Raw genomic sequence first — 72,089 nt, 5'->3', positions numbered from 1 at the left:
CCTAGCCCAAGAAAAGTTATCTTGGCACATTAATCACCCCTAACTCCTTAGATCTGTTACAGGTCACGCATCCCCACAAGCTCTAAGAGGACAATATTAATTAATTAATTAAAAATACAACAGTTCTCTATCTTGAGCAGCCCAAACACTCCATAATTCAATTTATTTTTACCAGTATATTACATCCTTTCTTTCCACCTTCCATCAGCAAATATAAGAAAAGCAGCAATCATTCCACTCTACTTCCGTAACACACACAAACACACACACACACACACACACACACACACACACACACACACACACACACTGTGTCTCTGTCACTGTCTCTGTCTCTCTGAAATAAAAACAAACCAATAAAAGTTCCAAACCAAACCAAACCATTCTTGCTCTGGCAATTCCTATCTTGAATGTTAACTATAATTACTCTCCTCAACCCAGTAATCAGGCTGGACACTTTGGGCCCTCTGACAAGCACCAAGCCCAGGAGGATGGTGAACAGGAAATAGGAGGGGTAAAGGACCATCATGAGATTAAGGAAAGTTTGTCTTCTTTATTGTGTTTCTACAGGACCTACCAAAGTGCCCAATACTCATTAATCATTCGATACATATTTATTGAATTATGCTATCTTTTCAGGTAGCATAAGCTGTGATCTGAATATTCTTGAGCTAGTACTATAACTATTTTGATTCAATTTCATTACAGGCTGGATAGATGTTTGCAGCCTGTATTAAAATTTAACCAGCAATTATAATCTGACTTCTGAGGGGAATCATATTTAGTGTTTTATTTAGTTGGTTTGCAAAGATACTTTTAGAATACAACCTATTTGCAAAGAGGGATTCACTGTATTTCAGATATTAGACATGAAAGTTGTATGGAAGAGGGCATGAATGCTTCCAGTTGGGTAGGTAAGAATTTTTTTATGATGGATGATTTATGCATATTTTTAAGAACGGGTAGAAACACTGGTGGCTCACACCAGTAATCCTAGCTACTCAGGAGGCTGAGATCTGAGGATCACAGTTCAAAGCCAGCCTGGGCAGAAAAGTTCCCATGGGACTCTTACCTCCAATTAACCACTCAAAAATTGGAAATGGCACTGTGATTCAAAGTGGCAGAGCCCTAGCCTTGAGCAAAAAGAGCTCAGGAACAAAGCTCAGGCCCTGAATGCAAGCCCCAAGATGGAAAGGAAAAAAGAATGAGTAGGAGTTGGAAAGGCAGAGAGAGGGAAGAAAGGTGTCCTAGATGAGAAGTACATTGTGAGCCAAGGCAGGACTGAACAAGGAGTACAGGGGGATAGCATATAGTTTGCATTCTCTCAGAAGCCCATGTGCTGAATGAAGCCTTGGATGACAGGCTACTGGCAAGACTTTTAGGAGGCGGGGCCTGCTGGAAGGAAGTGAGGTCATCTAGGCATGTTCTGCACTGGAATAGTGGGACCCGACCCCTTCTTCTGTTTTGGCTTACTGGCTGCCAAGAGTCAAGCAGCATTTCCCCCCCCCCCCCCCCCACTACAATGTCTCTGCCTTACCACAGCCCCAAACAATGAGCCAAGCAACAATGGACCAAAATCTCTGAAACTATGAACCAAAAAAAATCTTTCCTCCTTGTCAGTTGATTTTTCTCAGGTACTTTGTCTTAGCAACAGAAGGCTGATTAACAGATAGTGAGTAAATGTCTAGCTTGTATAGAGGAGTATCAAATATGCAGAGAACATGTTACCACAAGAGCAGTATTTCAGCAAGATGAACTTGGTGGTCATCTGTGGCATGTAGATTTGGGAGAGATTGGCAATCAATTAAAAGTCTATCTCATAAATCCTGACATGAGGTAATGTGGTCCAAACCAAAGTGGTACTTGATATATAAAGAGAAATGGAAACGATAATAGAAAATGATTGATACTTTATCATTTTACAGAGCCGACATTACAACTAGGCCTTTTGATTTATAATAAATATAATGATTATCTGGGTCATCCTCTGAAATATTCATGAGTAAGGTCCTGTATTACTTTTATTGAAGGTTCTTTTTATTTATTTAAAGCATACTAAGTCATACAGAACTATCTTTAAAAGTTAGTTGAGCTTTTTGTAATTAAAAAGGTACATATGGCCTGGGTATGGTGGTATACATCTGTAATCCCAGCCATTGAAGAGGTAAAGATCTGAAGGATGAGGATTTGAGACCAATCAGCCAAAAAGTTATGGAAATCCCATCTTGAAAAACAAGCTGGACATGGAAGCTTATGTTATAACTATACAGGGAAGGCATACATAGGAAGATAAAGCTTGAGGTCAACCCTAAGCAAAAAGGTAAGACCCTATATCCCCTAAATAACTATATCAAAAAGGGCAATATGAATGGTTCAATTGGTAGAGCTCTTACCTAGTAAGTGTGACCCTGAGTGCCTCCAGTAAACTCTCTCCCCCAAGTATATTGACACCTATTTCCAGGAAATTTATGGATTAGATAACCTGGAAAAGCTTCCCATTACAAAGTAATATAAATTTGAAATTCATAGCAAAATAGAACATCTCCATGCACCAAAAATGATGAGGGAATCAAAACCTACATGGTGTAGTAGCAGGTGATTTTATGGCCATTATGGAGAGTGTGTTCGTCTTATTAACCTAAGGCCTTGGGCATTATTACTCCATACAAGAAGACAGGAGGCTGTAGGTCAGAGATGAGTTAGTACCTTTTCTCAGAGGTGCCCATCAACCCAGCAAGGCAACAAGTACACTTGATTTTCACCTGTGCCCACAGTGAATTGAAATAGTATCTTCTTAAAGTTTTTAACCACAAGAACAAGATTTGCAGAGTACAAATACAAATTTGCAAAATACACAAGGCAACAATAAGGGAGGCTTAGCGGATTCATCAAATTGTATGAATAGGCTCCCCAGACTTTAAATTAGTAGATATATTGATATTACAAAATATTCAACCTACACAATTACAGATACAAAAGTAGAAATTAAAAACATAAGAAAAAGACAAGTCTTTAACATGATTAAAGCAATTTTGGGGGACCTCATTCTGGGTAGGTTGTTGAGAAAGCATAATGCATTAGGCACAAGCAAGCTAAGACTAGTAGTTAAGAGTCAACACTCTGAATCATTAATGTGAACTAGCTGGTGTATAATAAATGCCAGATTTTCAACAGTGTCTTAAACCTGTTTTTTCCCAAGGTTCAAGCCTCAGGTTGAGATTTTTTTTTGTTGGTGTTGGTCATGGGGTTTGAACTCTGGGTCTGAGAGCTGTCCCTGAACTCTTCAGCTCAAGGCGAATGTTCTACCACTTGAGCCACAGCGCCACTTCAGGTTTTCTGGTGGTTAATTGGAGATGAGTCTCAAGGAATTTTTCCTGCCCTGGCTGGCTTTGAACCCCGATCCTCAGATCTCAGCCTCCTGAGTAGCCACTGGCACTTGGGAGGTTGAGGTTTTTTAAATTAGATTTCATTCTATCTCATAGTTTCAACCATCACTTGTAAATGGACTTTAAAAAAAAAGCACTCCCTAGTATCTTTCCTAACTATAGCCTGCATCCTAAAAATGCCCCAGAATGCTCACTTTTTTTTTTTTTGGGTCCGGTTGTGGGGCTTGAACTCGGGGCCTGGGCGCTGTCCCTCAGCTCTTCAGCTCAAGGCTAGCGCTCTACCCCTTGAGCCACAGCACCACTTCCGGCTTTTTTCTTTTTGCTTATGTGGTGCTGAGGAATCGAACCCAGGGCCTCAGGCATGCAAGGCAAGTGCTCTACCACTGAGCCACCTTCCCAGCCCCATGCTAACTTCTTTATTTTGCTGCCATCTCAAATTCTCTCGCTACAATGTACATTCTTTTCTGATTCTCCTAAAGACTGGTTATTTTGGATAGGATTTTTGTTGTAGGGGGAAACATATTTTTATAAATATTAATCAAAGGCTTCATTTTTAAAATGTTTTCTTGTCTGATACCAGATTTGAACTCTTGAGCTGATGCTTTTGCTCACTGGCTGATGTTCTACCACCTGAGCCATGCCTCCAATCCCCAAAAGGTTGCTTTTTTTCTCATCTGAAACTGGAACTCAAAGTTGGTATCTGATACTTTCACTCATTGCATTCATTCTCACTAGAACTGTGTCATGTGGTAATGTCATTTGGTATTTTCATTTTCAGAGACATTGAGAGAATATGTAACTAAGTCTGGCAGTGTGGAGCCTACAGAAATTATCCTATGGATACTAGATTAGGAGAAACTGTGGTGCTAGACATACCACTCTTAATACACCTTCTTCCAATTTTATCTATCTGTCCATTCATTCATTCACTCATTTGGCAGTACTAGAATGTGAGCCCTGCACTTACTAGGCAGGTACTTTACCACTTGAACTATACTAATCCCATCCCTTAATCTCTCTTCTGGTCATATAGGTCCACTACTATTTGGTTACCAAAGTTCTTAACATTTAAGATATAATGCAAAATGCTAAAAATAAATAGATTTCATATATACAAACAAAAACCACTTACAGTCCATAATGTTAGAGAGAACTCCATTTTAATAGCAATAAAAGATTAAATACTCAGAAATAAACATAGTAAAAGCTGTGCAAAACCTAGATGTGAAAATTTTATAGCATTCCTGTAAGGCCTAGAAGTAGTTTGGGCAGATGAGAGACGCCCTCTATTCTTGCATAGGATGAGTCAACATTATAAAGATGCAATTATCCTTAAATCAGTTTATAGATTTAATGCAATTCCAATAAAAATACCAAAAAGCTCTTAAAAATGGAGTTATATAAGTTGATACAAAGTTCACGTGGAAAGGCAAACATGCAAACATTGCATATACGGATTACATTGGACAACAAAAGTTATGAGACAGAAGAGTTGAAGAAAGTAAAATACTTCTTGTATAAAGGTGATTTTAAGAAAATAAACATTTATCTACATTATGTGGGCTACATAAAAAAGGAAGGACAATATAGAAATCATGAGCCTAGTTGCTAGAGCAAGTGGATGGGAATGGGTGAAAAGAATATGTATAGCGAGAATGAAAGAGGAGTGACATTTCTCTGTGTAGATCTTTTGTATTGCTTTGACACTTAGCACCATAGTACTGACCTCATATCCCCTTCCCAATAAATATAATTAATATCAGCCAGGATATGGCTGAACCCAAGTAGAATATTAAAATTGATAAAATAAAATTGATAAATAAACCTGTGTGCTAATTGAATAAGACAATATTAAGGTGAGTGGGAAGGAAAATGTAAACCTCGAAAACAGAATTAGGACTATAAACTGTAAGGACTATAAACTGTACAGAAATATTGTAGTTTGTAAATTTGCTTCTCATGGGGGAATGGTTTGCAATTCTGAAACTATTTTATACTATGATTAATCAAATAGAAAATAAATTGAAGCTAATGAGAGCCAGGTTTTTTACTTTCAGAAAAGAAGTTGTAAATAATAGAGAAGGCTAGAATGAACTTTATGGTACTGAATTAAAATTAAGGATATCAGCATAAATTGCCATTTTATTTTTGTTTTTGTTTTGCAATGCTGGGAACCAAATCTAGAGCCTTGCACACACTAGGTAAGGGCTATGCCACTAAGCCATGTCTCCAGCCCAGACTATAGTTTGATACTCTCCTCCCACACATAAACATAGACAGTTTTAAAAATCAGTGCAGATGTATGTGTGTGAGTGTTTATACAGTCATATATTTCCTGCCTTTGTCTGCTGAGAATACCCAGATGCAGTGGCAACTCAGTAGCATCGGACAAAACTTGTAAACAGATCTAGATTTCAAAAATATCATTCTACACTAAAACAAACAAGGAACCCTTGGAAAATGGATGATTCTGTACTGGGGCAGGTCAAATACAAAATGAACAGGAGCATCTAGCACAGAAAATAAAGAAATGCCTTAAAAATGATAGGGACGTTTGAAAGATTACAGAAACAAACTTGAAAGACCTATTCACGTGCAAATCTGGAAACCATGAGGAAAGAAAAAACAGTGCTTTTTTTTCTTATAATCAAACAGAATAAAATAAATACCCATAAATCCATACTGATATAAGTAAATAACTGAATAAAGAGGAAAACTAGGGTTCTTTCTCAGTGGTGGAATTCTAAAAAATGTAGAAAGAAAGGTGAAAATTTAAAATCACCATTAAGGCTAGCACCAAAGCAAATCTTAGCTGTAGGCAAAGTAGCATCAATGGATACTAAAATTAGTGAACAAAGGTACATTCAGAAAAAGGATATTTATTGCATAGTCTTAAAGTACCTCCTAGAATGTTTTCATATTTATGTTATATGTCTGTGCATCCACTCTTACATAGATTTATAAACTGTCTCTCTTTTTTTAGCTGTGCAAGGGTCTAGTTACAAAACCTCTGGAGAAAACTGGATGAGTTGTGCTGAAAATGTGAGTTCTCTTATACCTTTTCAAGCTAGCTAAAGGCCCTTATTTAAATTTTTAGTACTTCTGTCTCAATATGCATTGAGGAATTCACATATTCACTTTTTGCTTGCACTGGAGTAGGAGACTTACTGCACTTCTTGTATTATAGATTCAACTCTACAAAAGAGGCAGAGGTGATATTAACACTTTAGAATTACAAACCAAAACAAATGGAACATTGAAAGTTCATGTGAACAACTGAGTTCAACAATGAAGAGAATATCCAAAAAAGTCTGTTAGCTAGGTCTGGAAGGCAAACGTAAACTCCAAGGAATAAATAATTCCATGCAGGGTTTTATTTTTTAACCTGTAAGTTTACTGCTATAGCAATTTAATCTTGAGGTAACTTATTATGTATAGGTGAAAGATAATTCTGTTGGAGGTATCTAATTTCCATTCCTTTAACACAATCATCCGAATCCCACCCTATTATAGGGACTGTAATTAAGGCATCATTACATTTTATGATTCCCTTTATGAAAAATATTAAAGAGCTTAAATGACTTGTGTTTTTTTTTAAGTGATGGCTGCAGCACAGCACTCTTCTTATTTTTCCTGCCTTAATACATGACATCAATCCATTGGACAGCCACTTCCTTTCTGGTCTTCCTTGGCTTGGTCAATCAATCCAGACCATTCTTTGTCACTGGACAAAGTATTGAATCTAGGGAACCACGGTCCTTGAAGTAAGAACAATTACAATTTTCTCCTAGGATTAATATGTGGACATTGGAAGGAGCAACCCTCTTTACCCTTGAGCTTGCCAAGCTGGGAGAACGTCAACTTGGTGCTGCTGGTAGTTGTTTTTCCTGACACTTAGGAGACATGTCTTTCTATAGAAAGAATAAAACCAAACAGAGACCAGATATAGAGAAAGACAGCTAAAGCACCAAGATTCTGGTTCCTAGAGGGCTTCATTCAGTTCTGTGAATTTTCTCCATATTTTAAATTTGTTGAGGCAACAAACTTAAATTTTCATTAGGTTTAACTCTGTGTGTGTGTGTGTGTGTGTGTGCTTTATAACTGGTCACCAAAAATCTCCCAGTACAGTTTCTGTGACTATAGATAAGACTTATTGCCACCAGTGCACTGAACAGTCAGTGGACAAAAAAGTTTCAATTCTCAATAATAAACTATGAAAATGAGCAACAAGAAGCCTAATTTGGAAGATTATAATCATTTAGCATTTTAACCTCCTTAGAAAACTGTTAATATTTAAAGATTCTAGGTCCACCACAATCAATAATGTAGATATTTTTCAAAATGTGGTCACATATGCTATGGTTTGAGGGTATGCTGCTTAAAATACAAGAAGATGAAGTTTTTGTTTTTTTTTTAAAGGTAGGAATTTAATAGTCCTGTTGTGACTTTTCTTTTCTTCTTCTTTTTTTCTGCTGGTCTTGGGGCTTGAACTCTGGGCCTATGTGCTGTCCCTGAGCTCCCTTTGCTCAAAGATCCTCAGATCTCAGCCTGTTTAGTAGCTAGGATTATAGATGTGAGCTAGACCTGCTGATTGTGATTTTTGTTCTTTTCTATCCTTTTCTTTGGTGTGTGTGTGTGTGTGTGTGTGTGTGTGTGGTAGTAAGGATTGACCCCAGGGCCTGATGTTTTTTAGGCTGTTGCTCTTTTGTACCATACTCCCAGCTTTTTGCTTTTAGTTTTTTTTTTTTAATAAAAGATCTCTTACTAATTTTGCTTGGGCTGGCTTTGAACCGAGATCCTTGTACCTCTGCCAAACTAGCAGCTGGATTATAGGTGTCTACATTTCTACTGATTTTAATTATTTTAAAAATTATATTATTATATTTTTATTATCATTAAGCAGTTGTACAAAGGGGTTACCATTCTGTGTATGTGTGTGTGTGTGTGTGTGTGTGTGTGTGCCAGTACTGGGGCTTGAACTTAAGACCTGGATGCTGTCCCTTAACTTTTTTTGCTTAAGGCTAGTGCTCTAATACTTGAGACATAATCCACTTCTGGCTTTTTTGTGGTTAATTAGAAATAAGAGTCTTATGGACTCTGGGCTGGCTTTGAACCTAGAACTGGAGATCTCAGCTTTCTGAGTAGCTAGGATTTCAGGCGTGAGCCACCAGTGGCTCTTCTGGCTCTTCCCCATTAAAAAAAAATATATGTTTTATTGTGAAGATACTGTACAGAGGGGTTACAGTTACATGAGTAAGGTAATGAGTACATTTCCTACCAAGCATTGCTACCCCCTCCTTTGTTTTCCCCTACCATCCCTTCCCTCCCCACCTCCCCAACTCTTCCCTCCCCCCACAAAAGTTGTAAAGTTCATTTTCAACATAGTGTCTTGTACATCTCATTGTTAAAATGGCTCAACCTGTATCCCTGTTACAGCATTTTGTTATTTGCCTTCCCTTCCCCAAATTAGAAAAATGTATATACAAGATACAGGACACCTGGATCAAATAAAGTGAAAACAGGGGTTATACCATGGGGGAAGAACATACAAAAGAATAAAAAAATCACATAGTACATTATAAGTACATTAAAAACAACAGTGAGAAAGATAAAACCTCTTGTGTCCCTATCTTGGGGTTCATTTCACTTAGCATCATCTTATATGGTCATCTGTACATAGCTTTTGACCTTTTGTGCTTGTCCTAGATGTATACTGGTTATTGCAGATAAGGACCTATGTTTCTTTGGGCCTGCTTACTTCACTTACTATAATTTTTTCAAAGTCTTTCCATTTCCTAACAAATGGGCAATATCATTCTTTCTGATGGAGGCATAGAATTCCATTGTGTACATATACCACATTTTCTTGATCCATTCATCTACTGAGGGGCATCTGGGTTAGTTTCATATCTTAGCTATGGTGAATAATGCTGTGATAAACATAGTTGTGCTGGTAGCTTTAGTATGGCCTTGTGATTGTTTGGATAAATGCCCAAAAGTGGGATTGATGGGTCATAGGGAAGCTCTACGCGTAGTCTTTTGAGGAACCTCCATACTGCTTTCCAAAGTGGTTGAACAAGTTTATACTCCCACCAACAATGCAGTAAGGTTCCCTTCTGTCCACATCCCCTCCAGTATCTGTTATTACATTTCTTGATTATAGCCATTCTAACAGGAATGAGGTGGAATCTCAATGTTGTTCTGATTAACATTTCTTTTATGGCTTAGAGAAGTTGAGCATTTCTTCATGTGTCTATTGGCTATTCTTATTTCCTCTTCAGAGAAGTCTCTAAGTCTTCAGCCCATTTATTAATGGGGCAATTGTTTGAGGATTTGTTGGGGGATTTAATTTTTTGAGTTCTAAGCATATTTTAGATATGAGACCCTTGTCCATTGTGTGGCTCGTGAAGATCTCCTAATCCGTGGACTTTCTATTGATCTCTGCCATGCAGAAGCTCTGCAGTTTCATGCAATACCATTTGTTCAACCTTTGATTTGTTGTGTGTCTGGGTCTTTATTAAGAAAATTTTGCCTGTGCCAAGGAGCCCTAGACTTTCTCCTATTCCTTCCTGTAATGTTTTCAGGGTACCTGCTTTGACTTTGAGGTCTTCGGTGCATTTGGAGTCGATTCTGGTCAGGGCGATATATAAGGATCTAGCTTTAGTTTTCTACGGGTGTTAAACCAATTTTGCCAGCATAATTTACTGAAGAGGTTGTCTTTCTTCCATTCTATTTTTTTAGCCCCCTTATCAAAGATTAGGTGGCTGTAGGTCTGTGGGTTCATTTCTGGGTCTTCAGTTCTATTCCATTGGTCCTTAGGTCTGTTCTTGTGACAGTACCAAGCTGTTTTTTTTCTGGGTCTTCAGTTCTATTCCATTGGTCCTTAGGTCTGTTCTTGTGACAGTACCAAGCTGTTTTGATTACTAAGGCTCTGTAGTAGAGTTTAAAGTTTGGTATTGATATTCCTCCAGCACTGTTCTTTCTGCTAAGGATTGTTTTTACTATTTGGGGTCTTTTATTGTTTCATATGAATTTTTGGATTGGGATATTGATAGGTATTGCATGTCCTATGGAAGTATTGCCATTTTCATGATGTTAATCCTTCCAATCCAGGAGCTTGGGATGTTTTTCCACTTCCTTAGTTCTGCTTTAATTCCCCATTGTTTTTAAAGAAGTAAAGACTGATAAGAGTGGAACAGAAAGCTGTGGGAGCACAACATGGTTACCTTAGTGTTTTTTTATTTGGATTAAGTGCATTTTCATATTTATTTATATTGATAGAGGAGATAACTGAACAAGAAGGTCTTAATTTATAAATTCATTGTTAAGCAAATAGTAATTTATAATATATAATTTTGAAGAAATTCTACTTTTGTAAATGCCTTTTGAAAAATCACAATTAATAGTCTGTCAGAGAAAAATGAAATAGATAAAATGCCTTGCTACTTTAATGTTAATCAAGTACATATTTGTAACAATAAATGTGTATTTTCCCACTTAGTGTGTGGTATATAATCTAGATTAGGGAAATGAAAACATCCTCTGACAGAACAGCTTGGCAAGAAAAGTGATTTTATTAGGGCAAATAAATTGCTAATGTCATACATTAATATTTTATTTTAAGTAATTATGTGATTATCCTTTTAGTAGCATATAGATTCCCTAGCACTTTTGTTTTATAATCTCATTCTTAAAAATTCCAGTGGCTTGTTTTCTTATATTTCTTTTAATTGTGGTGATCTTAAACAGATCTTCAGTTTTAAATCTGCCAGTTATCCTAATACAGATGCATATATTTTCTCCAGTTGGCTCTCTATTAAAAAGACAGCTTGTTTGTGGGCACCGTCAGGACATCTGCATTTTATTGGATTTAATTTTGAGTAATAAAGACCTCCCACATTACATATTCTTTCCAGCCTAAATTTGCCTGTGTGGGAAGCAAAAGAACCGTCAGTCACAGAAAAAAAAGTAAATCCATATGGTGCTGAGGATTCTGGTTTCCCTAGCTATAGTGAAGAGTTGTGTATAGATGGAGCCTCCAGCAGATCTTTTTTTTTTCTTAAAAAGTTTGTTGCTGTGGCCTGAATGTTGGTATCTTCTCTAAAGCCATATGTTAAAGTATTATCACCAATATGATATAATTGAGAGGTGTGGCCTCTTGGAGGACTCCACCCTCCGCTGCAGGATTAATGTCATTATGAAGAGGCCTGGGGGAGCTTCTTAGCCCCTTTCACCCTTCTGAGGACATGAAGAAGACACCATTCATCAGACATTAAATCTGCTGGTGCCTCCCCCTAGGATTTGCCAGCTTCCAAAAGTGAGATTTTTTATAAGTTACTCAGTCTAAAGCATCTTATGCTAACATCACTGACAGACTGAGACACTTGATGGTGGATATAATCCCAACCCAGTATTGTAGGTTAAGTCTCCCATTTCATCTACATTTTATTCATCAAGATACAGATGCTTAATCCAAATTGTGAAGACACAGTGTAGTCTTAGCCATGTTTTGTTTCTTTTGAATGTATTTCCAGTCTCTGGCTCTTAGCACCATCATCTTCTTTATAGCTCAACTATCCTCCTTGAACTTGTTTGATCTTGGTTTCAGAGTCCAATCTTTGATACTAGTGACTGGCTCAAGTTTCCACAAAGGCTCTTCTTTGGAGTACCAAATCTGTCAAAAGCTAGTCAAAACTTTATAAAAGTGAGAAACTAAAATGCTAATAGACTTTGAAGGGAGGCATATCTTAATTTTTACAAAATTATTCATTTTGCAGAGAACAAACAGGGCTGAAAACTTTTCATTCACACCAAATACCTGAAACATATCACCAACAGGAAGAGGAGGAAATGGAGCATCATGTACTATTTGCTATGGGTATTATTTCCCTCAACATAAATAAAAACCACCTGTTATTTTCCTTGTATTTCTGTTATACAGAGTTCCTAATTAACTCTGAATTTCAGCAAGAGAAAAGATGCTGACTTTGGACACTGTTGTGTGATATATCTATATCTTCATCTAGATCTAGATCTATCTATCTATCTAGATATATATATATATATATATCCATGTAAATTAGTGGGCAAATTTAAATTTGATTTAACAAGCTTTGTTATGCTTGTTAAATATGCTTGTATGCTCAGGAGCATACAAATATGTGACCTAACTTAAAGAAGCCTATTATCAACTGGATGCTGGTGGCTCACCACTGTAATTCTAAATATTCCAGAAGCTGAGATCTAGAGGATCACACTTCCAAGTCATCCTGGGCAGAAAAATCAATCTTCAAAATAACTGGTGAAAAGCTGGGCTGGATGTCCAACTCCAGTGGGAAAGCTCCAGCTGAGCAATTGCAAGGCCCACAGTTCAGATTTCAGTATTGGCATGAAAAAGCTTATCTAGTGTAGTGGATAGACAGTGTTCTCTCAAAAACCTATGTTTACATCGAAACCTCTAATATTTGTGAATGTGACCTCACCTGAAAATAGGATATATGCAGATGAAACCAAGTTAAGATAAAGTCTATACGCTCTTAGGTTGGTTCTTATCCAACGACTGGTGCCTTCATAAGAAGAGGTGATATGATGGAGGAAGTAAGCATGGAATGTAATATTTGATTTGGATTGTATAAAATGGATAATGAATGATTTTAAGATATAAATGTAACTGTGCTTTCTGTAGATAAGACTTCCCTGGTAACTAGCTATTTTAGCTAGTAGCTGAAACTGTAACTCTTTAACTCTGCTTCTGCTGTTTTCTGAACAATTCGAGCCCTAACCCAGCTGAACCATCACCACCCTTTGTCCAATTTCCCCCCCTCCCACCAGCCAAACCTTGGGAGGTAAATTTAAACTTAAAGTGTCAATTTCTTGTAACAGTCATTGGCTAAAACCAACACCCAATCTCCCCCTTTCCTTGCCTTAGCCCCAAATGCCTAAAAGCCAATATGGGCTGGCACTCAGTGGTATCCTGGGATCCTGACTCCAGGTGAGGTCCTGGTGTCAGCATGTTTCATTCAATAAAATCTTTTACATTTTTCAATGCAGACTGAGTGGTCTCACTGCACATCTCCACTACAGAGGCAGATTTAAACATATAGAAAGACAAAGGATAATGCTACATGATGGAGCAAGACTGATGTGTCTATGAGTCACTATGGAGTTAGGGAAGAATTTTTCCTCAGATCCTCAAGGGAAAGCAATGATCCAACATCTTGATTTCAGACGTGTAACTTCTAGAACTATGAGAATAAATATGTGTTGTTTTAAGCCACCAGATTGTGGTAATGTGTATTGTATGTTGGCTTTTTGAAATGAATATACTAAGGAGACAGGACTATGAATGATGTAATAGAGGTTCAGAGCTCTATGGATACAATAAAAGAGTATTTTTTGGGCTATGAACAATACTTCTTAGAACACCAGGCTCCTTTTGCACAAATTCAGTTATTTGATTTTTTCCCCCCCTGTAACGCTGGGGATAGAACCCAGGCCCTCATCCCATGCTAGAGACAATTGTGTTAAATGAGTTACCTCACGTATCTGAACCTGTTTCTCATCAAAAGAGGGCTTTGGCTAACCAGATGATCTTTGAAGACTATCCCAGATTTTATGTCTTTATATTATTCTGTAATATAAATGGATGTCTTCAGTCTTATTCATATAATTTCAGATGTGATTAATGGGGAAGTATCTATTTAGGGGATTTAGTGTCTGCTCCTCTTCCTGCCCCTTCACTTGTAACATATGAAAACTAACATGTTTTTCCCCAATCCGCGCTTCATTTTGGGTGTTTGGGAGGACAAACTTTCAGCTTAGGGGCCACTCAGGCCTCCTTCCTGAAAAGCACGTGTGAATAACGAAATAACACTAGCATCTGTCCATGGACCAACCAAGCAGGCAGCTTAGTGGAATGGAGGGAAGTCCCGTGGGCTGGAGGACCTCCGCGGAGTCCGGGAGCCAAGCTAGGGTCCTCGTCCAGAGCTGACAGCACTATCAGTGTTCCATACCTACCACAAATATCTTTAGAGTGCCTGGTGTTCAAGCAGGCCCTACGGGTTCATCATGGTTCCCAAATCATGGCTTACAGATACGCCATCCAAACCTACGCGTCTCCTAGGTGGGAGACTAATGGGACCGTCGGGCCTCCGGCTCCTTCGCCCGCAGGGTTCGGGCACCCTGGCCGACACAGGTTCGCGGGGAGACCGGAAGTCGGACGGACGTGGGGCGGGGCGGACGGAAGCGCGGCGCGCGGCTGTCACTACGCCGGAAGTTCGCCGGCGGGACCTGGCGGTAACCTTGGGGGCCAAGCCGCGGCTGCTGCCCAAGTGGTTTCGGCGAGTCGGAGCCGGAGCCCGGCCAGACTTGTGCCCTGCCCGGAGCCGCGGAGGTTGCGCAGGAGGGCGCCGAGGGTTGCAGAGAGCCGGCAGCCGGGCGCGGGGCTCCCTGGCCGACATGTCTCTGGTGGCGGAAGCCTTGGTTTCGCAGATCGCAGGTAACGCTGGCGGCCGGGGTCGGGGGCGGGGCCGCGGCGGGCGCTCTGGGCGGCCCTGCGTGCGGAGCCAAGCCGGGAGGCGGAGGCGGCCCCGAGCGCCAGCCCTCACCTCACGGATGAGCGACGCAGCAGCACTGGCTGTGCCGGGGACACGCCGCGGGGGCCGCAGTCGCGCCCGCTTTCTTCGCGGGGCTCCGTGCCGCCCTCACCGGGCCGGCAGGGGCGGGGCGGGGCCCGGGGCGGGGCGGGGCCCGGGGCGGGGCGGAGGCGGGGGCGTGGTCACGAGCCGGGCGGCCCGGAGCTGGGTCCCGCTGGGGGCGTGGCCACAAGGCCGCGCGTGCCCCTCGCCCGGGTAGGAGTGTGGGCGGTCTCCCTCCTGGGACCTGAAGTTTAAGGTGGCTGTCGTGGAAGAGTCGTCCTGTTGCCTGTTCTTGAGCGTTACCCGTTACCGTCGTTACCAGTCAGAATTCGAGTGCTTTCATCACTTGTCACAATTCGGCCTGCCATACGGAACATTCCATAGGATTCATTGAAATGTCTGAATTTATCTGAACGTTAAAGCAATTATCTTTGATTCGAAGGACAGAATATGACCGATATACAATCTATAATTGTCTTGTCTTGTTGTAATTGTCTTTTCTTGTTGAGGTGGTTTATTTATTTTTTTTTTGTCGGTCCTGGGACTTGAACTCTGGGCCTGAGCGTTGTCCCTCAGCTCTTCAGTTCAAGGCGAGCGCTCTACCATTTGAGCCATAGCAATACTTCCGGTTTTTTAGTGGTTTATTGGAGATAAAAGTCTCACAGCCTTTCCTGCCTGGGCTGGCTTTGAACGCCGATCCTCAGATCTCAGCCTCTTGAGTTGCTAGGATTATAGGCAGGAGCCACCGGCGCCCGGCTTGTTGAGGTTTTTATTTATTACAAAAAATACTGAGAATATGGGGAGGTGAAGCATATATTCTAGATTTAAGTTAATAGAGTTATCTTAATTCTCTAGCACTTCTTTAGTTTTTTTTTTTAATATGAGAATAGTATGAAATTGTCACCAGAATAAATAGGTGTACTTGAAACAGGAAATTTTATAAAGTTTGTCGAACGGGTTTTTGTATCCATATTAATTTTAGCACTATCCATAATAACCAAGACATGTAAGCAACCTTAGTGTTCATCAGTGGATGAAATTGATAAGGAAAATTGGCATATGTGCAATATGGAATACTATACTGCCCTAAAAAGAAGGTAGTTTTGCCATGTGAATAGAATAGGACATTTTTATTTTAAATGAAATTAGGTAGAGGAAGACAACTACTTGTATGAGCCATCTTGTATGTGGAATATAAAGAAAATCAGTTGTATAGAAATAGAGAGTAGGGGCTGGGAAGGTGGCTCAATGGTAGAGCGCTTGCCTTGTGTGCCTGAGGCCCTGGGTTGGATTCCTCAGCACCACATAAGCAAAAAGAAAAAAGCCGGAAGTGGCACTGTGGCTCAAGTGGTAGAGCGCTAGCCTTGAGCTGAAGAACTGAGGGACAGCACCCAGGCCCAGAGTTCAGGACCCACGACCAGACCCCCACCCCCAAAAAAAAAGAAAGAGAGTAAAGGGCTGGGAAGGTGGCTCAGTGGTAGAGCGCTTGCCTTGCATGCATGAGGCCCTGGGTTCAATTCCTCAGCATCACATAAGCAAGAAGAAAAAATCCGGAAGTGGCGCTGTGGCTCAAGTGGTAGAGCACTAAGCCTTGAACTAAAAGAGCTGAGGGACAGTGCCCAGGCCCAGAGTTCAGGCCCCACGACTGGACCCCCCCAAAAAAAAAAAGAAAAAAAAGAAATAGAGAGTAAAAAGGTGGTTGCCAGAGGCTGGGGAAAGAAGAGATGAGGATCAAGGGCTCCGAATCTGGTTTAGACCAGAAAAGCAAGTTTTAGTGTCCTTCATGGTGACCACAGTTAATAACATGCATTTCAAAATTGCTGAAAGATTAGATTTTTAATGTTCTCATTACAAAAGATGGTAAGTTAGAAAAGTGATGGAGATGTAGTTTGATTTAATCTTTCCATAATGTATATACAGACAAAACACTTGTCAATTACAAAAGTTAAAATTATAAATGTATTAGTAAGCCAGATGTCAGTGGTTTACCTTTGTAATCCTACCTATTCAGGAGGCTGAGATTCAGAGTTAGTTCAAAGTTAGCCTGGACAGAAAGGTTTGTGAGACTCCATCTTGAAATTAACCTGTAAAAACTTAGGCTGGAGGGTCAAGCACTTGTGGCTCATGCCTATAATCCTAGCTGTTCAAGAGGCTGAGATCTGAGGATCATAGTTTGAAGCCAGCCTGGGCAGGAAAGTCTGTAAGACTCCTATTTCCATTTAACCACCAAAAAGTGGAGCTGTGGCTCAAGTGGTAGAGTGCTGCTAGCCTTGAGCAAAGGAGCTCAGGGACAGTGCTCAGGCCCTGAGTTCAAGCCCTAGGATGGACACACACACACACACACACACACACACACACACACGTACGTGAGCACACACGCGCTTGTGCGCACTGGACTTAAATGGTAGAACATCAGTTGAGCAAGTAAGCTGCACAAGCACTAGACCCAGAGTTCAAATACTGATACTAGCAAAGAAAAAAACAAAACAATGGCATACCCAATTTTTATAGATAACTAGAAATGAGATGTACTTGCTAAATATTATGACTTAAAAGCTGGGATTATATTAAGTTAAAAGTTATAGGAGAATATATATATGTGTGTGTGTATATATATTTTATGAACTTGTTAAGTTCTACATAGATAAGAATATGTGTATTTAAGCTAAGAAAAAGTTAAAGCAAAACATATAACTTTTTCCCTTGGAGTTTTGGGGTAGTAAGGATAAGAGTGTTGGTGGTGGATGGAGGAAATACAGTTCTGAATTATTTGAATTACTATAGTTGGGCATATTTTCATTTGTAGTTTAAATGATTGTAATTCTTTAAATTTAAAAGATTATTATTATTACTATTATTATTTGTGCCAGTCCTGGGTTTGAATTCAGGACCTGGGTGCTCAAGGCTAGTGCTTTACCATTTAAGCCACAGCTCTACTTCCATCTCTCTCTTTTTATTTTTTGGTGCTGGTCCTGGGGCTTGAACTCAGGCCTGGGCATTGTCCTGAGCTTTTTTATTCAAGACTAACACTCTACCAATCACTTGAGCCATAGGTCTACTTCCATATTTTCTGGTGCTTAATTGGAGATAAGAGTCTCATGGAATTTCCTGCCTAGTCTGGTTTCAAACTGTGATCCTGATAACCTCCTGAGTAGTTAGGATTACAGTTGTGAGCTAACAGTGCCTGGCTATTCATAATATTCTTTTACTGGTAATATTAAGATCCTCTATCTTAGCCTCCTGAGTTGCTAGGATTATAGGCATGAGTGATTAATGACCTAATTTTGCTTTTATTTTTTATTTTTGTTTTATTTTTGCTGGTCGTGGGGCCTGAACTCTGGGCCTGGGCACTGTCCCTCAGCTCTTCAGCTCAAGGCTAGTGCTCTAACACTTGAGCCATAATGCCACTTCTGGCTTTTTTGGCTTATGTGGTGCTGAGGAATTGAACCTAGGGCCTTATGCATGTAAGGCAAGCACTCTACCACTGAGCCACCTTCCCAGCCCCTGCTTTTATTTTTATCTTATTATTCATTTATTTATGCCAGTACTGGGGCTTGAACTTAGGATGCTGTCTCTTAGCTTTTTTTGCTCAAGGCTGGAGCTCTACCACTTAAGCTACATATCCACTTCTGCCTTTATGGTGGCAAATTGGAGAGTCTCAAGGAATTTCCCACCTGGGCTGGCTTTGGACCGCATTAGTAGAGCAGCATGGCATATAAGATCTTCCATGACTAACTCTAGCCTTATTTCTGGTCATTCCTTGAACTCTAGCTTTTCTAAACTATTTGTTGTGCCCATCCTTGGCACATATTGCCCTTTGCCTGAAGAGTCCACTTTACTGAGATAGCTTCTGTTTCTTTGTTAAGATTCTGTGTAGGGCTGGGAAGGTGGTTCAGTGGTAGATCGCTTGCCTTGCATGCTTGAGGCCCTGGGTTCGATTCCTCAGCACCACATAAGCAGAAAAAAAAAAGCTGGAAGTGGTGCTGTGGCTCAAGTGGTAGAGTGCTAGCCTTGAGCTGAAGAGCTGAGGGACAGTGCCCAGGCCCAGAGTTCAGGCCCCATGACCGGACGCCCCTCCCCCCCCCAAAAAAAAAGACTCTGTGTACCATTTGAATATGTAAGTCAATCTAATATTTTTTCCTGTTAAATGAGAAAAAGGTTAGAGTTGTATTTTTCTAATGCTGCTGTTGCTGATGTAAAGTCATCCTATAAAATGAAAATAAAACAGAAATGTAAGGAATAAAGTAACGATCATTTAAAATTATACCACCATTCTCTTCTCAAATACTTAAAAGTGTTGATGAACAAACCCATAGCATTCCTTTTCCTAAATTAAAAATGTATTTACATTTTAAATAACAATGTACACATTTTATAACCTATTTGTAATATATCATTGGGAGCTCTTCATGTCTATAATGAGATAGTTATTTTTAAATTTTTATATTGTATTGTGGCAAAGAAACTAATTATGTCTATTTCTGATTGATATTTAGGGTGTGGTATCTGTCAGTTCAAATGGAAGCAGTAGTATATCTGTCTGTACATACACAATAGCTCAGCTGTTACTGTGGGGGCTGGCAAGTACAAAAGGCATAAGACTGGAAATCAGGAGTGGAAGATGCAGGAGGAAAAAAGTGCAATTTCAGGATCAGGTGTTGATTGAAGTGTCTAAACTTGGTGAGGACTTAGGACTTAATTCTTTTTTTTTTTTTTTGGTCAGTCGTAGGGCTTGAACTCGGCTTGGGCGCCGCACTATCCCTCAGCTCTTCAGCTCAAGGCGAACACTCTACCATTTGAGCCACAGCGCCATTTCTGGTTTTCTAGTGGTTTATTGGAGGTAAAAGTCTCACAGACTTTCCTGCCCGGGCTGGCTTTGAACCGTGATCCTCAGATCTCAGCCATCCGCACCCGCTTATTTTTATTTTTTAATAGTACTGAGGATTGTGTTTAGGGCCTCCTGCTTGGTGGCTGGTACTTTACAACTTGAACTTCTTTCATACTTGCTTTTTTTCTGGATGGGGCAAAGTCTCATGGACTTTTCTGCCTTACCTTCTTGGAACCTTAATCTTCCAGACCTCTCTTCCCTAAGTAGCTCCAATTACAGGTCATCAGTACTACAAAATGGCTATTTTTTTTATCACTCAAACCTGTTGTGAAACATCCCTGTAGTACACCTGAATAGAGGCAATAAAAAAGTTAATTTAATTATCAGTATTATTTTGTAATTTATCTTTAAAAAACAAATTATTCTAAGGGATTTATTTCCCATCTTTAAATGTGTGCTTTTGGTCATATTTATCATGTTTTTTTTTTTTTTTTTTTTGCAGGCCTGAACTCTGGGCCTGGGTGGTCTCCTTGAGCTCTTCAGCTCAAGGCTAATGCTCTAACACTTGAGCCACAGTGCCACTTGTGGTTTTTTTCTGCCTATGTGGTGCTGAGGAATTGAACCCAGGGCCTCATGCATGCAAGACACCACTCTACCACTGAGCCACCTTCCCAGGCCCTATCATGATTTTTTTTAAAAACAACTAAGCAGACTCTTCCTACTCTTGCTGATCGAGTATGCTCTAATCATACCTTGGCTACTTATACCTATTTTACTTATTTTTACTTATTTATTTATTTTTTTTTGTCTGTTATTGGGCTTGAACTCAGGGCTTGGGCACTGTCCCTGAGCTCTTTTGCTGAAGACTAATGGTTTACCAGTTTGAACCACAGTGCCACTTCTAGTTTTCTGGTGGTTAATTGGAGAGAAGAGTATCACGGACTTTTCCTGCTTGGTCTGGCTTTGAGCTGTGATCCTCATATCTCAGCTTTCTGAATAGCTAGAATTACAGGCATGAGTCACCAAGCGCCTGGCCATATTTTATTTTTTTTAAACTGGATTTCATTATGCTAATATTCATGCACACATATACATACAGTTTTTAAATGTAATTATAAATGTTATATATATGCACTCATTATTTGTATTCTCTTTACCCCTCAGATCTCTTCTTTTTTCCCCTTCCACTGATCCACCCTGTGCAGTTTCCCTTTTATACTCACATCTCATTATAATCATGTTTATCTTCATTATAAAATTGAAACTTGTTGCCAGGCACCTGTAATCATCCCTGTAATCCTAACTACTCAGGAAGCTGAGATCTGAGGATTGCACTTCAAAACCAGCCCAGGCAGCAAAGTCCATGAGACTTTTATCTCCAATTAATTACCAGAAAAGCTGGAAGTGGAGCTGTGGCTAAAGTAATAGAGTACTAGCCTTGAGCAAAAAGCTCAGGGTAGTGTCTAGGTCCTGAGTTCAAGCCCCAGTACCAGCAAACACACACACACACACACACACACACACACACACACACACACACACACACACACACACACACACACGGATAGTGTCTAGGTCCTGAGTTCAAGCCCCAGTACCAGCAAACACACACACACACACACACACACACACACACACACACACACACACACACACACACACACACACACACGGATAGTGTCTAGGTCCTGAGTTCAAGCCCCAGTACCAGCAAACACACACACACACACACACACACACACACACACACACACACACACACACACACACACACACACACACACACACACACACGGAAACTTGCGGTAGATGCCTGTTAGACTTTGCCACAGTTGGTTACTGACAATGAGAGTAAGCTTCCATTTTTTGAGCTAGTGGGCTAAATAGTTTATTTATATAATTGCTAACAGTAGTTTGATTTTGTTTCATAGATATTATTTTTTTAGATCAGGAAATTGAAGAGAATAAATATTAATGAATATGGTCTTTGAAGTAAGAACTGAGATGTAAGACTAGCTTTAATTTTTGTCCTACTCTCTTGGGTAGAGCTTTCTGGTGTTTAGTTTCCATATTTATTAAAGGAGAGTAATATATCTTATATATATACTTACAATGTGTATGTAATATATATGAAGTTATATAAAATAAAAAAAATTTTTTTTGGGTCTGGTTGTGGGGCCTGAACTCTGGGCCTGGGCACTGTCCCTCAGCTCTTCAGCTCAAGGCTAGTGCTCTACCACTTGAGCCACAGTGCCACTTCCGGCTTTTTTCTTTTTGCTTATGTGGTGCTGAGGAATCCAACCTAGGGCCTCATGCATACAAGGCAAGCGCTCTACCACTGAGCCACTTTCCCAGCCTCAAAATAAATATTTAATAAACAGAAATTTCTATATTTTATTGCTCAAGACCACTCACTTTAAAGTAAAAGGGTCTTTTGAAGATGTTACATTTCAAAGGCTTTCCTGAATTTGTACCTCGATGCTTTGCTGTACTTTAAACATGTTAGTTAAGTTTAGCATACTTGTAATTTAGTAATCTTTTGATATCTGTGCAATATGTCTTTTGTTATTTAATTTTATTTGTGGTGCTAGAAGTCAAACTCAAGGTCTTGAGCTATACTAGGCAATTGCTCTGCCACTGTGCTATATTCTAGTCTTTATGTAGAAACTAATTTAACTACACAGGTTAAGAAATAGTACTTGGAAAATTCTGTTTATTTCATGTGAGTATCTGGGTACTCTAATTTATTAATGACTTTATTTTAGCAGTGGCATTCATCTCTAATATGAGCTAGGAAAGTAGTTTTACAGGATTCTATGGGACCTTTATGTAAGTATCTTGAAAGCGGAATGTAGTTCAGTGGTAGAACACTGTCTAGCAAGTGTAATGCTATGGGTTTGGTCTTCAGCAAAGTGTGCATTCGCGCGTGCATGCACACGCACACACACATGAGTTTTAATTTTCTTGTAAGGTTTATTATAATTTCATGATTTGATACTTTTGCTTTTGGTGCTGGAGGTCTATTCCAGAGCCACTGAAATATGGACCCTTAACCCCATGATTTTTAGCTTTGAACATAAAAGATTTTGGTGATGAATGCCCTGTAAAAATTGTCTGTTTTTTTTTCTGTGAAAAATTTTGGACTTTGAAAAATTTTGGACTTTTGAATTATTATTGTTAGCTTAAAGAAAATGGAAAGAAAACATCATCAAACTTAACATATTTCAAACATTAAAAGATGTCTTAAGCAGTTTTCAGATGGACTGAAGATATTAAATAGAGACAGATGAATTACATTCAGGCTTTTCATTTTTTGGTTCAAAGACAAGTTACAATATTCAGCAAATTTAACTATACTCATTTCTATGTAGAAGAAAATGTATTTGCCTTGCCAGTAAGAGAAATGCATGCTTTAATTTTTTATTGCTTTGTAAATGATCTTCTCTATTCTTGAATACTTTCCTTACTTTGTATGCTCTAAATGAATCATGGTTTTGAAAATTTTTTACCTCGGTAATAAAAATGAAATCTTATTGGTTAATGAAAAGAAAGGTTCTTTTCAATAAAACAACCATTTTTGTTATGACAATCCCCATTGACTATAACTGTGTTAAGCAAAATAGAGACCATAAAATGTATTTCATTGTGTTTATATAGCAACTTTTTGTGCTGATTATATATTTTTATCTCTAAGAACTTCTTTTTATTTGTTTTTGAGAGAAACTGGCCTAGAATTCACTATATAATAGCTGAGGCTGGCCTTGAATTCCCTCTGGTTAGGAGCCATTGAACAATTCGGAGAAAAAGTGAATTTTTGAGTTTTTGCTGTTGAATTTAGTTGTTGAGATGTTAGCTTCTTTAATTTGGTTCAGAGATTTTATTTTCAGAGTTACAGCATGTTTTAGTGCCAGATATCTTTCAAGCTTTACATGGAAAAACTTCTGCTTACATTTTTACAGAATATACTTACCAAATATTTAATTTGTGTTATGTCCAACAAATCAAAGAAAGGCTGGATAAGTGGGATTGCATTAAACTGCAGAACTTCTTTATGGCAAAGGACCATAGCTAGCAAGATAAATAGAAAGCCCACATACAGACTGGGAGAAGATCTTCCCTAGTTATACAACAAACAAGGACCTCATATCAAAAATATACATAGAAGCCAGGCAGTGGCTGACGCCTGTAATCCTAGCTACTCAGGAGGCTGAGATCTGAGGATCGAGGTTCAAAGCCAGCCAGGCTGTAAACTCCGTGAGACTCTTGTCTCCAATAAACCACTCAGAAAGCCAGAAATGGTACTGTGGCTGAAGTGGAAGAGTGCTGGCCTTCAGCTGAAGAGCTGAGGGATAGCATCCAGGTCCAGAGTTCAAACCCCACTACCAGCAAAAAAACCCAAAAACCAAAAAAACATAGAGCTCAAAAAAATTAAACTCCCCAATAAAAAATCCTCAACCAACCACCCTATTAATAAGAATAGCCAATAGACACATGGAGAAATGTTCATCTCTGGCCATAAAAGAAATGCAAATCAAAACCACATTGAGATTCCACTTCACTCCAGTTAGAATGGCCATTATCAAGAAAACAAGTAATAAATAGTAGATGCTGGCAGGGATATGGCCAGAGGGAACCTACTACACTGTTGGTGGGAATGTTAGCTGGTTCAACCACTCTAGAAAGCATTATGGAGGTTCCTCAAAAGACTAAACATAGAGCTCCCCTGTGACCCAGCAATCCCACTCCTGGGCATTTACCCAAATGATCATAAACAAGGCCACACTAACACCACCAGTACAACTATGTTCACTGCAGTGTTATTTACCATAGCTAAGAAATGGAGCCAACCCAGATGCCCCTCAGTAGATGAATGGATCAAGAAAATGTGGTGGTGGTGGTGTGTGTGTGTGTGTATGTGTATCAGAAAGAATGACATCACTACATTTGTAAGGAAATGGAAAGACTTGGAGTAAGCCAGACCCAAAGAAACATAGGCTTCTTGGTTTCCCTCATTTGTAATAATTAGTATATGTCTAGCATAGTCCTAGTAGAGCATCACAATAGTTCCATAACTATGTACATATGACCATGTGAAATGATGCTAATTCAAATGAATTCCAAGTTATGGAAACAAGAAGTTGAGTTTTTTTTTTGTTATTGATGATGTTGTTTTTAATGTACTGTATGAAGCTTTTTCTTTTTCTTTTTTTTTTCACCCCTTTGGTTTACCTCCTGTAGTCACTGTTTTTGATTCTGGTACCCTGTGACTTATGTATACGTTTATCTGATTTGGGGAAAGGAAGGAGAATAACAAAAATGTGAAACAAGGACAAAGGGTGAACTCATGCAACAGCAATATTGACAAGACAGTAGGTTGGAAATGAACTTTACTACTTGTGGCGGGGGAGGGGGGAGTTGGGGCAGGGAGGGATAGTGGGAGAAAAATGAGGAAGGGGGTAACAATGTTCAACAAAAAATGTACTTATTACCCTATGTAACTGTAAACCCTCTGTACATCACAATGAAATTAAATTAAATAATTTGTGTTATGTCCTCTGACAGATGCTACAGGTACAAACATGAATAACACAATTCTTGCTTTTGGTAAGCTTAGATTCTTGGGTAGGATACATTTATGGAAATAGGTAATTTCAATAAAGAGTAGATTATCTTATAGAAATCTGTAGGGAGATGGCTAATTCAGGAAGCCTTTGCTGAAGCTTTTTTTTGTCGGTCGTGGGGCTTGAACTCTGGGCTTGGGCGCTGTCCCTCAGCTCTTCAGCTCAAGGCGAGCGCTCTACCACTTGAGCTACAGCGCCACTTCCGGTTTTCTGGTGGTTTATTGGAGATAGGAGTCTCACGGTCTCTCTGCCCGTGCTGGCTTTGACCCTCGATCCTCAGATCTCAGCCTCCTGAGTACCTAGGATTACAGGCGTGAGCCACCAGCGCCCGGCTGCTGAAGCATTTTATCTTTTATTCCTAAGACTGAATTAGTAGGGGTTCACCAAACGTCTTCATATCTCTCCTTGCTCCCCACCTTCTATCTGCCTTTCTTCCAAATGTTGCTTGGACTAGATTTAGATTTCATCTCCTTTGTAACTTCCTATCTTCCTCAGGCAGATTTAGTTATTTCTTCAAGAATATTTCTATAGGTTTTATACATACTCCTGATTTAGTGTTTAAATCAACAATTATATAGGGGATGTATAGCATTTATCTAATTTTATTCTTTCAACAGCTTTATGAGACACCTTATATTTACCACTTTTTCTAGTAAGATAGTTGAGGCAAAAAAGGTTAAACTTGCCAAGGTTACTCAGTAAGTTACAGAATTAGGAGGAAAACCCATGTGTGTCTGACTTCAAGATCCAGATTTTTCCCCCAACACCACCTGCATTTATTTACTGTGTTGTAAATGATTGACAACCACTGTTCTCACTTCTGTCCTTGCCTCTCACTCATTCAGTGAATTTAGACCATATGGTATAATTTATATGGCATATTTATCTTTAATATTTATTAACATGCATTAGTTTTATAAAGTGAGGTTCATTGTGGTATTTACAGACATGTAAACAGTTTATCCTGACCAATTTCACTTTACCTTTATCTTATTTTTATGGTCAGAGGCACATTTTGGACATTTAATAATCTGTTTTCAATTAAATTGCTTTAGTATATTTTAAGGAGTCTCTGAGGATTTTCTTCCCTTGTTTTTATATTTATTGAGGAATACTGATGCGGTCATATTGTATAATATTGGTTTTTCTATTTATAGAAAATAGTCCCATATTGTATTTTAAATCTAGTCATATTTAAATTTATTTTAAATGAAACGTTAGTATTGTAATTGCCTAAAACTATATGACTTTAAATTTATGTATGTTTTCATTGAGATTATCAGTATAGTATCTATGTCGGCTTAGCAAACTTATTTCTTCTTTTTTCCATATGTCTTGTAATAACTTGTACGTGTTTAAGAACTGCCAAGTGCTCTTAGAGCATTTTGCTATTTTAGTAGTATTTGCATTTACACCTTTGGCAGAAGGCCATCCAAATTTGGACATAAGATACGCATGTTTTTTATTCCTTTCATATTATACTGTTTAAATAGTTTTGCTGGGCTAAAGAGATGACATCTATAAGCTTTTTGGAATCTAGTTGCCTAAGGATAAACTGAGTTGACTTCATTAGTGTACAAATGATAGGTTTGCATAGAGTTATTATAGCATTAATCAATTTGATGGATTGGAAAAATGACAGAACTGAAGCAGCATGTAATATTAGTGCCTATTATTCTACAAATTATGTGTCTTCACCTACATTCATATGCCAGAGGAAGCTTGTTGTACATTAAAAATGCAGAACTTAAGAAAGGGCACCTCTTTTTATGGCCCTTCTCTTGTCCTCTTACATTAGGTCATCAAGAAATGGATTTTAGAATCTAGACTTGTTTATTAGGTCATAACACTTTCATAATGTGAAATATTCTGAGTTGAATGGGATGGATGGATCATCTGCCACCAGAATGACTTATTTCTTGACACTGAAGAGAATACTGCAAGTAGTATAAGTCTTTAAGAAACCTTATGATACACATATGTGAATTTATTGGCCAACAGTATTTCATTAACAGACTAGTAGTAAAGAATATACATTTCTGGGTATATGTTATAGTTGATACACCTTAAAAATAAGCAAATAAAAAATAACAGGAATATATGTTTTGGTTTGTGACTGTTGCTTTATGTGTGTATTTCTAACATCTGCAGCTTTTTATTTTTTTTGTGCTGGTCCTGGGGCTTGAACTCAGAGCTTTGGTGCTGCCCTCAGCTTTTTTTTTTTCCTCAATGTCAATTCTTTACCACTTGGGCCACAGATCTATATTTAGCTATTAGGTGGTTAATTGGAGATAAGGGACTCAGGTACTTTCTTGTTCATGGTGGCTTTGAACCACAATCCTCAGATCTCAGCCTCCTGAGTAGTTAGTATTAGAGGCACGAACCACCAGTGCCCTACTAGGAATATATAAATATATATATATATTTATATATATATATATATTTTTTGGGTCCAGTCGTGGGGCCTGAACTCTGGGCCTGGGCGCTGTCCCTCAGCTCTTCAGCTCAAGGCTAATGCTCTACCACTTGAGCCACAGTGCCATTTCCAGCTTTTCTCTTTTTGCTTATGTGGTGCTGAGGAATCGAACCCAGGGCCTCAGGCATGCAAGGCAAGCGCTCTACCACTGAGCCACCTTCCCAGCCCTAGGAATATATTTCTTTATAGTATGATAAAATTCATATTATGCTGGTGAATTCTATTAAAATAAATTTTAAATGACTAATATTGGTTACTAAGTATCTTAGAGCTAACTGCTTTGTTATGAGAGATACAGTTTCTTTTTCTCTGAGTAATTGATTTTGAGGTTGAAATGTGAAACAAAAGATTGTTCTAGACAGAGGAAATAGCACAAAAGAGTCTTTGGTAGGAAAGATTGTAGAATATTTAGAAACTGGATGAAGGCCATTGTGACTGAAGTAAAGAGAGGGAAAGTGTGGAAAGATGTGTGAGATGGAGTAGAAAGTCAAGTAGCACTCATAGGCTGGCCATGTTGAGGATTTACGTCTATATTCCAAGAGCTGTACATAATTCTTAATACGTCTTAAGGTTAAAATTTATTTTGTTGTGCTTATAATACAAGTGCTTGAACCATAACAATATTAGGAGTTCCTAATATTGTTTCCCACAACTTCCATTTTTTACTAACCTCCTTTTCAGAAACTTGCAGCCTTTTTTTTGCAGCTATTTTTAATACTGTCTTATCCTTCAAACATGTTTAAAACAACATTTAACATCAGTGAGTGCTTTTGATGGTAGAAATTCAAGAAAGATTGAGTAAGTGAGTCATGAAAATTTATTTACTATTGAAATAGATTATGGCCTAAAACATATCAGATCAAGTGAAAATATTAAAGATGAAAATATTTTATTACTGTTGTAAAGACTTTACATGCTACAGTTCTTTTAAATGTTTGTTGTTTGCACTCTGGTTTAAAAAATTAAATCTCCCTCTCTTTTTACACATGATTAGAAACAAGGAGTAAGGGCCTGGTGTGGTATTGACTTACCTGACTCAGGGAAAAGAACAAGTGAAGTGGCCATTTTGGGCTTCATCTTTCATTACTAGAGACTCACAATAAAAGAAAATATTATCCAAACTAAAAAGAAGGCTTTATATTTTGTTAGGTGTCCATAATAATGTTCAGGATTCATGAATTTACTTACAAAAACAGTTTTGACACCTACATGAGTTGATTTGTAGATTTGTTGCCATGCTATCCAACATGGGATTTTGACTATTTATTTATTTATTTATTTATTTTATTTTATTTTTTTTTTGGTCGGTCATGGAGCTTGAACTCTGGGCTTGGGCGCTGTCCCTCAGCTCTTCAGCTCAAGGCGAGCGCTCTACCACTTGAGCCACAGAACCACTTCTGGTTTTCTAGTGGTGTATTAGAGATAAGAGTCTTAGGGACTTTCCTGCCCTGGCTGGCTTTGAACCTTGATCCTCAGATCTCAGCCTCCTGAGTAGCTAGGATTACAGGCGTGAGCCACCGGAGCCTGGCCCATATTTAATTTTTTTTGTCCCTCATGGGGCTTGAACTCAGGGCCTGGGTGTTGTCCCTAAGCTTTTTTGCTCAAGGCTAGCATTCTATCCCTTTGAGCCACAGCTCCATTTCTGGTTTTCTGGTGGTTAATTGGAGATAAGAGTCTCACTGGCTTTCCTGCTGGGGCTAACTTTGAACCATGATCCTCAGATCTCAGCCTCCCTAGTAGCTAGGATTACAGGTGTGAGCCACCAGCACCTGGCTTATTTGCCTTTCTTTGAAATATAAAAAAAAAGTAAGATGTTTTGGTAGAGTGTCTTTTTGATCATTTATTTTCAACTGTTCTTTTTGTATGCACTTTTATTGTTATTGTACAAGAGATGTACAGAGGGTTGCAGTAATATAAGTCAGATAGAGAGTACATTTCTTTGAACAGTGTTAACCCTTTCCTCACTCCCAGTTTTTCCCTCATCCCCATCCTCAAGTTATGTAGTTCATTTTTAACATAGTGTTTAGTGAGTATCACTGATTCATTTGTTCACCCTGTCTCACCATTTTTGTACCCCCATTTACCCTTCCAAAGACATAAACAAGACAAAAGGAAAACAAAACAGCAACAAAGGGAAAAACCTCTTGTTTCCACACCTGGAGTTCATTTTGATAAATATTACCTTATGCAATCAGATGCACATATGTGTTAAGGCTTTGTATTCCCCTCTTAAGACTGTCATCCTTGGGCTGGGAAGGTGGCTCAGTGGTAGAGCGCTTGCCTTGCATGCCTGAGGCCCTGGGTTCGATTCCTCAGCACCACATAAGCAAAAAGAAAAAAGCCAGAAGTGGCGCTGTGGCTCATGTGGTAGAGCGCTAGCCTTGAGCTAAAGAGCTGAGGGACAGCGCCCAGGCTCAGAGTTCAGGCCCCACGACCGGACCCCCCCCCCCAAAAAAAAAAAAAAAACAAAAAAAAGACTGGAATCCTTTGGTATCACTGTGTGTGAATGCCTAGAGATCTGTGTAATCTATCATATCCCAGTTTTTTTTTTTAAATCAGTTTGTTTACTTGTAGATTTATAGCCACATTCTAGCTAATATAAATGAGGGAAACCATGTATGTTTCTTTGGGTCTGGCTTATTTTACTTTATTTAATTTTTTCAAAGTTTTTCCATTTCCTTATGAATGGTACAATATCATTCTTTCTGATGGATGAGTAGAATTCTATATTATATATATATTTGTATACTAGATCTGGGTTGATTCCATATCTTGGCTTTAAGGGTTGCTGAAAGGACACCAACATGCAATTCAGGCAGAAGAGAGTTTATTAGGAGAATCACACTGCTGGCCTGCACCAGAGGTAGGTGTGCACCGAGAGAACTAGAGAGAGATTATATAGGGAAAGGTGAGGAGGAGGTGTGGCCACAGTAGATGCAGAAATGACCTCAGAGACTGGGGTCCTTTTGCTGACACACAGTCACATGATTGACAGGTGATTACAGATACAGGTGATTACTGGTTTCTGGCAGGTGCTATCTGGTAAGGCTACTTGCTATCCTTCATGGAGAGTAGGTAGGAGGGATGGGGTTCTCCCATTGTTGTTGGTAAACAACAATGCAGGGAACATGGTTGTTCTGGTGGCTGTAGTGTGGCCTGGTTTGTGGTCAATTGGATAAATGCCCAGGAATGGAATTGCTTTGTCATAGGGAAGCTCTATGTTTAGTCTTTTGAGGAATCTTCATACTGCTTTCCAGAGTGTCTGAACAAGTTTACATTCTCACCAACAGTGTAATAGAGTTCCCCTTTAGGCACATCCCTGTCAGCATGTTATTGTTAGTTTTCTTGATAATGGCCATTCTAATTGGGATGAGGTGTAATCTCAGTGTTGTTTTAATTTACATTTCTTTGATGGCCAGAAAAATAAACCCTCAAAGAAACATCAGCCCAATTAATTAATAGGCTGAGGACTTAGAGAGACTTCTTAGAAGAAGTAAAGAATGGCCAGTGAGTTGAAACATAATTTATATCTTGTATTAAACAAGCATCCTTTTCATCCAAATTGTAGGTTCTTAATAACAGAGCTTTTGATATTTGGAAACAGCAGCCAGATGTTGTATGTTGTAAAAACTCTATTATGTTTAAGTATGTTTTGTGAATTAGATCTGGAGAATTTTATAGTGGAGGTAATAAATGCACTTAATTTTTTGAAATTTATTGTAAAGGTGATGAACTGGGGGATTACAGTTACACAAGTAAGGTAATGAGTACATTTCTTTTTAAACACTGTTATCCCCTCCCTCATTTTCTCCTACTTACCACTGCCCAGACTGCACTGCAAGGCAGGTGCTCTAACCACCAAACTATACCTCTAGCCCTGTGAGTTAACATTTAATGAAATTAACTGAATACATGACTTACTGGTCATATGAAAATTTCATCTTACTACATTGAATAGCTTCTAATATATACACTTAAATTATATTCAGCATATATTTTTCTATTTGTATACACAAAAGTTAGCTAAGAAAAATAAAAGTTACTAGAATGTTAATTATCATCTTAATACAGATATATGTTTAGTAAAACTTTGATTAGCCAGAATGTTTATGGAATGAAATATGGTAGGTGTATAATCAGATATCCCTTTTCTTTCTTTTCTCATTTAATAAATACCAACTGTAGGTAAGATGTAGTATAATTTGGCTTTCATAATATAAATAGGATACATCTATTCCTTCAAGAAAATTGGTTGTAATTATTTGAAGTTTTTGTAAATTGCATTTGTAGGTTTTATTGCTTTAATCAAGTTAATGTTATATATAATTGAATCTTTGATTTAGAGTTTTATAGTGAAAGAACTTCATTGTATTGTTTCTAGTAGAGATGTAAATAGTGGTAGGTATACTGACCATACAATTTCATCCTCAAAGGGTACTTTTGAGTAATTTGCTGATGTCAGCTTGTTTTTGTTTCCTTCACTTTTATTTTAAAAACTATGTTGTATAGGTTAATTGGGCTCATATTGAAATTTTACTTTGTTAAAATACTTGCAGTAAAATTAAATATTTGGTATCACTGCCTTTTTGGTATGTGTGTTGAAATCCAGTAGCCTTGGTATATAAATATTGTGGGATCAGTATACAGAAATATGTATGGTCCATTATTTGCTCGATGATCTCCTGATATTATCATTCAATATGAGCTTCATTTTCTATAGTCCAAATTAAGCTGCAAAAAACACTACCAATTTTTAGTAACACTATACTGTATTTTCATTCATTGTAAAGCATAAAGAAAGCAAAATAAGTTTCTTCTCTACTTCTTAAATAATCAGTCATAAGAACAAAATGTTTCACATGTATACATTTTAAAAATTAGCCATAATTTTATATTAAAATAGATTTATATAATCACCTATCTCAATTTAAAAAAAAGTGGAAGAAGGGATGGGTTTGGAAGAATGGGTGACAATGTTGTCAGACACCTTGTATTCATATACTGTTTTGTAGACTGGGAACTTCTTTGTACCACTACTTAAAGATAATAATAAAAAAGTTTAAAAAATTAGCCATAATTTTATATTAAAATGGATTTGTTGCTGTGTTAGAGACTGGATTAAGATAAAACAATAATAAAAACACTAAATTATTATCACATGACATTTAATTTGCTTTCTTGTTGAGAGCAAATGTAGTTGCTGTATTAGAATCGATGATTCTGAGATTTTATGGCTTTTGCAAAGAATTCCATGAATGACATCCTTATAGTCTGTATATTCTCTCAGTGGCATCATTGCTTGTAAGACCATTTGATTAGATAATGCAAATCTAATGCTTTTCTTAAACATTGGTAGATTGCTAATATTTTCTTTGTAGCTGAAATCTTCTTTAGATGAGAGTTTAAGGGTCAAGGTCAAGCTTTACTTCAGATCTGAAATTTAGCATTACTGGCTTTATTTTACATTGTAAGTGCTTAATGCTTGTCTTTTTAAAAGTGTATATGTAGGAATACAATCAAAGCGATTAAGTGTTCTAAAACATGAGGATTCACCTGTATTTTTAAATAATATGAGCTTGAAAGGAAAATAGCCTAATATAAATGCATTTTGATTCTTTTATTTAGTATTTGAAAATTTTCTTTACTATATGTTTAAAGTACTATAATTTTTTTAACTATTTTTGGAATAGTGAGCCAAATATCAGTATCCTTTTGTATGTATGAACAGCATGGGGTGTTGATGTGTATTGGTGTTTTTAAGGGAAGCTAAATGAATTTATTTTTTTTTAATTTTCATTTTTGATTGGGCAAGAAGTCTCCCTCCTCTGCATAAAAAAAGTTATCACGGTGGCTGGGAAGGTGGCTCAGTGGTAGAGTGCTTGCCCTGGTTTTGATTCCTCAATACCACATAAGCATAAACAGCCAGAAGTGGCACTGTGGCTCAAGTGGTAGAGCACTAGCCTTTAGCTGAAGAGCTGAGGGACAGTGTCCAGGACCAGAGTTCAGACCTCACAACTGACCAAAAAAAATTATCACGTAACAATAAATGAAATATACATTTAAACAGTTTAACTTAACAGAGGTTGCTATTAGTGCTCTAGGCTAATGTATCATTACTGTTTATTAATTAGTTGATTATTGATATGTGCCTAAATGTCATTACCTTGTTTCTGCAGCTACAGAACCTTGGCCAGAAAATGCTACATTATATCAGCAACTGAAAGGTATGTTCTTGTTCATAATTAAAAATGACTTTGTATCAAAATACATTTATTATCACAAATGGAGAAACAGTAGCTAATACAATTTACTGCAAAGAGAACTCAAAACATAAAAAAGGGTTTCCCTTGTATAATTTGTCTAGGAGGTTTTGCTTAAACTTATATCTGCCAGGGTAAACCAACTATTCATGGCGTATAAGGTCCTTAGTTTATTATTGACTCATTATATTGGCTGCTGTAGGCAGTGTAAAATGATGTGGTTGCAGGAGCAGTTGGCAGATTTACTGCACCAATAGCTGAGACAGCAGATTTTTGAAGTCCTGTGGTAAAGTGGGCTCTCAGTAAAAAGGAACTGTTAAAATGTATAGGCTAGGATAGTTCAGGCTCCCTTTAGCAGCTCTTCATATATCATCAGATCACATTATGGACCCCATTTGGGGCTCAGCAGCCTGCTACAGTTGTCAGAAGACTGCAAAGTAATGAAGACTAATAGGCAGCAGCCCTAGTCTTCTAAGCATGGAATTTTTATTGCAGCAAACTTGTCATCTTTCTTTTGTGTGACAGATCTAGACACACTGTGCAATATTAACTGGAAGCTGGTTTTATATGATTGTGAATGCTTTTACTTTTAGAGAGATTTGAGCAGATACTATGTTAATTTTAATGAAAAGGGGAATGTTTCTTGAAAATTTAAAATTGAATTTGCTTTTAAATGAGAAAATTTAATTATAGATTTCTGATAAAATGAAGTGGTCAAATAGATAAAATACCCTATTTTCATTATTATTTCCACGATAGCTTTATCAAAATTATTATGCCATGTCAATATAGAACTGCAGATTAGAGTATGGTATGCCATTTCTTCTAAAAGTGGGAATAACGTTTAAAATAAAACAATATTTTGCTTGTTTAGCTGTTGCACTTTTACTCAGATCTTTCATTGAATTTTTACAGGGGAACAAATTTTGCTTTCTGATAATGCAGCTTCTCTTGCTGTGCAGGTAAATATGTAAGTTATGTAACACTTTTTATCCTCTAGGCTATATCATTTTGAGATGCATTTTTTTCCCTTGCAGAAAGTCAGATACTATATGGTAGCATTTTTCTGGGTTACTTAGTATTTTCAGTATAACATTACTTCTCTGTGAACTATAATTTTAATATGAACATTATTCAGTTATTGTCTTTGTATAAAAATCTTATTCTTTAAAAAAACATTTGTAAGTGCTAGGCACATTCTATGTCTTAGCTGTTGTTTGCATTTTGGATATTTGGGGTAATAGTTTCAGTATTTTTTAGTTTATTTGTAAAAACTTATTTATTGAATATTTTTTAGCAGTCATTCTGCTTTTTTGTATCTTTTAGTCTTAATCCCATTTGATAATCCCATTTGATAATCCCATTTGAAGTAGCCATGTTCTTTTCTAGTTACTCTTTATATGTAGTAATTTTACATGTGTGTTTATTATCCCCAAACGACTTACTGAATGAAATAGCTCTTCAAGTTGTATGTATAGTTGTATAAGCCAACAGAGATTATTGGCTCTATAAACTTCACCAAGGCATTGTAGGATACTTGAGGGATTGCTTACTTATTTTATAAAGTAAATGTTAATGTGTATTATAGGACTCTAGTTCTACAAACATTTTATATATTTAGCTGCTATTAGTTTATGTGGTTTAATTCACAAAGATTTTATTGTTAAGCACCTAAAAGATAATTCAAAGAGAACTCTAAAACGTGACATCTATTGGAGGTGAGACTGAGAGCTCCGTGAGGACAAAAAGAAAGGGAAGGAAGGAAATTACCAAGTTTCTGTTGTGTTGTAGGCATACTATTACGTGCTTAATTTTAAATTATCTCTTACATTTTTTAAATTTAATCTTGTGTTTCTAACTGTCTGATACTTTCAGTGATAGTACAGCATTCAGTCTATCTTTGTTTTAAGGCAGGGTGAAAAAGAAAAGAGAAATGTGCTTGGCTAACAATTTATTAGTATGAAAGAAATGAGTTTGGATAATGATTTATTAGTTTGACTATAAGTATCTTTAAATATCTTTTAGCTTCATTTTATATCATATATATTATTGTAAAGATATTGTACAGAGGGGTTACAGTTACATGAGTAAGGTAATGATTACATTTCCTTTTGAGCATTGTTTACCCCCTCCTTTGTTTTTCCCCTACCATTCCTTCCCCCTTCCCCCCCCCCCCACCCCCCCCCAGTTCGTTTTCAATATAGTGTCTTGTACATCTCATTGTTATAGTGGCTCAGCCTGTATCCTTATTTCAGCATTTTGTTATTTCCCTTCCTCTCCCCAAATTAGAAAAATGTATATACAAGATGCAGGACATCGGAATCAAATAAAGTAACAACAGAGTTTATACCATGAGGGAAGAACATACAATAGAAACAAAAAAAAAATCACATAGTACATTATAAGTACATTAAAAGCAACAGCAAAAAAGATGAAATCTCTTGTGTTCCTATCTTGGGGTTCATTTCACTTAGCATCAGCTTATATGGTTATAATGTACATAACTCTTGACTTTTTCTGCTTGTCCTAGACGTATACTGGTTATTTCAGATAAGGGAAACCATGGGACCTATGTTTCTTTGGGCCTGGCTTACTTCACTTAATATAATTTTTTCCAACTCTTTCCATTTCCTAACAAATGGGGCGGTGTCATTCTTTCTGATGGAGGCATAGAATTCCACTGTATGTATGTGTGTATGTGTGTATGTATGTATGTATGTGTATGCACACACACACACACACACACACACACACACACACACACACACACACGTATTCTACATTTTCTTGATCCAGTCATCTACTGAAGGGCATCTGGGTTGGTTCTATATCTTACCTATGGTGAATAATGCTGTAATAAACATGGTTGTGCTGGTAGCTTTAGTATGACCTTGTTTGTGATCATTTGGGTAAATGCCTAAGGTAAATGCCCAAAAGTGGGATTGCTGGGTCATAGGGGAGCTCTATGTGGAGTCTTTTGAGGAACCTCCTTTCCAAAGTGTTTGAACAAGTTTATACTCACACTAACAATGCAATAGGGTTCCCTTTGGCCATATCTACTCCATCATCTGTTGTTATTAGATTTCTTGATTATAGCCATTCTATAATCAAGTGAGGTGGAATCTCAATGTTGTTTTGATTTGCATTTCTTTTATGGCTAGAGAAGTTGAGCATTTCTTCACGTCTATTGGCCATTCTTATTTCCTCTTCAGAGAAGTCTCTCTTTAAGTCTTTAGCCCACTTATTAATGGGGCGGTGGTTTCTTTGAGGATTTGTTGTTGGGGGATTTAAGTTTTTTGAGTTCTAAGTGTATTTTTGTTTTATATCTTTTATCCAGAATATAAATTATGTTTCTGGCAGTATTTTAATTATGTTTTCATATTATGTTAACTTTTGTGAGCAGAAATTTTGAATTTTATGCAATAGATAATGCCTTTATACTGCCTTTATTAATCTCCCCCTATATTTGGTGAAAGGAATGTAATTTAAGCTTTCAAACATTAACAATGTAGTTGCCTAACACATAGAATGCACTTGGCAAATGTTTGGTTTTGGAAAGTAATCTTGCCTGATCAACTACAGAACAGAGAAATTACTTGCTGTGTTTTAAAACAATATTTTCTTTTCTTGAGTTTACATCACTATAATAAGATGTATATAAGGAAAATTTATTTATTTATTTATTTATTTATTTAATTTGGTGCCTGTCCTGGGGCTTGAACTCAGGGCTTTGGCACTGTCCCTGACCTTTTTTTCCTTAAGGCTAGCACTTTACCACTTGAGAGAGATCCACTTCTAGCTTTTTGGTAGTAAATTGGAAATAAATATCTGAAGGACTTTCTTGCCCGGGCTGGTTTTGAACCATGATCCTCAGGTCTTAGCCTCCTGAGTAGCTAGAATTACAGGTGTGAGCACCTGCTGCCCAGTTTACTTAAATTTTTTATATTCGCTGTTCAAGTTGGATAGTTACAAAGCTGCATATTTCCTCTTTAGACTCTGTTATAATATTAAGCTTATAATATTTGTCAATCTTGTATCTTTGAAAAGACAGCTTTAGGGCGTTACTAATACTTTACTTGAAACATTAGTTCTTAATTTTCAATTCTTCTTAAATTGCCATTTTGGGAATAACTTCTTAGGATTTGACAAAAGTCTAGAACATTTTCCTAGAAAATATTTCATTGCATACACAGGAAAAAAAATGCAGGGTGTTCTGCATATGGATTCAGTGGGCCTGTAGACCTCCTTTCTGATATGAACTAAATAATAGCAGTTTAGAAAGTAATGAAGTAATTTTCACACAATAGGAAAGTACTTTGGGTAGAAATATATTCTTGGTTCTCAGATGGAGGGAATTTTGTTTCCTGAAGATGTGACCATGTTTTGATGCTTTGGTTGTCAGAATTCCTGGGAGAATTCCATCTGTTGGGTAGACACCTAGGATGCTGCTAAATTCCCATAATGCAGAGAACAGTTTTCTAGAACATTGAGTTATCCAGCCTGATATGCGAATAGTGGCAAGGTTAAAACCTGGAATAGGTATTTTAAGAAGTTTCCATTACAAAGCAAGGTATTAGTATATTAAAAATTAAAAAATTTTACATTTTTAAGAATTTTGGGCAAGGGAAGACAAAGACCATCTTATTAATTTTCTTTCTCACCACAGTTTCTCAAGTTGCAACTAAAAATAAAACCAGGGAAAAGGATATTTTATTTATGTACTTATTTATTTTTTTAACTTCTGTGTATAGTTTAATGTATGTATTTTTTTATTTTATTTTATTTTTATTTATTTATTTATTTATTTGGGTCCGGTCGTGGGGCCTGAACTCTGGGCCTGGGCGCTGTCCCTCAGCTCTTCAACTCAAGGCTAGCGCTCTACCACTTGAGCCACAGCGCCACTTCCGGCTTGAGTTGAATGTATTTATGAACAAAAAAAGGTAGTGTTTGCATGGGTATGTTTTAGGACAAGGTAAAAATGTTGAAGAAACAAACAAGTGAACTAGAAAAAACATTAAGGATATGTTAATAAAAGGCATAGTACAAATTTGCCAAGATTGTACTTAAATGAGGGTTAGGTTTTTTTTGTTTTAATATTTTTTTATTGTAAAAATACTGTACAGAGGGGTTACAGTTACATGCGTAAGGTAATGAGTACATTTCTTATCAAGCATCGTTACTTTTTCCTTTGTTTTTCCCCTACCAACCCTTCTCTCCCCACCTCCCAACTCCTCCCTCCCCCCCACCTGAAGTTGTAAAGTTCGATTTCAACGTAGTATCTTGGAAAAAGATATTTTAAAATAATAGAATTTTGCTTAACTATTTCAATTTTTTATCCTACATATGTCACTTAGATGATAAATTAACTAGCATATATTAAAAGGCTTGGTTTTTCTTCAATATTCTTTGGTGTGACAGCTGATAGTAGCCATGACTATAAATGTGACTTTTCCACATATCTGATGTAAACTTTATAGAGTAATATTCTTCTATATAGCGGGCCAGCATCTGTTTAGAAGAATTGGTTAAAGGCTTCATGTTCGTTGCATAAAATTGGTCAAAGCAGTATGACAGGTATTCATGAAGTAGATATTTTCTAGAGGATAGCAACTATCAGATAGTTTAATTGTCTGTTAAGCATCAAGAAATGTAAGTTTTACTTACCATATAGACTTGGTATTTATTATACTCATGAAGTAACTAAGTTAGATTAAAAAAAAGTTTCAGTGTTGAAAGAGAACATTTTCCCCCCTTTGCAGTGCCTAGTTAAATTTACTTTATCTCCAAATATTGGTTTTAACTGAAAATTTTTCCTGGTAAAAAATGCAACCTTGTAAGTGGAATATAGTAAAATATTAGTATGGCATATTCATTTGGTTTCCATGAACTGTGTGTTTTATGTTTGTGTGTTATACTGCATGCATGTGTACAAAAATAGAGAATTTTCGATTCTGTAATGCTGCTATGAAGGAGTTAAGGTTATATTGACTATTAAAACATATTTATGATAATTATATTACTGTCTTCTCTTACCCAGTAAACCTAAACCAGTTGTTCAATAGGTAATTTAATGTTAGCTACATATTTAATAAAAATTTTCTAGTAGTCCCATTAAAAGACTAAATAAAAAGGTGAAATGAGTTTTATAATTATTTTAGTTAACCCAATGCATCACAATATTATCATTTTATGTGATCGATAAAAATTTATTATTTTACATTTTATAATGTTAAGTTCAGAATCTGTTGGTATACTAATAGCATATTTCAATTTGTGCTAGCCCCATTTTATTTATTTGTTTATTTAGGTTGGTCATGGAGCTTGAACTTGGCCTGGGTGCTGTTCCTGAGCTATTTTTGCTGAAGGCTAGTGTACTAGTTTGAGCCATAGCGCCACTTTGCCACATTGTTAAGTACTCAATAGCTAAAATTTGCTTGTGGCTCTTGTGTTAGATAGTGCAGGATTAGAAGTATAGTATTAACAAATACATATGAAATCTACAAGCTTTTTGCAAAAAAAGATTAAAATTTTCTTCAAGAAGTACATAATGTATAACAATTATTTTCTTCAAGAAGTATATTCTGTATTTAGAATATGCTGTCTTTTTTTTCCCCTTCTGGTATCTGGACTTGAACTCAAGGCATTGTGTTCTCAGCTTTCTTGTTTATGGCTGGTACTTTGTCACTTTAGTCATGTCTCCAGCTCAACATTTTTGATTATTAATTAGAGATAAGAGTCTCCAGATTTTTCTTCCTTGACTAGCTTCAAAACACAATCTCTAGGATTTATCCTCTTGAGTAGCTAGGATTACAGGCTTGAGCAACTGACAATCTGGACTTTTTTTTTTTTTTTTTAAACAGCAGATTCTACAGTTGAAATCGGCTTTGGCCTTAAATAGACTTCTTTGTTTCAAGTGTCCTCATCTATAAGTAAAGGTGTAATAATAGATATCCTCTTGGGTTATGAGGATTGAATGTGTTAAAACATTTAAAAGTATTTAAAAATACCTCATATATATTAAGTAGAAAATAAATGTTGGTCATTAGTTCTCTTGTTTCTTTGACAGAAATGGACATAATTTCAAAAAGGGGATTAGTAAATTGCAGGCCTAGTAATGTCTAATTTTTTGACATTATTGAGTTACATATATGTAAGATCTTTTTAGGAACATTCTTGTATTTGAGCATTAATATTTTTAAGTGTTCTTTCATAATCATACCTAAGAAAAAGTGTTATCATCTTGGCTCTGATAGCACATATACTAAAATTAGAATAGTACAGAGAAGATTAGCATGACTCCTATGAGAGGGTAACACAAATTTGTGAAGCATTTTATAGTTTTGATTCTGTTTTAGGCAGCTCATCCCACAATGTTGTTGGGATTTGATGCATATATAGGCTTGGAAAGCCTCAGACAAGGATGAGAGAACAAGAAGGGTTGAGACAGCTCACAGAAAGCTGAGACAGTTGATCATAGTTGTGGGCAGTTAGCTCTAACCTCATTCACCTTGACCATCCTGATGAATTTCATTGTACACCCTGAATCCTGATGTATTCCCGAAAGTTAATAAAGAGACCTCTACTTCTTAAACTTACATGATTGTGAGGACTGTTGTGAATCTTTTGATGGTCTTTGTTTCTTCTGATTTTCCTATTTATAGCTTCTAACTGAATGCAGTTTTTTGACAGTCTGTAAATTTTTGTTAGCAGGGAAGTTTTGCTTATTTCATAGAGAAGTGCTCATATATTATGAAGTTAATAAACCAGTTTTATTTATTGTCTTAGGTATTAGGGTTTGAATTCAGGACCTGTGCTTGGTAGGCTGGTGTTCTACCAATTTTAAAAAAGCAAAAACGAAGTTAATATTGAATTATTAAATTCAAACAAAATGTTACTTTAATAATACTGAAAACACTTGTTTTAAACTTTAAATGCTTTTCTTTTATGGCAAACTACTGAGAACTTATTTTTTTTTGGTAAAATATGCATTCATTCAGTCTTGATCATAACCATAATGCACACTACTGTTGTTAACTTTCCTTTTAAATATGTGGAAACTAAAGCTCAAAGGATGCTGTATTCAAAGGCATAGAGCCTACAAATTGTGATGGTAAACAGAAAGCAGCAATATTTATAGAATACAACATGTATTTACTATTGTGCCGAATACCTAATTCATATGACCTCTAATTCTTACAACCACTGTATAAGCTTAGTGCTATATGAGGTAGATATCATAGATACCGTGGGGCAACCTTGTGAGACAAGTACCACTAATAATCTTTTTTCCTTATGTGGTAGAGGGACTAATCAGTTGTTCCAAAGTTACGTAAAAAGTACGTGGCAGTGTCAGAATACACATACCTAGGGAGTTTGAGTTGATTGTCCACATGTAAAAACTGTTAGCTATATATTATTCTAGTTTAGTGTTAAAGATCTTTGAACTTAAACTCAACAAGTAAATGTTTGATAACATGTATTTGTGACCTTTTCTAGCAGGGTGTATCATACAGTAGTTTATACTAGGGTATGAAAAATAAATCTTAGTACTTGGAACTTTGAAATGAGATAAAGTCTTATTTTGAAGCTAACTTGGTAATAAATGAGAAATTCTTTAAAAAAAAAAAGTAAAAGCTATAGAAATGCAAGATGATGCTAAATGAAGAATTAGTACCTGTTTTGACTTCAAAGATTTATATACCTATTTTGTGAATGTCATATAAATAAAATATTTTTAGTAGGGTTTAGACTTTATATGAAGCCAGCTTAAAAAAAAAAAAACCTGGGTTTTCTTTCTTTTTTATTTTTTTTGAGACAGGTCTCAGTGTGTAGCTCACCTTAGCCTGGAACTTACTGTGTAGCCTAGGCTGGCTTCAATCTTATGATTCTCCTGCTTCAACCTCCTGAGTGTTGGTTGAGGCTATAGACTTATGCTACCATACACAGCAGTTTATCTTTTTGTATGACATAGTATAGATAGTATAAAAATATGAATGTTTTTTAGAGTGTTTAAAAGTGATAATCACTATTAGAATGCTGCATGCAAAAGTAATCTTTTCACTTCAAATAAAAATAACATTTGAGTTCAAATTCAGTGTTCCACTTAATTTTTTCTCTTTCGTCAGTACTTTATCTGAAAATGAAAGAAAAAATGTTTTCTTTCTGTTGAATATATCACATCATTAACAAGACACACATTTTTATAGGCACCATTTATTTGCTTGATAAATACTTATCTGATTCTTGCTTTTTTCAGTTGAACAAATGTTGCTTTTTTAGGTGGACATATTAATTAGTGGTTAAATGATAATATTCTAATAATCATGTTTGAGGATGAGTAGAAGGAGAACATTTCTCTTTCCTTTGGGGCTGCATGTGTTGTTGAATTGGAGAAACAACTGTCAGTATAAATATATAGTAGCTATCAACTTGTATCATTGAGGTGGCCACAAGAGACAGCTTATCTGAAGAATTTCAGAGGGAATAGTTTTTAGTTTTCGGTTGTGTACTTTGCACAATGCAAGTTAAATTAATTGCATAATGCTAACTTAAAGCTGGTAAGATGGAATCTGGATATATTTCAATAGAATAATGTTTTATGGAAAATATTTTTAAAACTTCCTAATATTTCATGAACTGTAAAGATAGAGGCCTTATTTTATAGTACATTATTTTTTTGTACCTGAAATACTAGAGCATGATGGTAGGTTTATGCTTCTAATAGCTGGCATGCTTTATAGAAACCGTTAAGTACAAAATATATGTAAGTTTAAAAATATTATGTTTAAAAAGCAACTGAGTTTAAATGTGTTTGAGGAACTAATATTAATATTAAAATTAATAATAAAATAAATTCATGTAGAATTTGTAGAAATGAAGTGACATATAGTCATAGTAGAACTAGGTGGCTGATTTGTCATTTTTAGTAGTTACTGAAATGTGAAATAGTTATACATGGCAATAATTTGCTAATATAAATATTGTCTAACTTTGTCGAAGTTCATACTTCTTTAGTTCTGAGATATTATGGATTAGAATATAAGTTGCATATATATATTTTGTATAAGAAGGAAATAGCAAGCAGGATTTTAAATTTTGTTGCTGTTAAAGAGATAAAGACATAGTGGTAAGATGAAAAAAAAGCAGCCTATTTTTTAAATAGAAAAGGGGTAGAATTTTTCATTATTAGATATACACTAGCAACATAATCGATCTAGCAGCATCATATCTGACCTGAAAATATGCTTAAATTTGAGACCATACACTATCCTGTGTAAGTGAAACATCCTTCATATAGTTTTAAAATGAAATTACCCTTGAATGAATAGCATCTTCATTTATCTTCAAACCTCTTCTGTGCTTTTAGTAAAAACATTCTACATCCAGAATTATATTATACCATTATACCACTGTACCTCTGCAGTGTGAAATAGATTGGTTTGGAAAATGAACCTGGCTTTGCTATAAATTACACTCTCAGGTACAAAGGAATTTGTTATTTTGTTTAAAATAGTCACAAATATAATTAAGGTCTTAATTTATGTTAAACTACAAATATGGCTATTACTGTAACTGGATTAGGAACTTAATATGTCACTTCAAGAATGATATCTAACACTTTTTATTTGTAACCTTCGATACATTATTTCAATTATAGGGTCTGCAGCTGTTAGATGTAAAAAATGAATTATTTTCTAGGATAGGTTCGTTCATGGTTTTTAATTTTAAAATATTCAGTATGGTGAATAATAATTCTTCCGTTGTCATCACACATTTCTTTTGTGTTCTGGTGAAGCAGGATGTGAATTAAAATTCATAACCATTTTCATTTTGTGCCTGAAATGGCATTGCATGCTTGGGAAAAGTCTTTAGTGAATTTTCACATAAAATGTTTCAAATTTAATTGTGAAATGAATAGAAGCTTTCTCTTAGGAAGAAAACATAACATCTGCCATTTGAAGATAACTCCACCTGATTGTACTGAAAAGTAGATTGTCACCTATCTTTTTTTTTTTTTGTTGATCGTGGGGCTTGAACTCTGGGCCTGAGCACTGTCCCTCAGCTCTTCAGCTCAAGGCGAGCGCTCTACTGCTTGAGCCACAGTGCCACTTCCTGTCACCTATCTTTCAAAAATGCTGGGCATCTATGGCTTATATCTATAATTTTAGCTACTTGGGAGGCTGAAATGTAGAGTATCATGGCTGGAGGTCAGCTCAGGCAGAAAAATTCCAGAGACTCCTTGTCAATCCAAAACCGGGTACAGTGTTGCATGCCTGTCATCATAAACTATGTGGGAGGCCGAGATCGAGAGGATCACAGTGCCAATCTCCATCTGGGCAGAAAAGACCAAGAGACTCCATCTTCATGAAAGGAAGTTGGATATAGTGATGTGCACCAGTAATCTCAGTAATGAGGGGCAACTTAAAGTAGGCAATTCATGTGTATACCAGGCATGAAGTGAAATTCTGTCCTAAAATCCAGGGAAAAATGAGTCTGGAAGCATTGCTGAACGGTGTCCTGGCAGCCTAGTAAGATAGCAGTCCTGAGTTCAAACTCCAGTCCTGAAAAAAAAGCGTAAACTTTAAATTTCTGTAGAATTCTGTAGAATCTACTGTAATTTACTCCTTTGTTCCCTTGTTAGACATTTAAGTTACTTCTGAAATTTTTGTTCCTATAAACTAAGTGAAAAAAAAAAGATTTAAATCTTTAAAAGTGAATGAGCATAGAAATTATGTGTTAAAGTTTTTGAATATGATTTAGAGGACATTGAAGCAGCAGAAATAACATTTTGAGTTTTACTATAAGATCCTGAAGAGAGTAATAGAATTAGTATCATATAAAATTAAGATTTTATCAGTGTCTTATAAAATGTGTTAGTCATCTGTTAAAGAAAAAGCATTCTGTAGTATTGCTTACTTACATAAACTAATAAAATAAATGTGAATAATTTATTTTCATAAGTATATATAAATGCTCTTAAGTTTCATGTAGTTACTAATAGTAGGTCATATTGATTTTTTAAAAGAAGAAAAATGACATTTTTGTTTGGAAAACAGAGTTTTAAAATTGGTTCATTGTTTTCCAATAGAGTGTTATTGTATGGACCGTTTAAGTTCAGGGAAGATGAATACAGAGTTCTCTTCAAATAGGCAAAAATATTCACTAAGCTTATTGTACTTCTCTTTATTTCCAGACCTTTTTGCAGATGTGTAATTTGCCTATAAAAGTGGTTTGTAGGGCAAATGCAGAATATATGTCTCCATCTGGTAAGTGTTCTTTTTTCTCTGTTAATATTCTGGATAAAATTATAGAACTATTTTAGGTTGTTACCTACATGTTAAAAACACTTTTATTTTCCCATTATGTTATGAAGTTATATAAAGTTTTTGAGATGTCAAAAATATTTCCATACATGCATACAATATATGGCAATCAAATTAACTTCTTTATTATTTTTTTCTCCCCCTTTCCACCTCCCTTAAAACAATCTCAATAGGTTTCATTGTTATATTTTCATACATGTTTTTAAAGTAATTTTATTGTGTATTTCCCTGCTCACATCTGGTGGTACCTCGTCCCTAACAGAACCTGTTTTAATTCTTGTTATTAACTTTTCTAGTATATATTAATTTTACAGAGGTTTCACTGTGCTGTTTCACACATGCATATACTATATTTTAATCAGATTAACCCACTCGTCTGTACTCTTGTTTTCCTTCCTCCCTTACCTATTATTAAATAGCTTGTATACTTAATTTTGAAGGCAGTGTGTCTTTCAGTTCAGCTGTACTTAGAGATGGTTACTGGAATATTATAGGATTTATTTCAAATAGTAAGTGTTAAGTATATATATAATCTCAGGTTTCCCCAGTCCTATTTACATAGGACTTTTCAGAAAACAAATTTTAATAGTAATGAATTCATTTATTATCAAACACATTTCTCTACATTTCTTTTCTCATAGAGGAGAAAAGAGATTATGGAATAACTGTTTTCATTAGATTTTAGTTAAAATCATTATTGAAAGATTTTAATATCTAACTTTTCTTATATTTAAAATGCTTTTTGTTAAAGTTTCACCCTTTTTACTATTTTTTACTACTGATAACATCTTTGTGTATGTCATGCGCTAGTAGATTTAAGTGGTTGAGTATAACATTTACTATAACTTAGTGTTATATAGTTTTTCAGGGAGATATTTATCAATCTATTTTTGATAGACTTAAAACAGAGAGCATGGAATAGAAGACTACCTGGCCAAGCATTAGGTAAATTTGCCATGTCTTTGTAGCATTTCCTTTTGGGATATTTTATTTTTCTTCCTTAAGCATCAGTAACTTCATCTGTATTGTGAGGTCGTCAGATTAGATAATATTTGAGGTTTCTAACATTTTCAGAATCTACAAACTTGCTTGGCTACATGTTGTTTTCTTAAATAAAATTTTAAAATGTGATTTTTGCCTAACGTCTTTGATGACTGAATTGGCGTCAGGGAATAACTCTCACTGTGCTTTTGCCTGATACCTGAATAATAAGAATGTAATAATAGTACCATCTTAAGTAAAGGAAAAATGGTTCACTTCTTATTTGCTGCATTGACTTTTATATTTACAAGATTTTATGAGTGCTTAATTGACTTACCCATAGTTTCCGTATTTTAGAGTCTACAAGGCTCAATATCTATCTATCTAATCTACTTATCTTAACTTTGTCTTGGTGATGCTAGGATTTGAAATCAGGCCTGCCTCATTCTACTACTTGAGCTGTGCCTCCAGCCAATGCTTGATATATTTTTAAGAAATAAAATGAAATATTTTTTCCTAAGAACCTGAAACTAGTTATTGAAAAGGAGAACTATGCTTTTCTCTAAAAATGTTTTACTCCAAAATGCATTTCAGTCTAGGCATTAGTTGTTGTTGTTGTTTAATCTCATATGACTTGTGTTGTATAATATGATGGTTACAAAGATTTTATCTAAGTTAAAAAACCCACAAAACAAGATAGCCTAATGGTTACCTTGTTTAGAAATTCTTTTCTTTTTGCAAGATTTAGAAAACAGCAGAAGGGAAGGAATGTATTCTGAATACATTGAGTGTTGTATTCCAAAAGGCCTGCCCTTCCTCTGTAATTCATGTTATCCTATCGGCACAGATGAAGCTTTTGTTGCTACAGCACCTCATCCATTACCCCTAGGCTGACTGAGCTAGAGAGAAGTGAATCTATTGAAAAGGAGCAGGAAGAAGCCTACTGTTAGTGTGAACTCTATTTGAACTAGTCTGACAGTAGGTTTCATTGTTTAACATTTGGAGTAGACCTGCTTGCTATTTAGGGACTTTCCCCCCTCCTTACCTTATATTCAGCATTAGTATTTATTAAAATGAGATGCTACTTTAAAAATGTAATATTTTTTAAAAGATGCCAGTTTTTATAAGCATACTATTTGGTTTTTCCTCCATGTATTAGGAATATACTTTTTGTTCATTTTATTAACATACATTAGTTGTACAAGGGATATTTCATTGTGACATTTCTACACATACAATGTGTCCCTATTAATCTCACTCCCTTTCCCTAGTCCCTTTCCCTAGTCTCCATTGGCAAAACAATTTCAACAGGTTTCATTGTTCTATCTTCATACATGGAAATAAACTACATAGATCATACTCCTTTTCATTCACCCTCATTGTCAGTCCTTCCCTTTCCTATTGGTGCATCTTTTGTATTTTAACTTACAAATTAACATACCTTCAAAGATTATTGGTCTGGTGCCTGTGGATCATGTCTGTGATCTTAGCCACTCAAGAGACTAAGATCTGAGGATTGCAGTTTCAAGCCAGCCTGGGCAGGATGTGAGACTTTTATCTCCAAATAACCATCAGAAAACAGGAAGTGGTGCTGTGGCTTGAAGTGGTAGAGTGCTAGCCTTGAGCAAAAAAGCTCAGGAACAGTGCCCAGGCCCTGAGTTCAAGCCTACAACCAAAAATAAATAAATAGATATGTAAATAAGTAAATAAATTATTGTTATAATTATTAAAACAATAGTTTTAATTCCTCATATATTGAGCCAAAGTCATTTATTAATGATCTATTTCGTACTTGAATTGTTGATCTTAAATGGATATCAGAGATCTGAAATGAAAAGTATAAAAAGGTTTCTTAGAGGTAGTTTTCAATATAGATTGATTTCATTGGACTGTACTCTGAAGAAAAAGAAATTTCTCTGAAACTTACTAGTGCTGATGAGCTACTGTCATTACTTAGTTTATATAATTTGGATAATTAGTGCTCATTGCTCCATAGGGATTTGTTTACTGTCAGCCCTGAAATGAGAATACTGTGATCTGTTACTATATTCAAGGGAGAACACTTCCTTTTCCTTTTCCTTTCACTGAAATAGAGTCTTGCTATGTAGCTCTGACCAGCCTAAATAGAACTCACTAGACACTCAAAATTGTCCAGCCTCAGCCTCCCAAATGCGCAAATTATGTCATGGCTCTACCTCACCTACCAAACTGTACCACAGTTCTCTTGTTTTAAAATTGATTAACAATTAGTGTTCAAAAATTGCATGAGTGTAATTGTTTTAATTTACAGTTTTATAAAGTCTATTGGGAAAACATGCCTGGGTTTCTAATTAATTTCTTTTATTAGCACAAACTTTACTAAGTATTTTTACACATTTATTTTTCTCCCTAACAGGTAAAGTACCTTTTATTCATGTGGGAAATCAGGTAGTATCAGAACTTGGTCCAATAGTCCAATTTGTTAAAGCCAAGGTAATAAAAAAGGATATTAGATGAATTTGATTACAATTATTTTAAGTCATTCATCATTCTTTAGCATGTCTTACAGTTTTTGTTGATTTTAACCTAGTTTTATAAAATGTTGATGCATATTACTGTAAAATGTTTCCAAAGTATAAATTGGGAGTTTTTTCATAATATAAATTGTTGACAAAGAAGTAGTTTGATACTTTATAAAATGGTAGATAAATTTCTAACTTTTGTTTATAAATGAAGGTTTTTAGGTTCTTATAAAATATTTGATTGACCTTTCAGAAGGGAGGTACAGGATATGTTTGGCAGTTGACAATAATAATTTACCTGTTCTGGTGAGTCTACTGAAGCATCCCTCATTGATATTGGGGAATACTCTCCAGACTTTCATTTTTTTGCATATATAAATAAAGACAATAATATTATGTATTATTTTGTAATTCCTTAAAATGATCAATGCTTATAAATCCTGCCATATTAATAACTTTCTAAATATATAAATTTACATTATCTTTTAAAATTGTGTGGCATTCTGTTGTATTAGGTAGTTTTATTTACTCAAGTTTTTGTTAATAGACATTTTGATTGTGGCCAATGTATTTGCTATTGTAAGTGCTTAAATACATTTTCTTGTATATAAACTTTTATACACTGTGTGTCTCATTAGGATAAGTTCCTAGGATTGTTTTGGGATGTCATAGGGCATACCTTTTAAAACTCTTACAGATTGACTTAATGGATATACTGGTTTATGTCTCCACCCTTATTTAATTGGGTATGAGAATTTGGACATTTGTTCCTTTTCCCCCCTGTATCTTTACTGACATCTTTTAAAAACATTTTCAATTTCTTTATTAACAAAATGTGTCATCTCCTGGCATTTCTTTTAATTATAAATGTTCTTTTCTTAAAAATACAAGTTTTACTGACTGCTCTGTTTTCTTTGTGAAATACTTGGTGATGGAAAATACATTGATGTAATAACAAATAAGTACTACTTAGGATTTTATAGCAATAGAATATTAAATATACTCTTATATAAGATAATTTTGTCCTTGAGTCACTTTGGAAATTAATCCATTGGACACTTGTGTGTTACATTACATGTTAGTAAGATAACTGAAAATTGTTGTATGTTTAAAATAAGGCTCTTTAAATATTTTTTTAAATTGTCTTTAGGGTCATTGTCTTAGTGATGGATTGGATGATGTCCAAAAAGCAGAAATGAAAGCTTATATGGAATTAGTCAACAATATGCTTTTGACTGCAGAGGTACAACATAAAATAATAGAGTGGAATAAAATCTTTTATAATCTGTGTTCTCCCATAGCATAGAACTTTCTTATGGGTTATTTTAAAGTTATTGAAAAATGGGAAAATAATAGATTCTAGAACTTGGGATGGTTGTCCAAGTGATTTGATAATTATCTTTGAATAAGTTACTTGATGATTTTAGTTTCTGTTTATAAGAAGGGGTGATTCTCACCAGTTTATTGTTTTACTTTGGCCTTTCACAGTGTACATAAATAATACCTGAACAATAATTTCATAGTAGAGATATGTTATGTGATAAGAAATATTTTTATAAAGTATTACCATTAAATTTTATAATTCTGTACAGCAACATTTTCTAACAAGAAACAAGAAACACTCTTCCCATCTGTGACCTACAAAATTGGTTTATAAGAAATTACTGTGGCAAGAAATAAGTTTATCCTTTTTTCCTTTGGTATTCTAAAGTTTTAGTGACTGTTCTTTTGTCTCCAGTTGTATCTTCAGTGGTGTGATGAAGCTACAGTAGAGGAGGTGAGTAGTTCTGCAGCATTTATCTTAATTAAAATTTAATGAGAAAACACTTTTGCTCAGAATCTCAAGTCCCTGCTCATAAATGAAACATTGTGGTTTATACCATTAGTGATATAGTTTTTCACTTACTTTAATTTTGCTTGCACGTACATTTTAGGGAAGCTATGTGTCATTGTTTGATGTAACTGGTTGTAAAGTACATAAAAGTTTATATATTTTTAAAGGGAATGGTTTAAAATTTTAATTTTTTTACATTGGATGCAGTGCATGTTTTCAGATGGCTGAATACATTTTCTTTGCAAATATATTTCTTTTAGAATTCTGTTTGTTGAAACATTGTTTCTAGGAAGAACCATGCTTTTTATGGAACCTTTTGTTTTAGATTACTCATTCTAGGTATGGGTCTCCTTACCCATGGCCGCTGAATCATATTTTGGCCTACCAGAAACAGTGGGAAGTCAAACGTAAGATGAAAGCTATTGGATGGGGCAACAAGACCCTGGACCAGGTTAGTTGAGGTTGAAATTGACTTTCACTATGTTAAAAAATGATATTTTTATATGCTATAAACTGTATAACTTATTAAAAACAACCAACATTTGCTATTATTTTGTCTTTCCCGAAGTAGTTTTATTTTTTTATTAATAGTTACACATACTTACTGTGAGACAAATTATATACTACAAAAAGAAGTAAAAACTGTCTGATATTCCACTGTTTAAAAAGTGCCTGCCACTCAGCTAGGTGCTGGTGGTTCATTCCTGTAATCCTAGCTACTCAGGAAGGAGGCTGAGATCTGAGGATCATAATTCCAAGCCAGCCTGAATAGAAAAGTCCATAAGACTCTTATTTCCATTTAACCGCCAGAAAACCAGAAGTGGCTCAGAATGGTAGAGCACTAGCTTTGAGCAAAAGAGCTAAGGGACAGTGTTCAGGCCCTGAGTTCAAATCCCACAACCAACAAAACAAAGAAACAAAAAAGTGCCGTTCTTAACAATTTGGAGAAATTCTTGTAGATGTCTCTTAGTAACTAATATTTTCCTTAAATGTGGGATTGTATTGTGCCTACTACTCCACAATCTAATTTTATATTCCATTGAGTGATACATTCTGGACATCTTTTATGTCAATAAATATAGATCTTCAGTATCAGGACTTAAAAATAAGGGGAATGGGGCACTGGTGGCTCATGCCTGTAATCCTAGCTACTTAGGAGGCTGAGATCTGAGGATTGCGATTCAAAGCCAGCCGGGGCAGGAAAGTCTGTGAGACTCTTATCTCCAGTAAACCACCAGAAAACCAGAAGTGGCACTGTGGCTCAAGCGGTAGAGCACTCTCCTTGAGCTTAAGAGCACAGGGACCAGCGCCCAAGCCCAGAGTTCAAGCCCCATGACTAACCAAAATTAAAAAAAAAAAAAAAAAGGGAGAAACAAAGGAAGAGGCAACAATGCTTGATAAGAAATGTACTCATTATCTTGTTCATGTAATTGTAACCTCTCTGTATGGTATTTTCACAATAAAAAAATAAAATAAATAAAAAAAATCCTCATTGGATATAGTTGCTAATCTATTTTTTTGGTCTTAAATTTACTAAAGTAACATAATTATGTCTTGTTAAGGTCATGTTTTTTTAAAATAAGTTTTTATTGTGAAAATACCATACAGAGGGGTTACAATTACATGAGCAAGGTAATGAGTACATTTCTTATCAAGCATCGTTGCCTCCTCCTTTGTTTTTCCCTTACCATCCCAGCCCTTCCATCTGTACAACTGCACTCCCCCCTCCACCTCCCAAGGTCATGTTTTTAAGCATCATTAAACTGATTAATCTCTTTTTGCCAAGGCTACCCCTAATTCTAGCAAGCCATTTAACTAATTTGTTTAGTAAATGGTGTGTTTAGTAAAAACTAGGTGTTTAGTAAATAAATAAGGATGGAATGAATTAGAGTAGGAAAACAAACTGAAATGCCCTTACTTGTAGTAGGTAAGCAGTTTCAATTGTATATGGCAAATATATGCAAAACTACTTAATTCAAGAAAATCTCTTTTAGTCTGTGAAGTTTTGAGAGTAAACCTGCTATAGTGATCCTTATCAGTAACAAGTGTATTTAAAGAAAATTCACCCTTTTCCTATTACATAGAAAGCATTATTACTTACATCATCTGTAGTCATTTGAAAATATATAATGAAAAGTTACCCTCAATTTACATTTTTATAAATTGTAATACAAATTAGATACTTTAATTGTTTTCCTAACTTAAATATTTTCCTTTGGGGTCCCTTGCCAATAATAGGTCTTAGAAGATGTAGACCAGTGCTGTCAAGCTCTTTCTCAAAGACTGGGAACACAACCATATTTCTTCAACAAGCAGTAAGACATTTTAATATTGTACATTTTTAGTTTCTTTTGTGTATTATTTGACTGCAAAGTTCCTTTATCACAAAGGAATTGGCTTTTTTGTGTATGTTTTTTTAAATTTACTTTTATTGCAAAGATGCTGTTACAGGAGAGTTACAGTTACATGAGTAAGATAATGAGTACATTTCTTGTTGAACATTGTTACCCTCTCCTTTGTTTTTCTCCTACTATCCTTTCCCTCCCTTACTTCCCCCAGTACCTCCCCCCCCCTCCCCGTCAGAAGTTGTAAAGTTCATTTCCAACATAGTGTCTTGTGAATATCATTGTATCATTGTTGCAATGGGTCATCCTGTGTCCGTGTTTCAGCATTTTGTTATTCCCCTTCCCCTCCCTACATTAGATATACAAGATTCAGGGTACCAAAATCAAATACGGTGACAACAGGGGATATACCATAGGGGGAAGAACATACAAAAGAAACAAAAAAAAAAATCACGTAGTACATTAAAAACAACAGCGATGAAGAAAAACCTTTTGTGACCATATCTTGGGATTCATTTCATTTAGTATCATCTTATATGGTCATATGTACATAGCTTTTGATCTTTTCTGACATATACTAATTATTGCAAATAAGGGAAACCATGGGACCTATGTTTCTTTGGGTCTGGCTTACTTCACTTAATATGATTTTTTCCAAGTCTTTACATTTTCTAACAGATAGGGCCATGTCATTCTTTCTGATGGAGGCATAGAATTCCATTGTGTGTATATACTACATTTTCTTGATCCACTCATCTACTAAGGGACATCTGGTATGGTGAATAATACTGTGATAAACATAACTATGCTGGTAGCTTTTATATGACCTTGTTTGTGACCATTTGGGTAAATGCCCAGAAGTGGGATTGCTGGGTCATAGGGGAACTCTATGTGTAGTCTTTTGAGGAGCCTTTATACTGCTTTCCAGTGCAGTAGGGTTCTCTTTTGGCCACATCTCCTCTAGCATCTGTTGTTATTAGATTTCTTGATTATAGCCATTCTAACTCTAGTGACGTAGAATCTCAGTGTTGTTTTGATTTGCATTTCTTTTATGACAAGAGAAGTTGAGCATTTCTTCACGAGTCTATTGGCCATTCTTTTGTGTGTGTGTGTGTGTGTGTGTGTGTGTGTGTGTGTGTCTGTCTGTCTGTGTGTCTGTGTGTCTGTGTGTCTGTGTGTGTTGGTTGTGGGGCTTGAACTCTGGGCTTAGGTGCTGTCCCTCAGCTCTTCAGCTCAAGGCGAGCACTCTACTGCTTGAGCCACAGCGCCACTTCCAGTTTTCGAGTGGTTTATTGGAGATAAGAGTCTCATAGACTTTCTTGGCTGGGCTGGCTTTGAACCATGGTCCTCAGATCTCAGCCTCCTGAGTAGCTAGGATTACAGGCGTGAGCCACTGGCACCTGGCATCTATTGGCCATTTCCTCTTCAGAGAAGTCTCTCTAAGTCTTTAGCCCACTTATTAATGGGGTAGTTGTTTTTAGGGGATTTAATTTTTTGAATTCTAAGTATATTTTAGGTATGAGGCCCTTGTCTGTTGTATGGCTAGCAAAGATCTTCCAATTTATGAGCTTTCTATTGATCTTGCTAGCTATGTCCTTTGCCATGCAGAAGCTCTGAAATTTAATGCAGTCCCATTTGTCCAACCTTTCTTTGATTTGTGGGAATTGACTTTTTGAAGAAATGTTTATAACCTTTCTTTTCTTGGTGGGGACCAGGCAGTTGGTCCTTTTCCCAATTAGGTACAGAGGCAGAAGGAAGGACTCTAGCCCTCCAGGTATGGCTTCCCATCCACTGATTCTCTCCTCAAGAATGAGGATGGGTGGTAGGGAGGGAAGTGGGGGAGAGATTGATGTATAAAATAGACTTATTTTAAAAATTTAATACTTATTATACATTCATGTAGCCTTTCTTGACTGTGGTAGGCTCTGGGAAATCAAGATTTCTAAAATGTTTCTGTCATTGAGTTTTTCTTAAGTGTTGTTATATAAATCAGTCATTATTGTATAATAAAGGTTTTTTGGGGGGAGGGAAACTTAATCTTTGTATAGTTATTAATACATACTAATTGTACAAAGTAATGGGTTTCATGTTTCCATCCATGTATATATCATGCTTCCATCATATCAGTCCTTCCCTCTACTTTTGCTCTTCCCCTCACTGCCTGCTCTCCTCTCCTCTCCCTTCCCTAATAGTGTACCTCAATGTAGCGTGCCACCAATGCATTGTCTCCTTTTCTGGCTCATTGTTTGGAGATGAGTAACAGGGCACAAAGAACTTGCATTAAATCCCATCACTTCCCAGTTAGTAGTGTTCAAGTTTTTAAGCCTCCATTTTCAACTGAGGAGAAAACCTTTTAGAGATACCCTCTCTCTTTCTATTCCTGTCTTCATGATTAAGATATCTGGTATTGGGAAGGTGGCATAAGATTTGTGGCAATTGCTGGGTACAGTGCCTCATGAAAAGTAAACAACCAGTAAGACATAGTCTCCTTTCCTCCTTCTAGCCTCTAAACTTGAAAGTACAACAAACACATAAACATGCTGTTAACATAGCTACAGTCTATATGGGCTATGACTCTGGGGACTAGGAATGTCAGTAAGATTGAACGAGAAGAATATGGATGGACAGGTCTTATTATTAACTTTTGAAAGTATGAAAATATGTGTAAAGCACAAATTAATGTAAATGATATAGATTAAATGTATGTATATATGCAAATTGAGTAATTTATGTTTCATTGACATAATTTCTTTTTTGAAGTTTGAAGAGTTGCTAATATAGGCAAAGAATGAATTTTCCTTTATTAAAAATTATAATTTTAATACATCAAAAGTTATCTTGTGATCCATTAAAAGGAGCTTAAATTAGTTTTTTAATATCAGTGATTTGCTTAGAAAGTTTATCCTTTTCTTGGTTTATTAATACAAAGTATCTTTCTTTTTAGATGGATAATTTTTAAAAGGCTTTATTTGATATTACTTTTATATCTTCATAAGCATTCATCTTCTATAGTCATGCCAAATATCCTTTGATAAAGATATTAATATCTGTAGTAAAAGTAACTATGATGACAACTTGAAAATATTTAAATATTATTCTAAATATACTACATATAAAATGTCAGACCTGATGGTCTCTGAAATAGAAAAGTCACAGAGTTCAAACCATGAATTCTGCATAGGTAAAGTTTCTGCAACAATGTTCCTATTTCTGTTATTTTGTCCCTAACACAAATGAATCTATCCAAATGTTACTATTATGATATTTTTCTTTGTGATATCAAACCATGAATTCTGCATAGGTAAAGTTTCTGCAACAATGTTCCTATTTCTGTTATTTTGTCCCTAATACAAATGAATCTATCCAAATGTTACTATTATGATATTTTTCTTTGTGATATTGAATTCATATTAGTTCACAAGCTCAGAAGTTTGAATGCGTTATTCCAGTTTATAAATGAGTGCCTTAGTTTGTATACTCTTTTTAGAGGATGCCATAGAATAGATTTTATTTTTCTTCTTAGTTAAATTCATTATCAAAGTGTTAGTACTAGAGATCATTTGGCATGTGATTCAGAGGAAATAGCAGGATATTACTTTTCCTCATAAAGGGTACAGTTATGTTTAAGCTTATATAAGAAGTTCAAATTTAGAATAGTTGTAAAACCAAGAACTTGTATTTGAGGAACTATTTTTTTCTTTATCATTTTATTTTATTTTAGTATGTTTTTTATTGTAAAAATACGGTTACAGTTACATGAATAAGGTAATGAGTACATTTCCGAGCATTGTTACCTCCTCCCTCCTCCTCTGTTTTTCTTTACCATCCCTTTCCATCACCTCTGAAGTTGTAAAGTTCGTTTTCAACATAGTGTCTTGCACATCTCATTGTTACAATGGTTCACCCTGTATCCTTATTTCAGCATTTTATTTCCCTTCCCCTCTCCAAATTAGAAAAATGTATATACAAGATGATATACAAGATGCAGGGCACCAGAATCAAATACAGTGAAAACAGGGGTTATACCATGGGAGAGAACATACAAAAGAAACAAAAAAATCTCATAGTACATCAATAGCAAGCAAGAAAGAAAAAAAACACTGTGTCCCTATCTTGGGGTTCATTTTGCTTAACATCATTTTATATGGTCATATGTACATAGCTTTTGACCTTTTCTGCTGTCCTAGACATATATAAGGGAAACCATGGGACCTATGTTTCTTTGGGCCTGGCTTACTTTACTGAATACAATTTTTTCTAAGTCTTTCCATTTGCTAACAAATGGGGTGACTGAGGAACTATTTAATTGATATTAATATCTAATTATTTGAAGTAGTCTTAAGATATTTAGATTAACATTTTTCACTCACCAATGATTATGCGTAAAGAACAAAATAATTTTAACTTAAATTTATTTTAGCTAAGTATTTAATCAGTATTACAGTGTAAATAAACTTCATTTCCAGAAAAGTAACTTATCTTTTTATTTTGCCATGGCAAAATGTTTCTCAGTAATTTTCCTTTATCTATGGCAGGAGTCAATCCTTTGTGAGTAAGTAGAGTGGTATTTAAAATTAAGATATATGGGTTAGATTCCAAAATGAAGACCTTAAATGTTGTTCTTGGCTCTTACATAGACTGAACTTAGATAAGTCCTGTTAGTTTTTCTTTTATGCCCTCACATTAGAATCGAATTTTGACCCACTAAGCATGTGAAGAAAAGACTCATGAAAGAAATCAAGTGATTTTGTTTGACATGAGAAAGGGAAATCTTGTAGCAAAGATCTTTTCTTTGGAAAAGAGGACAAGCAAGAAACTTGATTTACAAATGTACTATGTGATTTTTTTTTTTGTTTCTTTTGTATGGTCTTCCCCATGGTGTAACCCCTGTTGGCACTGTATTTTATTCCGGTGTCCTGCACCTTGTATATACATTTTTCTAATTTGGAGAAATAAGGATACAGGTTGACCCATTGTAACAATCAGATGTACAAGACACCATGTTGAAAATAAACTTTACAACTTTGGGGGAGAGGGGATTTGGGGAGGTAGGGATGAAAGGGATAGTAGGGGAAAAACAAAGGAGGAGGTAACAATGCTCAATAGGAAAGTACTGATTACCTTGCTCATGTGATTGTAACCCCTCTGTATAGTATCTTTACAATAAAAATATAAAAAAACTGATTCACAAAAGAGTGCCAGTATATATATGGAGTATATAAGTAAGCAGTGTGTAGATTATTTCTAGTATGTAGCGATGACAATATATTAAGAAGCACCTAGATAAACTATATTTTTGTGAAACTAGATGACATAAAGAGAACTAAAGAAAAAAAGATGAAATAATGGGTAAGCAAGGCAAAAGAGTACTAGAAAAATTTTATGGAAAATATTCACGTTTTACAGTACTTTTTTATTTTGATATTCAAATGAAAGTTGTAGATAACCAACAGAAATGTGAAAAAAGATAATTCAAGATAAGGAAACACATTTCTTAGGACTTTAAAAATATATTTATCATCCTGGAATGTTTTCCTAATAAAAAGTCTCTATATAAAGATAAATGTTGCAGTATATTTGAAATATCTTAGAGCTCTTAGGAAGTGAACTTCTGCCTTACCAAATTACAGTCCATAAACTATTTGTTAAGCACAATAGTGTAAAATTGTATTTTTTTCTTTATGGACTATATAACAAAGAAAACAGGAAGTACATGAAAATTTTGGTTTCTACTCAGTAGAAATTTTGGGTCATAACAATTGCAAGTATTTTTTTGAATCCATTGCTTGAAATTTATGTGTGTGCATGCGTGCCAGTGTGTTAGTCCTGGGATTTGAACTCAGAGCCTGTGTGCTGTCCGTGAGCTTTTTTTTTGTGCTCAAGGCTAGTACTCTACCATTTGAACACAGCTCTACCCATAGCTTTTTAGTAGTTAAAGAGTTCCATTGACTTTTCTGCCCAGTCTGGCTTTGAATGACAATCTCAGCCTTTTGAGTAGCTAGGATTACAGGTAATTTATGTTTAGTAGAATTGATACTTTTGTGAGTATTGATCTATGAATTTTAACAAAGGCATTATCGTTTTGTAACTTCTAGAAGAATTTGTAAAAGAAGGGGTTATGGGAATTGATAATTTATGTATTTCAGAATCAGTTAATAGGAATTGCTGGAATTTGTATAGATTATAAGAAATATGCTTTTAAAATTGTATTTTGTTTGTTTCAACCCCCATTGCATTATACTTTTTCATATATTTTCTAAAGTAATGTCAGAACATTAACTATTTTATGTAACACCAGATAAATTTTGTATGCTTTTGTCCATATATAATCCATTGCATTTGGAGTTATGTGGCTGTATGTTTTCAGCAAATACATTTGGATCACTTCAGGGGTTCTTCTGGACCATTCTAATTTGAGCACACATATACACTTGACCTCATTTAGAGCCTTCATTTATTGATAGAGTGGATAGCTATACCCTGGAAGTTACATAAGCTATTCACATTTTTTAGGCTCTGATTCAAGAAGTGATGGTAGTTAGTACTAAACAAGAATTAAAAAGGTACCTTTTAAGAAATGTTTAGGTGGCCTATGTGTGGTGGTACATGTTACTTGGGAGGCAGAGAGGCAGAGATGGGAAGGATCCTGGTTTGAGGACAACTTGGGCAAAAGTGCATCTCAACAAAGAAGCCATTGTAGTGTTTTTTATTGGTAATCTCAGCTATGTGGGAGGCATATGTAAGAGGATTGTGATCAAGGTCAGGCACAAAGGTCAAGGCTCTATCTGAAACATAACTAAAGCAAAAAGTGTCAGTAGCATGGCTGCAGTATAGTGCTGGCCTAGCAGATATCACCCTCCCCCCCCCCCCCCCCCCCCCCCAGTATTTCCTCTGCCAAAAAGAGAGCAAGATTTAGGGATGTGAAAGAGTTGGTGTTCATATTACTTGTCTCAAAGTACCTTAGCTCTACATTGGTCCACTCTGCATGATTTCACTGGGTCTTTGTAAAAGATCTGTTTGTTATTGATTCTTCATTTGTGATAAAAAGATAATGGTGCTATTGAGTCCAAGGACACTCATGATTTTTTAAAAAAACTGATTGATTATCTTCTTAAATATGACTATATACTGCACATCAAGCTTTTTAAAAATTTTTATTTATTTTGTTTTAGACAAGAACTCTGTTTGATGCCCAAACTGATCTTGAACCCATGATCCCCGTCTCAGTCTCTCAAATGTTGAGATTAGGCATGCTCCATCATGCTTGGCTGTATGTTCACTGTAGTTAACACTTCATGAATGTGTCAAAGAGGGAAGACTTTCAAAGAATGTGAATAATTGATGCTGGAAATTGATCCTCCATAGGCAGGATGCTTTCTTCGTTCTTTCTTTCATTTATTTACCCAATACTATTTCAGATCCTAACTACTGTGCTAAGAACTGTGCTAAGTCATTGTTGGATTTACATTAAAGAACATAAAATGTGAGAAAAGGAGGTAAATGCAGTTACAGTGTGGTATAAGAAGCATATGCCTTTTATTGACTCATACAACACATACTAAGAACCCACCTGTGCCAAACATTGTTGTAAATGTTGGGAAAATATCAGGAAAGAAGTATAAGGGTTTTTTTTTGTTTTTTGTTTTTGTTTTTTTCTCTATCATACAACCTACATTTTGATAGAAGAGACATAATGAACAATATATGGTAGATGGTCTAAATGCTACATGGAGAATGAAATTAGGATCATAGCTAGTAAGTGGCAGTGGCTAGCACTTGTTTACTCAAAAATTTATCATTATAGGAATGATAGTAAAATTCATGGCTCAAGTGGTAGGGCAAAGCAAGCCAAATGAGAGCATGAGGCCCTAAGTTCAAGCCTTGGGATCAGCACACACATAAATTTAATAATTATGACAGTGCTTTCTCTTTTAGTAATAATGGCATTAGTATTTGTTGTAATATTATATAGACTGATGATGCTCCATTTATAGATCATTGGTTCTGGGATTATGTTATTTAAAAAATTCCTAGAAAATTTTATGTTGAAACCATCTTTAGGATTGTCTTTAGAAATCTAAATTGCCTTTTTTTTTTTTTTTTTTTGGTTGGTCGTGGGGCTCAAACTCTGGGCCTGGGCGCTGTCCCTCAGCTCTTCTGCTCAAGGCAAGCTCTTTACCACTTAATCCACAGCGCCACTTCCGGTTTTCTGGTGGTTTATTGGAGATAAGAGTTTCATGGACTTTACTGCCTGGGCTGGCTTTGAACCATGATCCTCAGATCTCAGCCTCCTGAGTAGCTAGGATTACAGGTGTGAGCCACTGGTGCCCAGCTAGAAATCTAAATTACTTTAAAAGTGGTAAAATTGAGGTTACATTATGGTTGAAAATTAGATATATTTTTCCCAGGTCTACAGTGAAATCCTTTTTTTAAAAAAAGAAGCTTATTGTTTAAAAATGAGTTTAATCTATTAAACTTTTATAAATTATATTTACGTTTTCTTGTTTTTGTATCTGACAGTTTCCTGACATACTGGAGCCCTACTATATTTATTTGGTGATTAAAATAATAAAATTAGTATCATCTGTTAATATATATTTAAACAGTTAAATAGTCCTCTTCCAAAAGCAAGTCGCAGCTAGCAAATTAAGTTTTTTTTTCATGTCTTATAACAAAGTTAAGAAGGAATAATACATTCTTTAAGCTGTAGTAGAATTATTCTATGAATTTTTTTTTCTTTTTAGTTGTCAGTGGAATATTTTGAAAAGTCATTTGGGTGAAGGTGGCTCAGACCTTTATCCTAGCTACCCAGGAGACTGATATCTGAGGATCATAGTTAGAAGCCATCCTTGACAGGAAAGCCCATGAGACTCTTTATTTCCAATTAACAACCAAAAAAGCTGATGTGGAGCTTTGGTTTAAGTGGTAGAGTACTGACCTTGAGCATAAAAAGCTCAGGGACAGCACCTAGGCCCTAGGACCCAAGTCCTAGGACTGGCACAAAAAAACCACAAATGAACATAGCTGTGCTGGTAGCTTTAGTATGTCCTTGTTTGTGGTTATTTGGGTAAATGCCCAGATGTAGGATTGCTGGCTCACAGGGCAGTTCTATGTTTAATCTTTTGAGGAACTTCCATACTGCTTTCCAGAGTGATCAAAGCAGTTTGCATTTCCAACAATGCAGTGGTGTTCCCTTTTGGCCATATCCCCTCCAGCATCTCTTGTTACTAGATTTCTTGATTATAGCCATTCTAACTGGAGTGAGGTAGAATCTCAATGATGTTTTGACTTGCATTTCTTTTTTGTCTAGAGAAGTTGAGCATTTCTTAAGGTGTCTATTAACCATTCTTATTTCCTCTTCAGAGAAGTCTCTAATTTTTAGTCTTTAGCCCACTTATTAATGGGTGGTTGTTTCTTTGCGGATTTGTTTTTGGAGGGTTTAATTTTTTGAGCTCTAAACATATTTTAGATATGAGGCCCTTGTCTGTTGTATAGCAAGTCAAGATCTTTTCCCAATCTGTGGGCTTTCTATTGATCTTGCTAACTATGTCCTTTACCATACAGAAGTTCTGCAGTTTACTGTAATCCCATTTATTTAGCCTTTGTTTGATTTGTTGTGTTTCTGGATCTTTATTTAGGAAGTATTTAGGAAGTTTTGACCTGGGCCAAGGAGCCCTAGTGTTTCTCCTAGCCCTTCCTGTACTGTTTTCAGGATATCTTACAGTAAGGTCTTCCATTTGGAATTGATTCTGGTACAGGATGACATATAAGGATAATTTGCCATACCTAAGATATGGAATCAACCCAGATACCCCTCACAAGATGAATGGATCAGGAAAATGTGGTATATATACACAATGGGATTCTATGCTTCCATCAGAAAGAATGACATTGCCCCATTTGTTAGGAAATGGAAAAAATTGGAAAAAAAATCACATTGAGTAAGCCAGACCAAAGAAATATAAGCTCCATGGTTTTCCTCATTTGTAGTAATTAGTATATGCCTAAGATAGTACTAGCAGAAGGTCACAATAGTTCCATAGCTATGTACATATGACCACATAAAATGATGCTAATTAAAATGAACTCCAAGATATGGAAATGAAATTGTTTTGTTGTTTTGTTTGTTTTAGTGCACTGTTTGCAGTTACTTCTTTTTTTCTTCATTTTTTTCCCCTCTGATTTATTCCCTGTGGTCACTGTTTTTGATTTCAGTGCACTTTGTCTTGTTTATTTGATTTGGAGATGAGAAGGGGAATCACAGAAAGGGTGGGACAAAGGGTGAACCAAAGCAGCAGTGATACTCACAAGACACCGTGTTGGAAATGAACTGTACAACAATTCAGTAAGATCTCATGAATGATATTCTCATTTTTGCTTTTGTTTTAGACCTACTGAACTTGACGCCCTAGTATTTGGCCATCTGTACACCATTCTCACCACTCGACTGACCAATGATGAACTTTGTGAGAAGGTGAAAAACTATAGTAACCTCCTTGCTTTCTGTAGAAGAATTGAACAGCACTATTTTGAAGATCGTGGTCGAGGCAGGTTGTCTTAGAATTACATTTTAATATAGTTATTTTTAAAATAACTTGAAACATGTTTTACTTGAATGTTATAATAGACATTGGTATCAGAATTTTAAAGCCAAAAACACTGTTCTTTTGCATCCTCACAATAAATAATGTATCCTGTATGTATTCTTTATACTCTTCCTGTGTATACATTGTTAATTTCCAATTGTCTCGTTTGATGTATTGTACTCTAAATCTTATAAGCATATAAAAATAAAGTTTAAACAACTGTATGATTGTTACACTTACTTTTTGATCTTTCTGAGAGCCACTCATTGAGGTATTTATATATATATATATATATATATATATATATACACACACACACACACACACACACACACATACATATATATATGGAAAAATTGTAACGTTAATTTGTGTGGCATACTGGGAGATTACTCTGCTAGTAGACATTCAGTGAACTTGATCATCAGGAAAGTGTTCTTAATAAATTACCACTTAGAAAATGTGGATTAGGGGCTGGGAAGGTGGCTCAGTAGTAGAGCGCTTGCCTTGCATGCATGAGGCCCTGGGTTCGATTCCTCAGCACCGCATAAGCAAAAAGAAAAAAGCCAGAAGTGGTGCTGTGGCTCAAGTGGTAGAGCGCTAGCCTTGAGCTGAAGAGCTGAGGGACAGTGCCCAGGCCCAGAGTTCAGGCCCCACGACCGAACCCAAAAAAAAAAAAAAGAAAAAATGTGGATTAATAGAAGCTGATTCTCTAAGGCACAGATTTTATATGTGAGCATTCTTCCTTAAATTGACCTCCTAAGTTAAATGACCAGAGTTTCAGTTAGAACAGCTGTGATTTGCATTTGGTAAAGGGATAGATTAAAGGACTTTATTTATTTGTGCTTTATCTTTTTGAGACAAGAGCATGTTAATAAGGCCCTTTTATTCCTTTTTGGGGAAGGGAGGATACTTTCCATAAAAGTATTGATAGCAATTTATATGTAAATACTAAGGATTATATGGTAGGTTCTTAAATTTTCTAATATTTCCTATGTTGAAAAACTGAGTGAGGAATCATATAAAAATGTAAGCTGAGCTAGGTGCCTGTGGCTCACGCTTGTAATCCTAGCTACTCAGGAGGCTGAGATCTGAGGATTGCATTGCGGTTCAAAGCCAGCCTGGGCAGGAAAGTCTGTGAGACTCTTATCTCCAATAAACCACCAGAAAACCGAAAGTGGCACTGTAGCTCAAGTGATAGAGTGCTAGCCTTGAGCTGAAGAGCTGAGGGGTAGTGCCCATGCCCAGAGTTCAAGCCCCAGGACCGACCAAAAAAAAAAATTAAGCTGTTTGGTGTAATCATATTTTCATAGTTTCTTTTTATATACTAGAGATTTTTATTTTTTGGGGGCGGGGGGCTGATCCTGGGGCTTGAACTCAGGGCTTGGGTGTTGTCCTTGTGATTTTTTTTTTTTTTGCTCAAGGCTCAAGCCACAGCTCCACTTCTAGTTTTTGTTTTTTTTTAAGTCAGAAATGTTAAGCTTATCAAGTTTAATGCAACACACTTTCATCACTGTAACATTTCACTCCTACAATGAGAGATAATTAAATTCTGCAGTGATCATTAAAATATTGAGAATATTTCTATTTTTAACTTTTAGATGTACATAATTTGATTTGTTTTTTCTGTTTGATAAGCAAATTATATACTTTGGATATTATGGAAAACTTGTACAACAAATAGAGAAACTGAAAGACAAAAATTGTCTTATTACACATGGAATCTCAAAGAGAACAAAATTAATAACCAAATTAAGGTAATGAGTTCTTTTAAAGTAGACTTTTAACTGATCATTCTGCCTAGGAGTTTATGATGATAAAGAAATACTGTTTAAATAGACTGGACAACTAATTAATAATCTGTGAACTATGCTTGGATACAATGCCATCATTTTTTTTTTTTTTTTGGGTCCGGTCGTGGGGCCTGAACTCTGGGCCTGGGCGCTGTCCCTCAGCTCTTCAGCTCAAGGCTAGCGCTCTACCACTTGAGCCACAGCGCCACTTCCGGCTTTTTTCTTATGTGGTGCTGAGGAATCGAACCCGGGGCCTCATGCATTACAAGCCAAGCGCTCTACCACTGAGCCACCTTCCCAGCCCCAATGCCATCATTTGTAAGAGGTAGAAACACTATTCATGTAATGTAGATCCATGTATCATCTATTACGAGTGATTTGACTATGATATTATGCATTCTTTCCAACCAATTAGACTTCCGTTACCCATTCCCTTGTAGAAGTTCACAAGTGTACCCTTTCCATTGGCCAGCTCAGGGCGCATTGCTTGAGAGCTTAGGCTATCTGTGTATCATACTCTTATCTCTAGATTCATACTTGAATCTAGCAAGGCCTAAATAAGTTTCACATTTACACTCCTCCAAAATGTTAGTTTCACTTATTAGCAAACAAGGGAAGTTCTTTGGATGAGAACTTGTTGAGTACAAGGTAGGAGCTCCACAAATAGATGAAATTCAGGCCATGGAATTAATTCTTAAATATTTAGGAATTTAATCTCACACTCCAAAAGTAGCCCAAAGTGAAAAATGAAATCATGAAAGAAATTAAAAAGTGTTTTTCAATTCAATATTTTGAATTTAGGAATAGTGACTATATTCAATTTATAGGATCCCACCAAAGGAGTGACTAGTGGGAAAATAACAGTTCACAAGCTCATGATAGAAAACAATTCTATAATCAAGATCTACCTTACACTTTTAGAATGTAGAAAGAAGCAATTAAATTGTAAGTGCTATGAAGGGAATAGTGAAGAGTAAAACAATTCAGTGGAAATATACAGTAGGAGACAAATGAGACCCAAAATAACATAGAAAAACACAAGAGACAATCAGTAAAGTCCTAGGAAATCCAAAGGATCATTTAGGATAAGGGAGGAAATAGTCATTTAGGATGATAGTTCTGGAACAACTATATATCTGTGGAACAAATGATCAACTCTTACCTAAACTATACACAAAAGTGAACTCAAAGTATGGCATAGATCTGAGTGTCTAAAAGAAAACATCGGACAAAGTCTTCATGATCTTAGAATAGGCGAAGATTTTAGGCAGGATACAAAGATTTTAAGGAAAGGAAAAAGTCCTTAAAACCATCTTCCAGCCAGGTGCTGGTGGTGCATGCCTGTAATCCTGGCTATTCAGGAGGCTGAGATCTGAGGATCACGGTTTAAGCCCCCATGAGACTTATTTTCAATTAACCACTCAAAAACTGGAAGTGGCACTGTAGCTTGAAGTGGCAAAGCATTAGCATTGAGCAAAACAGGTCTGGGACAGTGCGCAGGCCCTGAGTTCAAGCCCCATGACCAACAAATCAAAATAAAAAGCTTACCTTCCTTGCTAGGTGCTGGTAGCTCACCCCTGTAAACTATTAAGGAGGTTGATATCTGAGGATTGGGGTTCAAACCCAGGCTGGGTAGAAAATGTCCCTGAGACTTGTCTCCAATTAATCACCAAAAAGAAATGGAGCTGTGGCTCAAGTGGTAGAGCAGTAGCCTTGAGTGGAAAGCTCAGAGACAGCTCACAGGCCTGGAGTTTGTGACCCAGGTCTGACATAAACCCCATTATCTTCCATATAAAGTAAATGAAAAGACCCCTAAATGGAGATTTTTTTTTACAACAATGTATGTGAAGATTTTATATCTCCAAGAACAAAGTACTCTGAGAATTTAGTTAAAAATGCAAATAAGCCAAGTGAGCAAAAGATTTACATAGACACAAAAGAAAACATATCAATGGCTAATGAAAACAAGCTATACATCAGAAAAATATAAATTGAACTACAATGAGATCTCATCACACACCTTTTAAGACATGTTAATTTGCAGGCAACTTGTTTTAATGCCTTTAACTCATCACCCCTATGATTTCCTTAGTCAACATTTGAATTTAGGAATAATGAAAACATAGGATTGTGAATCTTGAAAATACCAAATGGATACCAAGGATGGAAGACAATTGAAAGTCTCATACATTGCTAAGTAAAAATGCATAAGTTGGTGAAAGTACTTTGGAAACTGACAGCTTCTTAAATACATGTGCTACATGACAGATTCTACTACTGGGTATTTGCCCTAGAGGAATGAAGAAAAGATTTATGTCTCAATATTCACAGCATTGTAATCCATAAGAGTCCAGAACTGGACCATCTATAGGCAAATAGTATGTTGCAATACATTTGATTAGTAGAACAATAGTAACAAAAAAGAATAAGCTACCATAAGTTGCAATGACCTTGTGAATCCCAAAACCATGGCACATGAAAGTATAGGCTAGTGTAAGACTTTGGAATGAGCAGCAGATGTAATCCTGCCCATTTGGGAGGCTAAGATGAGGAAGAATGAGCTTTGAGCCTCCAGGCAAAAAATTCACAAAATCCCATTCCAACTAATTAAAAAAAAAAAAAAAAAAAAAGCTGGACACAGTATGGGCCTCTCATCCCAACTATGCTGGAAGCGTACATAAATAGGAGGATTACATTCTAGACTAGTTGGGGCAAAAGTGAGACCCTATCTCAAAACAGTAGTGCCAAAATGAATGAATGAATGCAGTTATCTTAAGATAGAAGCTGCATTCTGTGTTCTATTTCACTTACACCACTGCAATTTTGAAGTGATTTTTGATACCATACCAATCCTTGTTTACATAAGGAAAGAAATAAAAAAAAAATTTTTTTTTTTGGGGTCCAGTCGTGGGCCTGAACTCTGGGCCTGGGCGCTGTCCCTCAGCTCTTCAGCTCAAGGCTAGCGCTCTACCACTTGAGCCACAGTGCCACTTCCGGCTTTTTTCCTTTTTGCTTATGTGGTGCTGGGGAATCAAACCCAGGGCCTCATGCATGCAAGGCAAGCGCTCTACCACTGAGCCACCTTCCCAGCCCCAGGAAATAAAAAATTTCTTAAGAAATTGAATTTTTAATTCCAATCTATGAATATAACTAGTGACATATCACTATACAATTTACTTTCACGCATCCTTTTTTCTTTGTAGTTATTTTTATTGCCTCTCCCTCTAGCCAGAAATCACAAACTCAATTCAGAACCCAGACAAATAATGAATAGAGTGAGACAGGCTAGGCATTAGAAATAAGGACCGGTAGGGGGGCTGTCAAACTGCAGAATACATGCCTCTACCTAAATGAATTAAAATATAAAAATCAAAGCAACTTGCTTGTCTGTAGGTCATAGTCACCATTATGAATTCATTGACTTATGACTTAAGATATATAGTACCATATAAAGGAGTTTCTCAAGTAGGAGGGAGGGAATATCCTGGCAAACTTTTTCAGACCGTACAGTCTGCCTAATTAAGAACCACTGGTCTTTTCCTTTGTTATCTAGTACTAAATGATGATAATTTGATAATTTGTGTAGCTTTAGTTAGTGGCCATTGCTAACTGTTTTCTTTTTGCCAGCAGAGATGTTAAATTTTCTATGGGTTTTTAGCAAAACTACATGTGTTCAGCACAACTGTATTATTAGAGAAATAACAAGAAACAACTATTACTTAGTTCTCAAATGACCCATATTACAGTGTCTAGTACTTGGGCAAGAATTCTATTTTCTCATTTATTATTCAGTCACTCATTTATCCATTTAATAAACATTTAAATGTATGCAAAAGTAAGTTAGTGGTTTCTTTTCTCTGAAGATTTTTAAAACTCAGTGTTGAGAACAAGAAAACCTACCACTGGTATTCAAATGGCGAATGTCACTGAGATGGGTTTAATGACGCCTAGGGGATCAGCTGGACTGCTGGCGAACGCCTCATTTCCTGTGGATCTCTATCCTCACAAGCTGCGCAGAGCTTCAACAGTTCTTACAACAATTATCACCCACTTGTTCTGTAGTTTTCAAGTTTTTTTTTTCCTTTTTTGCATTAGTCAGGTTGAAGGATTCATGGTATTAATCATGACTGAAGTTGTTATTTATCACCTGCTGGGTGAGAAATAATAATTTTGGCACTAGTGGGGCAGCAGGCCAGAGGTACCAAATTAAGTAAAACATCTAAACACTAGCAAGGATCATTTCTCTGATTAATGAATTGTTACAAAGAGAAAGTGCTACTCATTATCTGGTCTTACCAATACAAAGTGGGGCGTGTGAGAAAAAAGTGGCAGCTTACTTGGACCAATTTTTCTGTTTGTTCCATTCCGTTCTGTTTCTGATTCTCTCTTTGCATAGATTGAAGATGTAGTTACACTATTCTTTGCTTTTTTTTGTTACCAAAGAACAGAACTGGAGAAATAACTGAATTCTAACATTAGGAAATATTTTTGGCTATTGAAGGAATGATTTTGTGGCTTCTAAGAAATTGAAGTCCATGTAATTGTAACTCCTCTGTACAGTATTCTCACAATAAAAAAAAAGAAATTGAAGTGATAGTTTTGAATTAGAGGTAAATTACCTTCAATTAAATTTGTACATTTATATAATATATAGTACCATATATATAACATATAACATACCATATGTAACAACATAAAATAATATACAGATGTAATATATAGATGTATAATAAATAAATATATATTTAATATTACCTATTTTAGTCAGAAGAGTTTATTTTTAACAAGTCAGTTTTCATTCATGCTTTTTTGTTAGTTCTTTGAAAATTCCAAATAAGGAGAGCTAGAGAAATTACCTTTCAGAAAGCTATCAGAGAATTTCCTGGCAAGGATTGGTTTGTTCTGCCTTAACTGAAGAAGACAGATGAAATGTAGGAAAGGATGGTTTAGGGAATGGACCAAGAGTTGATATAGAACATTGATCCTTGTATGAGGGCAAGCAGTGAGCCTTCTAACCACTTCATCTGCTGAGAGAGCCCATCCTAGGCTGTGGCTACAGAAGAGCTTCATGCGGAAGACAGCAATCTCCTGGAGGTAAGAATTCAAGAAGCAAATATTGGAGAGAAGGTTTCTATGTAGAGTTGAGGAGTCAGGAGATATATAAAAGGTTCTTCAATAGAGTATGGATCATCACATGTTTGTCCTCCAAGGGAAAAGTTACCAGATGTGCAAGGAAGCATGAAGAGAAACATCAGTAGAAATAGACCCAGAAATGATACCTGAATAAATAAACAAAAGCTCCAAAGGCCCCCCAAGCAAAATTAAAAACAACAAAACAAAATCATTGCTGTTGGGTGCCTGTGCCTTATGCCTGTAATCTGAGCTACTTTGGAGACGGCAATGAAGATTTTTTTTTTGGATAGCCTAGGTAAAAGGTTTGCTAGACTTAATCTCTAGAACAACCAGCAAGAAGCAGGACTGGATGTATGGCTCAAGTGTTATAGTACCAGCCTATCCCA

At 36.0% G+C, this 72,089-nt stretch overlaps 1 protein-coding gene and 2 non-coding genes across 4 annotated transcripts; all 3 read left to right on the top strand.

Moving 5' to 3' along the window:
- Window positions 1-14,660: 14,660 nt before the first annotated feature.
- On the top strand, window positions 14,661-64,999 carry Mtx2 (metaxin 2). Of its 2 annotated transcripts, XM_042694178.1 has the most exons (10): window positions 14,661-14,883; window positions 34,124-34,171; window positions 35,123-35,169; window positions 46,401-46,473; window positions 49,907-49,983; window positions 51,163-51,255; window positions 51,751-51,789; window positions 52,172-52,297; window positions 54,085-54,161; window positions 64,581-64,999. In XM_042694178.1, the coding sequence occupies exons 1-10, from the start codon at window positions 14,844-14,846 to the stop codon at window positions 64,750-64,752; spliced, it is 792 nt and encodes a 263-aa protein (XP_042550112.1). In that variant the 5' UTR covers window positions 14,661-14,843; the 3' UTR covers window positions 64,753-64,999. The 2 variants fall into 2 exon arrangements, with proteins under 2 accessions (XP_042550112.1, XP_042550113.1); XM_042694179.1 differs by lacking the exon at window positions 14,661-14,883 and having other exon boundaries at window positions 34,150-34,171; window positions 35,123-35,177.
- Window positions 41,439-41,549, top strand: LOC122120146. The gene has a single exon (XR_006149668.1). It is a non-coding gene; the product is annotated as a U6 spliceosomal RNA (small nuclear RNA).
- Window positions 55,882-56,006, top strand: LOC122120148. The gene has a single exon (XR_006149670.1). It is a non-coding gene; the product is annotated as a small nucleolar RNA SNORA57 (small nucleolar RNA).
- Window positions 65,000-72,089: the final 7,090 nt, after the last annotated feature.

Source organism: Dipodomys spectabilis, unplaced genomic scaffold, assembly GCF_019054845.1.
Source record: "Dipodomys spectabilis isolate Male_0828 unplaced genomic scaffold, ASM1905484v1 ptg000174l, whole genome shotgun sequence".
In the NCBI taxonomy this organism is placed as follows: Eukaryota; Metazoa; Chordata; class Mammalia; order Rodentia; family Heteromyidae; genus Dipodomys; species Dipodomys spectabilis.
This window is presented reverse-complemented; position numbering and strand designations above follow the sequence as displayed.

Bases quoted from the DNA above. Each gene is read 5' to 3' on its own strand.
- Mtx2 (XM_042694178.1), top strand. From the start codon at position 14,844: ATGTCTCTGGTGGCGGAAGCCTTGGTTTCGCAGATCGCAG. The intron at 35,170-46,400 runs GTAAATATGTAA...CTTTATTTCCAG, and splicing joins CAGCTTCTCTTGCTGTGCAG to ACCTTTTTGCAGATGTGTAA. The intron at 51,256-51,750 runs GTACAACATAAA...TTTTGTCTCCAG, and splicing joins ATATGCTTTTGACTGCAGAG to TTGTATCTTCAGTGGTGTGA.